Source organism: Cucumis sativus, unplaced genomic scaffold (assembly GCF_000004075.3).
Source record: "Cucumis sativus cultivar 9930 unplaced genomic scaffold, Cucumber_9930_V3 scaffold61, whole genome shotgun sequence".
Lineage (NCBI taxonomy): Eukaryota > Viridiplantae > Streptophyta > Magnoliopsida > Cucurbitales > Cucurbitaceae > Cucumis > Cucumis sativus.
Window position 1 is genome coordinate 4,558 of NW_022279556.1, and position 72,089 is coordinate 76,646.

The 72,089-nt window shown below is 35.2% G+C and overlaps 1 protein-coding gene and 3 long non-coding RNA genes across 6 annotated transcripts; 1 reads left to right on the forward strand and 3 right to left on the reverse strand.

Annotated features, from left to right (window-relative positions):
• Positions 1-9,128: 9,128 nt before the first annotated feature.
• LOC116406048 lies at positions 9,129-14,570 on the reverse strand. 2 transcript variants are annotated; one of them, XR_004219112.1, is made up of 4 exons: positions 13,717-14,570; positions 10,542-10,579; positions 10,248-10,435; positions 9,129-9,149 (listed from the first exon to the last, which is right to left on the reverse strand). It is a non-coding gene; the product is annotated as an uncharacterized LOC116406048 (long non-coding RNA). The 2 variants fall into 2 exon arrangements; XR_004219113.1 differs by having other exon boundaries at positions 10,542-10,601.
• A 13,230-nt stretch (positions 14,571-27,800) lies between these two features.
• On the forward strand, positions 27,801-28,978 carry LOC116406052. Its single transcript, XR_004219118.1, has 3 exons — positions 27,801-28,467; positions 28,633-28,714; positions 28,803-28,978. It is a non-coding gene; the product is annotated as an uncharacterized LOC116406052 (long non-coding RNA).
• A 5,179-nt stretch (positions 28,979-34,157) lies between these two features.
• Positions 34,158-36,821, reverse strand: LOC116406051. Of its 2 annotated transcripts, none has more exons than XM_031889773.1 (3): positions 36,553-36,821; positions 34,719-34,760; positions 34,158-34,330 (listed from the first exon to the last, which is right to left on the reverse strand). In XM_031889773.1, the coding sequence occupies exons 1-3, from the start codon at positions 36,816-36,818 to the stop codon at positions 34,261-34,263; spliced, it is 378 nt and encodes a 125-aa protein (XP_031745633.1). In that variant the 5' UTR covers positions 36,819-36,821; the 3' UTR covers positions 34,158-34,260. The 2 variants fall into 2 exon arrangements, 1 of the variants encoding a protein (XP_031745633.1); XR_004219117.1 differs by lacking the exon at positions 36,553-36,821 and adding an exon at positions 36,143-36,286 and having other exon boundaries at positions 34,159-34,330.
• A 14,748-nt stretch (positions 36,822-51,569) lies between these two features.
• Positions 51,570-52,846, reverse strand: LOC116406049. Its single transcript, XR_004219114.1, has 2 exons — positions 52,725-52,846; positions 51,570-51,745 (listed from the first exon to the last, which is right to left on the reverse strand). It is a non-coding gene; the product is annotated as an uncharacterized LOC116406049 (long non-coding RNA).
• Positions 52,847-72,089: the final 19,243 nt, after the last annotated feature.

Consider the following 72,089-nt stretch of genomic DNA (forward strand, 5'->3'; position numbering starts at 1 on the left):
GAGGCACGACACAATACTGGTACACAATAACAAAGCCTTGATAATTAAAAAAAGGATGGTGCCAAGAAAATTTAAATACAAAAAAAATGAAGGTTCTTGCAAGTGTATTGAGTGAATGGGAGAAAGAAAGGATAAAAAAGGTAGAAAGAGAGAAAGAGAAGTCAAGGGTAGAGATACATAGCTTTGTATATAGAAACTTTATGTTTATACTCCATTATACGTTGTGGAGAATATAACATCCTGATATGTTGATTCAATTTGAATGATGCAATTATTTATTTTTCTGCAATAATTCTACTTCTAGAACCTAAATTTTGAAAGCCTACTAATTTTTCAGAATTAATTCGAGACCCCACTTTTGCTCCCTTCCTACCTACGGTTACTTTTTGCTTAAACTTTAAAAGTTGTTTGAAAATTTTTGCTGAAACTTGTAAAATTTGTTTGAAGTTCGTATATCTCTCACATATTGCAAGGTTTCTTAATTATTTTATTGAATTTCCTACATAAATGCATTCAAACATGAGTTGACATTATTGGAAAAGATCCGTCATCCTAAAGTAGTTCAGTTTTTTGGTGTCGTTACTCAGAATTTGCCTATGATGATTGTTTCTGAATACCATCCGAAGGTATGGATACATTTTCTTACCCTTTATTTTATTCTAATGAAAATTATTTCATCATGTTTCATTCCAAGCATTTCATTACATATTTTGTTCATATATGATGAATGGTGATTGGTTTTTGTATCAACTTATTCCCTCTTTCATGTATATTTCATCTTCCAGGGTGATATATATCAATTTATTCCCTCTTCAATTGATTCTTGTTTTTACTCTTGGCTTATAGGTTGCTACATGATCGTATATTAGGAGCAAAATTGTGCAATTAGTTTATAGTTAGGGAGATTTCAATAGTAAAAAGCAAAGAGAGTAAATGGTAACAAAATCATATTGTTCACATGAAATGATAAAATAATCATTACACATTTACAAGAACAGTAAATAAATTATGTGATTTTCGTGAGAAAAATGAAGAAGAAATAGCTTCTAACAAAAGTGAATATAAATTAAAGGAGAATATAAAATTGTTTAAAATATTTATTTTCAATAATTCGGAAGTTCTTTGGCTATATATAATGGAAGAGAGCCTTTCCAAGGTGTGATGTCTGGCGTCAACAACGACGCGCTTAGCACAGATACGGAACCAGACACCATCTTCTTGGTGTTTGTCTATGCAAAAGCCTCGAGTGGCTATGGTCTTCTTCTTCTCTGTGAGGGAAATGGTTGAAGTTGCTAGACTATTTCAATTACTATGTGAGAGGTGGCTGAATTTTATTGGACCTCTCTTCTTGGGCTTACTTTTTACAATTGTTTAACAATCTCTCTCCGAATATACCTTCGTCCCCTTAGCTGCTTCCCACTTTGGTAAAATCGCCAAAGCTTTATGTGTAAATTGCAAGAGACAGAGGAGCAAGGCAAAATAAGGTTATTGGAACAAGGCGAAAGTTATCATTGCTAGCTGCAACTTTCCTCATTCTTCTCACCCTCCTTCAAACCATATTTTCTGCTATGTATGCATTTCCTAGCTAGCCTTCCCCGCATATTCTATTTTAGCTTTTTTCCTCTCCAGTTTCTGTTATGTATTTTTACTGAATATTGATCTCCTTTTTGCTATCAAGATAGTATACCATACATGCATGTGTAGGACTTTTATCCCTTATATTTTATAATTTGTCTTACTACTGTTATTGACTGATATACCAATATACATGTGTAAAGTATTGATCATATAATTAATATTAAATTTATTACATTCACTCATCAATTTAAGTTTTTTAGTCAATGTATGTTCATGATTTAAAACAAATAATTCGAAGCTTTCATCCCACTTGTGAACAACGACCGAAAAAAACCTTACTTCATCCCACATCGTCGCTGTCTTTCTCTCTCGCAAATGCTCTCTGGCGACGTTCCCCCTCTCTAGCAAATACTCTTCATGACTTTTCCTCTCTCTTAAAATTAAGCTCTTCGCCCACCGTTTGAAGGAACTCACCAAATTTGCAAGTAATTGAAGAATTTGTGGTCCATGAGATCGATTAAGTCCATTTATGAGTTAGTTTGATTAGATTATGTCACATATACATGTATTACAATTAAGGGACACTTGCGAAAATGGCAAAATAAGTTATAATAATTAAGTCCATAGAACACATACTTTATTATTTGAGAAAGTGACAAAAACAAAGACCAGCTCACACATCAAGAGGTAAAATGTCACAAATGCCCTCGTTATTGATGTACATTTGATACACCTTATACACGTCTGATACACCTAATACCCCTTGATACACTTGATACTTTTTACTGATACACTTGATACATTTGATAGATACAATTCATGCACTCGGTACTCATTGATACACTCGATACTTTTTGATACACACCTGAAACATCTTCATACACATAATACTTCTCGTTCCACATAATACTTCTCGTTACACTTGATTCTTCTTGATACACTTGATACCCCTGAGGCCTTGATACACTTGATTAGTTTGATACACTTAAAGACTTCACTTATAAGTTTGATACACTTGATACACCACTAATAAACTTGTTATACTTCATTGGTACACTTAACAAATTTGATATGTTTGATGTACATGCACTACAAGAAATTTACCCTTTGTCGATGACAAATATCGTCAGTAAATCTTCAAAAACTAATCGACTTTTCTTTTGCCAACGAAATTAAGCTGTCAACACACACCGTCACATAGGTCTGTCGGAAGATCCTCTATCGATGGCAAAAAATAAACTGTCAGCAAAAATAGGAACTATTGATGAAATTGAACCATCAGTGCGTGTGTGTGTGCGTGTGTGTGCGCTCGCGCGTGTGCGCATGTCCACGTGTGCTTGGGTGTGTGTATGCGCACATACATGTGTACGTGAGTAGGTGTGTGCGTGTTTGCGTGTGCATTTGTGTGCGTGTTGTTTGTGTGTGTGTGCATGTGTGCGTTTGTGTGTGTGTGCGTACGTTCGTGTGTGTGTGCTTGTGTGCACGCGTGTGTGTGTGCGTGTATGGGTGCACGCGTGCAAGTGTATGTATGTGTGTGTGCGTGTGATTGTGTGTGAATAAGTTGATATTTTTTAATGTTGAGTTTCTCCCAATTTTAAAACAATAATTTAATTATCTTGATATTCAAGCCATTAATATTATTGTGAGATAAAGATAGTGAATAAGTTGATATTTTTTAATTTTGAAATTCAATTAAAGTTATTTTGATACAAAATCTATTGCTGAGATTATCAAATTCTGAAAAATAATAATTTTGTTATTTTGAAATTCAATTTGGTTATTTTGAAATTCAAATTCAATTAGGTTATTTTGAAATTAGTAAGATTAAATAAAGTTAAAGTCTTGAATCCATTAGTTGAGTCCCGAGATATTAAGAAAAAAGTACGATATGAGTTTATGTATCTTTTTCAGGTAAAAAATAATTAAAAGCTGATAAATGCATAATATAAATTAATTACAACATAGAAACAAAATAATTTTAGTTGGAGAATGTGGATATTTTGGTATTTTATAAAATATTATGCACGTGCAAAAAATGTTATTTGCTAAAATTAAAAAAAAATAGTTTTGCCATTTTTCAAAATGACCCATAAAAAGGTTGCTATATCTCTTATGACAGAGTGTATATCTACTGGTTCATATTCGACCTGTTTGTTGCTAATAGAATTGGATAAAATCGCATTATATTGAAATAATTACACGAATGACACTTTTAAGCCAATATTGATAGAAATTATAGTTTAATTAATGTTATTAAGTCAAATGAACATAGTTTAAAAGTCCTTCTAAACACAATTAATGTAGTTGTTTTTAAATTTTAACTCATTTATACATCTTTATGCATATGTGCGTGTGTACGTGTGCGCGTGTAGGTAGGTGTGCGTATGTGTATGTGCATGCGTTCGTGCGAGTGTCCGTGTGCATGTGTGTGTGGGTGTGTGCATGTTTGTATGTGTTTGTGCGTGCGTGTGTGTGCGGGCTATTGCGTGTGTGCTTGGGTGTGTGGGTGTGCTCGGCGTGCATGTTTGTGCGTGTGCGTATGTGTTTACGTGTGTGCGTTTGTGCATGTGTGTGTGCTTGTGCGCGTGTGGATAGGTGTGTTTGTGTGCATTTGTGCGCGTTTGTGCGTGTGTGCGTTTGAAATTAGTATGATTGAATAAAGTTATTAATATGTTGAATTAATTAGTTGAGTCTCGAGATATTAAGAAAAATATTATGATATGAGTTGATGTATCTATTTCAAGTAAAAGATAATTAAAAGCTGATAAATGCATAACATAAATTAATTACAATGTAGAAACGAAATAATTACAGTTGAAGAATGTTGATATTTTGGTATTTTATAAAATACCATGCACGTGCAAAAAATGCTAGTTGCTAAAATTCAAAGGAAAAAGTAGTTTTGTCATTTTTCAAAATGACCCCTAAAAACGTTGTTATGTCTCTTATGACAAAGAGTGTAGATCTACTGATCCATATTCGATTTGTTTTTTGTTGGTAAAATTGGATAAGACCGCATTATATTGAAATAATTACACGAATGACACTTTTAAGCCAATATTGATAGAAATTATAATTTAATCAATGTTATTAAGTCAAATGAACATGGTTTAAAACTCTTTCTAAACACAATTATTGTAGTTATTTTTTAATTTTAATTCATTTATACATCTTTGTGCATATGTGCGTGTGTGCGTGCGTGTGTGCGCGAGTGCGTACGTGTGTGCGTATGCGCTGTCCACGTGTGCATGGGTGTGTGTGTCTACGTGTGCGTGGGAGTGAGTGTTCACGTGTGCGCGTTTGTGCGTGTGTGTGTGGGTGTGTGTGCGTATACACGCGTGTGCGTGTGTACCTGAGTGGGCGTGTGCGCTTTTTATGCTTTTCTTCCAATTTTAAAATAATAATTTAATTATCTTGATATTCAAGTCATTAAAATTATTTTGAGAGAAGGTTATTTTGATATAAAATCTATCGTTGAGATTCTCAAATTCTAAAAATAATAATTTTGTAATTTTGAAATTCAATTTGGTTATTTTGAAATTCAAATTCAATTAGGTTATTTTGAAATTAGTAAGATTGAATAATGTTATTAAAATGTTGAATCAATTAGTTGAGTCCCGAGATTTTAAAGAAAAGTTATGATATGAGTTGATGTATCTATTTCAAGTAAAAATTAATTAAAAGTTGATAAATACATAACATAAATTAATTATAACGTAAAAACAAAATAATTATAGTTGGAGAAGGTGAATATTTTGGTATTTTATAAAATACCATGCACGTGAAAAAATGTTGTTTGCTAAAATTGAAAAGAAAAAGTAGTTTTGCCATTTTTCAAATTGACCCCTAAAAACGTTGGATTTTTGTGTATTCCCTTGGGCTTTCTTGTTCAATATTTAGTCAAATTGCAGTATACATAAAATTTATGTTTGTTACGTCACAAGATTTCATTCACTATTTGTGTCTGTATTATTTTATATTTTATACAGGAGACTCCGTTTGAGTGTTGAGCTAGTAATGGGAGGGACTACCGTTGACCCCAAAATTACAAGGTTTCATGTTGCTTACTGGATCATTAATGATTCGTCTCTATCTTTGGCTCAGCGAGTGGTGGAGTTGGAAGCCCCTGAAAGTGTAGATTTAGACTCTCTACCGTTGTCAAGAGCTGTTAAGTATGCAAAAATGGCCTTGAGAAATCCTATAAACTCTCTGAACAAGAGACATTCTAGTGTAAGAAACTCAAGTCCTTGAAGAAATTGAGGACACAACTCCAATTCCTAGCATGCTTTCTCCCTAAGACTATGCTGGTCCTAGTCGGGGAGTGGCATTTACATCCCAGAAAGACACACATGTATCACCTCGTGTTGGCACTTCCATTGCAATGCACAACTCTGACATATATAGTGCCGACATTTCCTTCCTTAAGCTTGAAAAAAGGTGATTTGATGTCCATAAAAAATTAACTGAGCAGTTAGATATTTTCTAATACGTATCTCACGTAATTTGATGCTCATTGATACTGCATTACTGTGTCAGGAACGTGTTGATGTAAAATCTTTCAGTTTTGATGGATCTTATTACAAGTTTTCAACTCTTCTTAGCACGACTTCTGACAGAACAAAGGTTTTATATATCTTTACACGATGCATATCACATATGAACGATCGCATATCCCATCTGAAATATCGATCACCCCTGGTAAAACAACCGTTTAGATATTCTACACGATTGTTTGCTTAAGGATACACGATCATTTTGTAACTATTTTTTTTATTATCCTTTTTTCTTTCTATACTAGAATCAGAATCAATTGTTTGATGATATTACATGTATGATGATCTTCGTGATGATTCTAGTCATCACAATCTGGACAAGAATGATGACCATCAAAATAACAAACATGTGATCATCCATGAGAATTCATCTGTTCAAGAGCCACATCTTCAAGAATCTACTGTAGAAACTCAACTGTTAGTGTTTAATTCATTAGTTACTGCTTTATATTGTTTAAAATTGCTTAGATTATAAATAAACAACAATAATTTTTTTTCTTTTCTGTGTAGGGAACAAAAATGAACAACGCCTCAACATCAAGAGCAGTCAGGCAGTGATATTAGCATATATGGCAGAGATGCACATTTGATATTAGCTATAAGTAATATAGCAGAAAATATGGAAGGTCATACTCAAACAAAAGGGACTGCTAGAAATGATTGAAAATCTTCCGTTGGTAAGCCAACCACTTCCACTTTGTGAGATGCTACCATTAACTACTGTCAAAGGTCTTGCATTAGTTTAATTGGTATGTGTGCCCTAAAGGGATAAAAGCTCTTGGCAGTGAAAGACTTTACAAAACCATTCATCAATTTTAATTTGAAAATTCCAAAATACAAGTACATTGACAATATTTAGAATCAAAGTTCTAAATAAAGAACTAAATATGCTTTTAAATTAAAAGATACATAGAACTTACTCTTGTTGACGTCTCTGAATCTATAATCCACCGAATTGGGGACACCACCCGTTAGAGACCTTCCTATCTTCGAAGATGAGATTGGTTTGTGGAAAACAATTGGAATGAAAAAAAAAATTAGAGAGAAACTATGTAACACCCCCAATATCAAGGTATTTCTCTCAAGCTAAATTTTTTAAATTTTATTAAGATTTTAAGGAATTTGGTTGTGGTGTGGATTTAGCAGGAAGTGAAGGGGCTTTTATGAAAAAATATACTAATACTAAAGGTTAAATAATAAAATATATAATAATAATAGAATTAATGTTATTATTAATTTAAAATATCAATTCTTTATTGATTCACGTGCAACCCCATCTCTTTCTCCTTCACTCTTCCTCTTCCCCGTGCCCACTGCCGCTTGCCTCCCTTAGCCATTTTATATTACTCTTGGACGTCAACCGGCCACGCCGTCACTGATCGCTTCGTCTCCGTTGAAGCTGAAGCACCGCTCGTCGTGAGTTCGAACTCTCGGCATCGCGTCTCACCTATGTTTTCCAGCCAAGCTGTGATTCATTCGCGCGTAGCTCCTTCGACGTTCGCGCCACCACATTCTGCTCCAGTGATGAGTAACGTCACCGATTGACCTATCATCTCACCGGCGTTGTTACTTAGTTGAAGCAGCCGTCGACCAGACCTGAGCCGTCGCGTCTTTGAAGTGCCATCGCGCGCTCTTCACCTTCCAGCCATGGGTTGTAAGCTGAAGTTTGTTTTTCGTTTGTTGATTAGATCTGATCTATTACACGCGTCGATTCTAGTTATTCAAAGTTGTTGCCCCCATTTTACTCTAATTTTTGGGATTTTTGTGGTAAGTTGTATTGGTGAGTGTGGTGGTTTTACATTGTGGTTTTAAATCAACTAGAGAATTAAAGCTCACTCGGACATCTACCAAAATTTCAGCAACTAAGTAATTCTCATAAATATTACATCCATTCCATTGACCTCCATAAAAAACAACAATAGGAAAAGACATTATAATCTGTAAAAAAATAATAATAATAAAATTAAGTATTTAATTGTGATAGAAAGAAATAGATAGACATAGATATACATTTATTACTGAATAAAATAATAAAATGTACAAAATGATAATACTAAACACAATGCAAGAATAAGTAAACGATCGTGCGATGAAATAATATACATTAAACGATCCTATTAACCGTGATAAACGACCATTTAACAACGGTAAAATGATAATATTGATTAAAATAAATTATCGTGTTGACATGGGTACACGATCATATGATATTGGTGATCGTATTGAATAGTGTAAACAATCGTCTTGTTATCGGTACAGATCGTGTTAATATTTGTAAGTGATTCTATTGATAGTGGTAACTGATCGTGTAATTCCATGTAAAATTATCGTCAAAACTTTAATATTTGAAAATATGTTATTTTAGAAAAACTACAAGTGTTTGACAACTCTTTGAAAGCTATTGAAATACTCTCAAATTGTATTTTAAGCAATTTTAATAAAAAGAAAGTCTACATAAAAAAATTACCCTTTTTAAAGGAACATCTTTTCTCTATCACTCAATGGAACTCAAACACGTACTTCAAGTTAATTCTGGTATCCAAGAATCAGTCTCATCTAACATAAACAAGAACATTCAACTTGATAGAACTTCATACCTCATTTTACAATTCCCAAAGTTACTAAATGAAGGACCATTCTAAAAACATACTTACATCCAACTTTCTCCATGAATAAACTTATCGTCTTTTATGTACTGATGAATATAGAGATGGAGAGATCAGAGTTTGTTTATGTACAAATTAGAGTGAGTTGAGAAAGAGTGCATTTACACAGGACGAAATGGCTGGCTGGCTGCTTTTCAAAACTGAAAGTTTGGTGACCTTGTTTCTCATAGGGACTCAGCAAATTGAAGGGCCTCCAATCTACTTCTTGTCTCATTATACATGCCATTAGCCATTCAACGTTGAAAGTCCATATCCCTTTTCTACGGCCACCAAGGCTTCTCCACACGTCTTCCTCACAAGCCACAAAGATCGTCTTTCATACATTGTTTACTTTATCTAGCTCATGAATCACCTAAATTTTCAAGCATAATGAATTTGCCAAATGAGAGAAAAAATTATGTATATACTACAAGGAAATTGCAAGAATTCACCTATAAAAAAATATTAAACAAATTCTTGTTCTAGTCTCCTAAAATTTTCCATCTTTTTTCAACTTTCAAAATGCTTCCTATGGAGATATATTCCAATCACATATAGCAGAAATGACCGATGAGTATTGAATAAATGAATATTAATTGATAAAATATTTTAAAATACTAAAACCGTTAGTTGGCTACGTTTTGGAAGCTCGATGACTAAAATGGATGTTTTGAAAGTTCTACAGGCTAAAATGGAATTTAAATCAACATAATAGTAAGTTCAAGATCAAAGACAAGCTAAACAATAAAATGTTGCGACCAGAAAACAATCTAATCATAATTAGAAACATGGATGTATGTATTTGTACCCAAATCACAAAAAAATAACTCCAATTTCGATCTAGAGACAATTAAAAACTTGAACAAATTTGATAATTAAAAAACACGGAGATGGCCATATGACCCCTTGTGCATAGACTTTTCACATTACATGCTCAATTCCTAGGATCAAAACAAACATAAATATTAAAGACTTAAGAAGCACATACACTCAAGTTTGGCTAGTGTATCAATAAACAATATGTATGGAACACTCGGAGAACACGTGTTGAACACTAGTTAGTACAGTAGATGTGTTAGACAACAAGTATTCCAATGCAATAAAGGTCAAGATTGGTTACACACACATATTAACTCTTGGCTTTGAATAAGTTTTGAGTGAAGGATGAGCTTATTTTTAAGCATATAAATACATAAACTTATTGACTTTGAATTTCTATATAAATATGATACATACTTTTTAAATTATATATATAAAACTGTGTTCTAGCACTATCCTATATTTTTTAGAAAAAAATGACACGTCACCATGTCTATAATTTATTGACCCATGTCTAGAATTCGTATACGTGCTTGTTTGTGAGAACTTCACGTCTTCATTAGATGGAGGATAGCCATATTATAGTGGTTGTATGTGTAATATAGAGAACCAAACCTAGTACTCGAGATTTGTACAATAACAGAGAACTTACATTTCCACCGGTTGACTTGACTATCAGGGATAGAGTTTTAGGTGGTGGTTGAGCGTGAGCTGATATGCAAACATCATACCCTTCAAATAAAGCTCAAAAACATGCTTTTGCCTTGAGAACTGCAGCTTTTAGGCTGGCTCGATACTTCGATATGTAGTCATCATCATTTAGTATGTAAGGCAACTCGTCTGCAGATCAATAAGGAATTAATCAATCACAAAAATTAGTAGGATGAAAAACATAAGTGGAAGAAAATACATTACGCTTTGATACTAGCAAGCCATTCGAACTTACCAACAAATCTGCCTTCCCGGTAGCTTTCCTTTAACCAACTGGAGAGAGACAAGCCAAGCTCTGAGTAATTCGCAATTAACTTGCAATTTTAGTAACAAGATATAGTAAAATTATGAGCAAGAGCACTGACGCTTGAAGCCACATGGTAATGCATATGCTCGATAATCATTGAGACATAACAGGAGAAAATTAAGTTAAGAACAGTAGCTTGAAGAACAAAAAACAATTACAACATAAAATCTTCAAAAACACATTGCTTAAAATCAAGTTTACTAATATAAAAGGTAAGATATTACGTTCCACTCTCCACACTACTGAAGTTCAACATTTCACATGAAAGAAATGAAATACTACTCCAAATATAACTGAAAAAAGCATAATTGGGTAAAGAAAAAGCATAGAGAAATGCAAAAGAATCCTTGGCTTTGATATATTGAAAGGTAAAAAATCAACCATAGATGTCCGGGAGAAGAACTCCTACAAATACACACTTAACGCAGATTATCATTCGCTAACATGAGACCTTCTAGAGGAATTCTGTTAGGATACTTCCTAACAAGAACAAGATCTTAATTTATTATAATGAACTATAAGAAAATACAAGATAAAACCAAGTATAAGGCACTTGGAACCTCCCTCTTGAGTACTCTCACCCAAGCCCTAGATCACTTCCCAGAATTCTCCCCTCACTTACCCTCCCTCCATTTATAATAAGATGTAACCACACTTACATAATAACTACTAGTAACTTTCTAAATATCTAATTACCCTTATACCCCTAACCTTATACTAATCTAGGTATCTAACATTACCCGATGCTTCAAAACACCTTGTCCTCAAGGTGTGCTTGCAAACATGATCAAGGCCCCTTTCTCTTTTTTTCTCTTTTTAATTGCAAACAATCCCCAGCATTCTGCTCTTCAATGTTGAAAAAGAAATCCTCCCCTTCGGCTTTGAAAAACTCTCGATTCCAATAAGGTCCATTGACTTCAGCCCACAAAGCAGCCCAATGTACTTGAATTTTCCTTTTCCAAAACACATTGTCTTAGTTAACCCTTTGCATATCACCAACAAGTGTTTAATTTTCAAACTCTTCATCTCTAGTGGGCTAGGCCATAATCAAAGTGTTGCGTCAAGACCAAAATCATACTGCCGCCGGTTTCATTCCTAGGACCCACCTACATACAAGTTTTTCTTCCCTCCTATTTTTGGAACTCTCCACCCACTTCATCTACAAAATGATGTGCCCCAATGTTTTATTTAGAATAAGTTGAAGCTCATTTAGAGTAAGTTGAAGCCCACTTGAAATAGTAAAACCCAAGATTGTTCCTTTTGTCCTAATCCTCTGTCCTACCAATTTCTACCACGCCATTGGCACCATCATGTGTGCAGCAACTTCTTCCTCGTCACGTGATTCACCCCTATTCCAGACCACCTTCTCGAGCCTCTGTAGACCGATAACTATCGGCTTCTTCTTTCTCCATTGCAACCAGCCATTTTGTGTTTCTTTTAGCAACAAATTTTTCTTCACTCGAGTCTTCATTTCGAGCCTCACAGGTAATCCTCGTCGACCTTCCTCTATAGTTTCTTCTTGGTCACTCTTTGCCATCCTCTTCACCTTCGTTGTATAACCGTTGCAATCACGTTTTCCTCGATTCTTCTATGGATTCAGATCCTTCTTGAAATCCATCAATTTATGGACCTGAAGATTCCAATCCGTTCTAAATAAACACAATCCAGATCAGTGCCACTGAACACAGGCATTTCAACCTTCTTGAATTTGCTATGATCGTTCGAGTTTTCATCCCTTTCAAACTTGTTTGTTTTACCTTCTACCTTGATTTCCTTCAATGTCTTACCTCCACCTTCGATTATACTCTCAATCGTTGGTCCTTTGCTCGACGATCCTTCCATTCTTTCGGAGATCGTCAAATTATCCTTCTGCTATTCCTTCGATGCATTTAGCAACCGTTCTTGTTTTTCCAACTAGATGACCAGTCTTTCGATGCTTTTTGGCAAGCATAACAAGTTTTCTTCAATTGCCAGCAACTTGTGTAACTCCACTTGTATCCCCGAGATTTCCTTATCAGAGGTCTCCAACTTCTCTTTGATCCGTTTTTGTGCTGCTCTATCATTCTCCCAAGTAAAAACGCTCTGATACCAATTTGTTAAGATACTGTAAATATACGGCAAGTGTATCTTACTTTATTGAATTACCTCAATGAATTACAGTATAGAGAATAAAAAATCACTCACATCTACTTCCTAAAGGCACACTCCAGTGAGGATCACAACAAAGAACAAGAAAAACTAAGAACAAACCGCAACCATGAAAATGACCAAAACAAACAATAAAAAGAACTTGACTTGGACCCTCTACTTCTCCCGAGCACGAAAGACAGCCTCTACTTCTTTGGAATATTTTGTCCCCTTTCTCCCTCCTCTTTCCTCCATTTTATTTTGCTTTACTAACAAACTAATGGGAAAGATCTCCTCCGATATTCTCTCCTCCTATAATCTCTCATATATTCTTGTGTGGGTCAATATTACCCTTTTTAATTCTCCTACTGTACTTAAATAATATTGGAGACATATACTTCCTAACAAGAACAAGATCTGAATTTATTATAATGTAACTATAAGAAAATACAAGATAAAACCAAGTATAAAGCACTTGGAACCCTCCCTCTTGAGTACTCTCACCCAAACCTTATATCACTCCCCAGAATTCTCCCCACTTACCCTCCCTCCATTTATAATAACATGTAACCACCCTAGTTACCACACTTACATAATAACTACTAGTAACCACACTTACACAATAACTACTAGTAACTTCCTAAATATCTAATTACCCTTATACCCCAACCCTATACTAATCTAGGTATCTAACAAATTCCATAACATAATGTATTAGGGGAAGAAGGAAATCGAGGATAAAAACACTAGCTAGCCAACAAATATCTTCCATTAGTGAGCTTCAGCCATTTTACACGTAAAATGGGAAAAGTAAGCCTGAAACCCAAATTAGCCTAATGGTTTTCTTAACAACCAATACCCACCATCATGATAGAAACAACTGAAAAGGAAGAGCATGATACAATCCAACTCAAACATAAGAATTGATTTTGATGTTTAACTAAAAGTAAATAGGCAGTAGAATAAGAAACTATACCCTTTTAGATCTAGAATAACGGCAATTTCCAGCCTAAAGCACAACTACAAAGGCCTTGTGGCGGTTGGGTTCGGCGAGTGGCGGCGGTTTTGCTTCGCGAACGGAGATGGAGACGGCAGATCGGCGCGCGGGACGACTGCAACGCAGATCTGGACTGGCAGCGGCGCGGTCTTGCTTCGCGAACGGAGGTGGAGACAGCAGATCGGAATGGAGGTCGCGGCGCTCGGCTTCAGTAGGGGAGACGCGGCGGCGCGACGGCTGCTGCGAACGGAAGAGAAGAAGACGGTGGGGTCGTCGCGGCGCACGGGAGGAAGGAGAAGAGGGGCGGCGGTTGGGCACGAACGGAAGGAGAAGGACGGTTGGGGCGGTTGCTGCGCGAACGGAGAGAAGGGGAAGGAGACGGTAGAAACGGTTGCAGCGGCGGTGAGGCTGTACAGGCGACGCGCAAATCTGGACCGGGCAGCGGCGGAAGGGCAACGGCGCGGTCTTGCGGTGCAGATCTGGACGGCGGCAGATCTGGACGCGTACGGCTGCTTTGCGAACTGAAGAGAAGAGGAGAAGGGTCGCGGCGCTCGGCTTTAGTAGGGGAGACGCGGCGGTTTGCGGCAGGGCTGCGGATGGAAGAAGAAAATGGAAGGGAAGGGAGGCGACGGTTTGCGGCGGGCTGCGAACGGGAAGGAGAAGAGGAATGGAGGTCGGTCGGTGGCGGTTTTGCTTCGCGAACGGAGAGAAGGGGAAGGATGGGGCGGCTGGGCTGCGGCGGAAAGAAAGATGGAAGAGAAGGGCGGAAGGAAAAGAGAAAAGAGAAGGAAAGGAGAAGGGAAACGAGAAGGGAAAAGAGAAGGAAGCGGGGGGGGGGGGGGGTCGCGGCGCGCGAGGGAGAGAGAGAGATTTCTTTTCCTTTTTCTTTTCTTTTTATTTAAATTAAATATAAATAATAAATAAATATATATATATATATATATAATAAAAAAAACAAAAATATATATATATATATATATACCTTTGGGGCATTACAAGCAGAGGTTCTTGATGTTTTAAAAACGTCAAGAATTTTTATAAATTTCTTGACGTTTTAAAAACGTCAAGCAATTTTTACAATAGTCTTGACGTTTTAAAACCGTCAAGAATATTTTATAAAATTTCTTGACGTTTTAAAAACGTCAAGGATTTTTTATAAACTTCTTGACGTTTTTAAAACGTCAAGTAAAATTTTAAATTCTTGACGTTTAAGAAACGTCAAGTAAAATTTTAAATTCTTGACGTTTAAGAAACGTCAAGCATGTCGAATTCATACGCTTCTTAACGTTTTAAGAACGTCAAAAAATAATAGATATTCTTGATGTTTTAAAAACGTCAAGAAAAAATTTATTTTTTCTTGACGTTTAATAAACGTCAAGAATGATGTTTCAGAAAAATTCTTGACGTTTTTTATTAAAAATGAAAGCTTTCTTGACGTTTTTCGAAAAAAACGTCAAGAAAGGAAAACAGCAACCGTCAAGAAAGCCCATTTTTCTAGTAGTGAAAACACAAATATCCTAACCAAATGGCTAAACAGAGGCAGCACTCTGTAATTCTTTTATTTATGTAAAAGCCAAAACACATTCAACAATAGTAGATATGAAAAATAAAGGAAGAACAACATAGAAAACTTACCCAGCTCCTTTATACAGGGTTGGATACCCTCAGGCTACAGCAGCCTTTACTCTCCTTGAAATAACCAAAAAAGACCTAGCCTCCCCTACCCCAACATTACATGTTTATACCTCTCTCTCTCATCCCTCCTAGTGGGCCCCACCTGCACGATCCTCTCCCATTATTCTCTCATCATTGGTTGCTAAGGAATTTCCCTTTCTACCCTTCCTTTTATAGGTATAGATAATAGGAGGTCTTACAAAGTAATACCTGGCCTGGCTTTCTTTAATCTTTCTGCGAGAACCTTTCCAAACAACTTATAAATTAATGTTGAAACAACTTATAAGCCACACTGTAATGACCTTCCTTCTCTTGACCGAACTTCAATAATCGACAACTTATATTTATCCACATAATCAGCAAAACTCTTAATCTGCCACTAGCTTCAAACAAAGACCCAGCCAATTCCTTTTGAACTCCATAGTGCCTTTATAATACAACTGGCAATCTCTTCTCTTTTGGTCCCCGGAATCAATGCTCTATCTGGATTAGCTTTCTTCAAAAGATTTTTAATAGCCAATTGTTTCGAATGGCCCATGAATCCTCTAGTGTTCCATGATATAATCTTCATCTTTGCAACCTCTGCCTTATATCAATTCAATTTCACATGCTGCCAAGAAAGGAACCAACTCTTGAGGGGGAAGGATACTTGCTGACCTGCACAAAATTTCTTTTTATGGGGAGGAAAACAATTTAATAAAATCTGGACCGAGAGAGTCACTGTCCTCTTGTTTCTCTGTCTCTGATTGAATTATTTCTTCCTCAACTGGTTCAAATTCTGCACTACTTACACTGGTGACTGATTAAACTTCCATGAATTCATCTTCTAGGCTCTCAACTTTTTGAGACAAGAAGTATCTTGCACAAAATTAAAGAATGAACCAGAAAGTTTGGAGGAGGATTGAGAAAATTTATTACTTAAGGAGGAAGGCAGTACTGACCTTTTGCCAACTGAATTTGGAATTTGTATCTTCACACAACTTTCCTCTAATAAATCAGAATTAGCCAAGCTCATCCAAATGTTGCGAAAAGAAGTTCTTTTGGTATAGGTCTTGAGGTGCTTAGAAAAATTTCTGGCATGAAATGGAATAGCTTTCATTGCAGATGATATTTTAGTCTTGGGAGAGGCTGGTAATTTTGGTTGAGAGCTGAAAACAGGAGATGGCCCGCAAGTGAAGTTCCTTGATGGAGGAGAGGACTCTGATTCTTCCTCCAATTCGTCAGAATACCAAAAGCCATTGGAATTCTGATTAATAAAATTCTTGGGCCTACATCTCATCTGTGTGTCAGCTTTTAAAATGTCTGCAGATACATTAAGTTTGAAAAAATCTGGTTGGGGAGGGCTAGGTGAGCTGTTTTTTGAGATAATAAAATGTCGGTTGGCTGCCTTTTCTTCTTTTGAGGTCTTCTCTCTTTTCTATTGAAGTCTTTTCCCCTTCTAAGTACGTGGAGATCCCAGCTATACCCAAATTTGAATTTTTCCTTCTGAAAATTATTTTTTTCGGCGAGGATTCAAGGGCTGAAACTCTTTCCGGTCGAACAAGGTTTTCTTCTTCATCACCCAACTTCCTAAGTGCTTCGAAAGGATTTCTTGAGATGGATGGGGCATTCTGTTTGAGAAAATTCAGGTATCTGGGAGACCATCACTTTGGAGCCCTTCATCTAAAATCACTGAATTTATTCTACATAAATCAATAGGATTGGAAAAATCACTTTGAAATAGATCAGATTGGATTATTACAGGAGCTTATAAGGGTTCAAAATCCCCAAAATTAAGGGAAAAATTTCCTCAGTTCTCACTCTTTAATTCTATAGTTGCTGGTAAGAATCCGCAAAGATTTTTCCGAACTTTAATTCTTGCTTCAGAGAACTTGATCAGATTGAGTGTTTCTAAGATTATACTTCTAGTCCACCAAAGTAGCTTAAGCTTAAGGCTATAATTGAATTTTCTTTCAACCACCAGCTTAAACTTTTTGGTGAATCGGTGGTTTAATATTTATATTAATATTTTATAAAAAAATGTACACAGCTAATGCCATATAAAATAAATAAAGAAATACTATAAAATCTACATCCATAAAATATGCATGTGAACACATATCAGAAGATGGATATTTGTAAGTTAGAAAGACCGATAACAAAATGTCATAATTAAACAACACATTAATATTATGGGTAGTTTCAAGCTTCATTTGTCTATTCTAGGTAGGGATATTGAATAACTCTTAAAAATAATATAAAGATTGAATCCCTAAACTTCATGTGCTTGCTAGTATACAACCTAAAAGTTCAACAGTTAAAGAAACTGATTAATCATTTTTGGCAGGATGTCAGATTCGCCTTTCGAAATCCTACATGAGTAGAGCCAGCCAAATAAGCCAAGCAAGATATGCCTCTTAAGGAATATGGAGAAGTTCAATGACTGGGTATGTATATGATAAGCCTTAACCTCAATTTTATTTATCAATAATGGAGGGAAGGAATCAGAAGCTTCTCTAGCTCTCCCAATTATTCTAAGAAACCTGATACAAGCTATGCCAAAACATACCCTCCCCAAACAATCATAATAGCATTTATATGAAAGCATAAAAGACTCATGGCTCCCTTAACTAGCAACATTCAGACCAACAAATACAGCTTCCCATCCTCCTCACCTGAATCCTTTCTTGTGCCTACGGGTGTACACCTTCACTACCATGGGCCTATCAGTATTTAGAGATCGTAGAGGCTGTATGAGCCAAGGAGTTGGAAGAGTAGGATTAGGGAAGTGTGGAGTTTTCCGCTCTTTGTTTGGCCAAAAGTGTTTGTGGACTCCCGACAAGAAAATTTCAATTTTATGCCTTATTGACTTCGTATGTCCTAGGCCCTAAGAGTTCAAAACTTTCTAGATTTCACAACTTCTTGGACCACTCCTTCTGTCAAACACCCCTTTAAAGAATACTAAGCCAAGGATATAAAACTTCAATACCATCAATAGAAAATCTCATAAAAGAAACATGATTGATGAATATTTTAGAAGACTATAAATTGGTACCGTACCTTCATATGAGCTGAGTTTTCTTAGTTTCGTTTGCAATGTTCATCAACATAATTTTAAATGATTTTCCTAATGTGTTCTCTTCAGAATTGAGGTCCTCTGATGCCACATTTACACTTCCAAATTCTTGATAGAAATTTTGTGTACACTGATTGGTTGGATTTTTAGGATAAATACTTGATAAAATCTCATGCTTTGAATTGGCTAAAGAGCATCCTTGAGAGCAGGTATCGTATACATCACTTTTAGCTGTCATACTAGCTGTCATGTTGTTCTCTATTTCTGCAAAAGAAACCGGACCGTTGCTGTCATGCACTGCATCCTGGTTTAAATAAACCGTTCTGAGATAATTAAGCAACATATGGAGAATAATTTAAATTGTACTATCTTGTGGAACAAAACCTGAATTACACATACCCTGAATTTCATTTTCTTCTCCAAGGGGCACTAAAGTTACAAACTCGTCATGTTGAAAATTCAAATTTTGAATGGTATGCTGATCAGTTGCATTTGAAACGTTGCAACCTCGATTGGCAACACTAATTCTTGCAGCATACAGGGCTTCAGGCTTTAGTAGAGAAAGTAACTTTGGAAAGTCAGTCGAACACATTGAAATTCCCTGAATGTGCGAAATCCATGGATTTTATTACACATCCCAAAGGTGAACGACTTTGAGGCATCTTGGTTATAATCAATGTTGGATCGGTATGGCAACCCTAGAGGGGGGTGAATAGGGTTTAAATAAACTTTTTGACAAATAAAAAGTAAAATCAACTAATTAGATATTTTTTAATATTTAAATAAAGAACTTTGTAAACTTTGTTAAATAACAAGATTGATAAAAAGATATGAATGGAAATATGCAATCAAACTCAACCAATAAGAATATGTAACTAAAATTAAATTAAAAAATAATTAGAAAAGAGTTAGAGAAGAAGACACCGTAATTTTATAGTGGTTCGGTTAAACTCAACCTACATCCACTTTCCCAAGCACCTCTTGGGATTTTGATTGAAAATCTTCTTTAGACTCTTTCCACGGATTTGAGCCGAACCGATTCTTGCTCCTTTTTCGGGTTCAAGAGCAAACCCGATCCTTTCCACGGGTTAGGATCCAACCGTTACAATATGTTGAAGTTTTTAAATCACACAAAAGAAAACTCTCTAAAAGAGTGAGTATACAATTTGAAGCTCACAAATTTAATCCTCACAATACAATAAGAAGCTCTCAAGAATAAGATGAAAAGAATAAAAATTGGAAGCTTTAGAGAGAATAACAATGTTGGCTTTTTGCTTGAGGATTGTAAAGATTTTAATGATCTTGTGTAAATGTGAAGTATTTAAAAAGAGAGGAAAGATAAATTCAAAATCATTTGGGTCATTAGATATAAGTAAAAGAAAAATGAATGGTTGAGATTTAAACTTAATTAGCCGTTAGACACAATACAAATAATAATATAATAATATGTCTTTTCAAAATACTTTGTTTAAAAAGAAATCAATAAAGCAACTTCACCCTCTTTTAAAAAAACTAGCCGTTAGACACAAGAAAAAATAATAATATTAAAATCATTTTCCTTTTAAATTCATTTTCTTTATAAAAGCCAATAAAACATAACAAAAAGCCACATTTGTTACTCCTTCATTGCTCCAAGTGGCTTTCTCTAATTGGTTCAAATTGAATGCTTGGTCGCCACGTCACCATCTCGGGTATTTTTTCGTTAAGCTTCTTTTAGCAATATTTTCTTCATTTGAACTTCGATTTGGGTGATTCAAGAGGCGTTAGAATCATTTTTCCAAGCTCTACGATATGGTCTATTCAAATTAATAAAATTGTCAATAAAAAAAATCAGATTTGTTATCATCAAAACATAAATTAATTGAATAATTAAAATAAATTAATTTGATATTAAGGGCCAAAAAGCCAACAATCAATTGGTTCTCGAAGTACGCCACCTTCATCCCCACTACAAAACTATGTTCTGTCGAGCTGATAGCACACTTTTCTTTAAGAACGTCTTGAAGTTATGGGGAGTTCCATCAAGCATTGTGAGTGACAGGGATGGTAGATTCATTGGTACTCTCTGGACCGAACTATTCGCCTTCTTGGGGACACGCCTAAATATATCCTTAAGCTGCCATCCTCAGACGAATGGCCAAACTGAAGGATTCAATTGTATGCTTAAGGAATATCTACGACATTTTGTTGATTCTGGACAAAAGAATTGGGCCTAGTTGATGGATGTGGCTCAATTTTGTTTTAATGCACAAACTAGTCTATCCACAAGAACGAGGCCTTTCGAAATCTTGAGTGGAAGACAACCTATACTGCCTCATATTGTTGATCATCCTTATGCAGGAAAAAATCCTCAAGCTCATAACTTTACGAAAAAGTGGGAGAAGACTACGAACATCGCTCGAGCATACTAAGAGAAAGTCTCGAAGCGTATGATAAGAAGCATCATCCTCTCAAGTTTTGAGCGGAAGACCAACTCTTCATAGAGTTTAAAGCAAAGCAAATTTGATTTAGAGGACATCAACATCAGCATCTCACCAGAAAATACGAAGGGCCTGTTGAAGTTCTGAAGAAAATTGGAAATGCATCCTATAGGGTATCGTTGCCTGCATGGATAAAAAATCATCTAGTAGCTCATGTGAGCAACTTGAAACCTTACCATCAAGATCCAGATGACCAGTAGTGCAACAATGGTGTATGGTCATCTAGTGACCTAAAGCAGAAAGACGATAAAGAAATGGAAGAAATCCTTCCTAAGAGAGTGAGGAAGGGTATACCCATGAAGAGGATACATGAATTCCTACTGAAGTGAAAGAACCTCCATGTGGAAGAAACACGTTAGGAATGTGCTGAAGACCTTGGAGCGTGAAAGAAGAAGATCGAGGAATTCTAGCTTCGCCAGTCGACAGGGATGTCAATTGTTTAAGTGGGGAGAATGTAACAAGCATGCTTGTCCAGGCGCTGTTTGCTTATGGTCGCATGCCCAAACACCCCCAATTTACATTGTTTTTATGTTTTGTATTTAGTTTTACTTTTTGCTTTCCTTTTTATGTCATAAACCTTGGGTGTGACTTGGCTTTTTCTTATGCAAGCCTACCAGAACTAAAAAAGTCTAAAATGTATTATAGATGGGACATAGTAGTTGAATCCCTGTCCAAGCCTTGTTGCACTCTTCGCAATCAAAGTTTTTCTTTGCAATTGACAGTCTTCAATGCTTGCTTTAACGATATTTTCATTGAATTTCTTTCTCCTCACGTTTTATAAAACATTTTCTCAAGAACGTGAAGAGAGGCTACATCGTATCATGTGTTTGTCCGTGGTTTTTGGATTTTGATCAGCTAACTTGTTGTCTACGTAAAACAAGTGCAACATAATCGCTCCTCTCGTGTTTGAAAGCTCGCGATTGTGACACAAGAAATGCACTAGCCAAGAATGCACACGAGGAGGGCTACACGAAATGCCAAGCACGCAACCAAGTGAGGTTCACAATGTGCTTGTGTGTGAGGTTAGCACGCGGGCATGCCCAACGCGCGTGAAAAGCCTCTTGTGAGATTCACACACAGTAGCCAGCGCCCAACCAAGGCCTGCCGCCCACCCATTCGTGCCAGGCAGTGTCATATTGCGTGTTGAGCTATTTTTGGTAATTTTTTAGTTTTTTAAGTATACTTTTGATATTTTCTTGGCAAAAGATAATTAATTGTACTATTTTACCATTATTTCAGGACATGAGAAGATCATACAAATTTATAAACCAAGGATTTGAGCTTGTATCTGTGAGTGGAAAATGTTTTATTTAAAGTGATTTCAAGCATGTTCTTAAGTCATGATTTATGACGGATTTATGATAAAATGTTTAAGTTATGTTATGAACAGTCTTTCAAGCGTGTTATTGTTTAAAGGTATTTATTCAAGCATATTGTTTACTCTTCAAAATGCATAATATTCAAAATGTTTTCCACTTTCTAGGTAGAGATCGTGTCCTCTAAGCCTAACTTGCTGCTACCTGTCTACTGAAGGATTTCATTTTGTTATCGTATGTGTCCTGTTATTTTGTACTAATGATAAATTAGTCTTTTGTGCTATCAGACTTAGGCTTTTGGGAAGGTTTTATAAGGTTTTGTTCTAGATAAATAAGATTACGTTTTGTCTATGTAAAACTTGTCTAAGGTTGTTAAATGAAAAAGGTTTAGCCCAATTGGTTTTAGTAAAATTTATGTGTTATGTTTCGCTGTTGTTTAGAGTTTAAAGGTTCAGGCTAAGGGTCAGATGGTGTCATCCTTGACATGGGTGCTATCGATTGGCTTCACGCCATATCTCGAGCCACGCAAGTAGGTGCTCGTGGTGGGGTGTGATAGCCTAAGTTGGCTTATTAACAATTAAAATGTAAACATGTCCATAACAAAATAGTCGGGCAAGGCCCATGTGGACCGACTGGTAAAGGTTGAAGAGCAAATGCTCTACCTAATGAAAGTTCCTAACTCAATTCGCTTCTTGGAAACCTGCCTTGAAGAAATTAAACCCCAAATTAAATCCACCAGCTCTAATACCATATTAAACCCCAAATTCACCTAAAAGCTTAAGCTAGTGGTTGAAGGTAAATTTAATTATATATTACCAAAGTATAAGGTTTCATCACAATACCAATTGGCAATGAGAGGAGTAGCTCATCTATTTTATAAGGAGTCTAAGTTTCCTTGGTTTTTCAATTGTGGGACTCCACACTCATGCCCCTTCAAGATGGTGCCTCTTTGGTTTCACCTATCTTGAACCAAATATCCGTTTAGGCTTAATGAGCTCTAATACCATATTGAAAGCAATGTATACGAAACCAAAGCTTACGTGAAAACGCAAGAATCAAAAGAAAAGCATTGTGTTTGTAGTTTTATTATTTTTATGATAATTACAGAGGTACAATTGGTGGTTTAATATATATCACTAACACTATTGCTGCAATGATCGATCATCTCGATGGATTACCCATTTAAGAGTTGTTGACAAGAGTTGACACTCTAGAATCAAAAGTTGTAAGAACTAGATGTTGTAATTTATGTCCTAAAACTCGTTGTAATCATAATCTATTCAATAAAGTCGTTATTGATACTATAATCTTAAAGCCAATAAACTAAGGACCCGAGGTTATTATTAAGTAAACTTGAACTTTATGTAGAGACATAAAAGTTGATCAAGTTTAAGTATAGAGCCTAAATAGTATAGATTGTACGAATAAAGTTAGGCACCTTATTCCAGGACACAATGAATGCAGTTTGCTTTGTATTTAGTATAAACGATGTGATCCTAAATCCTAGAGACATGAAAGTGTGGACATCCTATGTAAAGAGTTTACAAAAGACTAGAACCATGAAATAGTCACTTTTAAGTTATAACACCGTTAACTTTGAAAAACTTACTATTTCATTGATAGATATCAAATATAACTTAATCTTAATACTGAGCTAACTATAAGCTTCTGTTCTCACCAGCATGCTTGTTTAAGGCGTTGTTTATCTATGGCCACATGCCCAAATACCCCCAAATCACCTTTTCTTTATGTCTTGTATTTAGTTTAGTCTATTGCTTTCCTTTTTACGTCATAGACCTAGGGTGTGAGGTGTCACACATTTTCATTTGCAAACCTGTCAAAGCTCAAAAAGTCTAAACTGTACTATAGGAGAGACCCAATAGTTGAATCCCCAACCATATCTTATCGTATTCTTTATAATCAAATTTTTATTTGCAATTGAAAGTCTTCAACGCTTTCTTTAATGATGTTTTTAATGATATTCTCTCTCACATGTTTTAAAACAATTTTTTCATGAACGGGAAGGGAGGTTATATCATATCGTGAGTTTGTTCGTGATTTTCGGATTTTACATGACTGACTTATTGACTGAGCAAAACAAGTGTTCTACAATTGTCCGTTCCATGTTTGAAAGATTGCGATTGTGGCACGTAGAGTGTCACAAGTATGCTTGTCCAAGGCATTATTTGCCTATGGCCGCGTGCTCGAATATCCTCAAACCACTTTATCTTTATGCTTTGTACTTAGTTTAGTCAACTGCTTTCCTTTTGTTGTCACCGACCTAAGGTGCGTCGTTTCGCAATTTTCATATGCAAGGTTGTCAATGCTAAAAAAGTTTAAGATGTATTGTAGGGGAGGCATGGTAGTTGAATCCCCAACTAAGCCCTATTGTGATTTTTGCAAATCTAAGCTTTCTTTGCAATTGACAATATTCAATTTTTTCTTCAAGGATGTTATCGATGTTTTTCTTTATCTCTCACGTTTTATAAAACCAATTTCTCTCAAAAGATGAAGCGAGGCTACATCGTACCACGAATTTGTCCGCAACTTTCAAATTTCACAAGGTTGCCTTGTTCATCAATTTAGAACAAGTGTTGCACAACCGCCTGTCCCGTATTTGAAAAGTTGCATTTTGTGACAAGTGGTATTAAAGCTTTGTTATCTCCTTGGCTAAGCGAGATGCAATTATGTCGACAATGAAACAACTATCAAAGTTGCAATCTGAGCGACTGACTGAGATTGAAGAGGAATTCTTGGATATGAAAGAATTGCCAAACGAAGTAAGATTTCTCCAGACCCAACTTGAGATGTTTAAAGAAAAAGTAAGAGAAATAGACGCATTGAATGCCTAAATAGACAAACTACCCATAAATGAATTGGCGCTGAGGGTTGATTCGTTAGAACATAAAACCACCAAAGTAGGTAGTTTTGAACGTGGAAGTAGCTCTTCAAGTTCTATCGCACAAATGGAAGAGCGTGTCGAAGAGTTTGACTTTTGACAAGCTCCAACATAATCAGTTATATTTCAAGAAAGAGAAAAGTGTTTTTGCTAAATAGCGTATCAATTTTCTGGGTCACATCATCGAATGTAGAAAGATTTGAATGGACGAACATAAGTTGTGAGCTTTTAAGGAGTGGAGAGCCCCCACTTCCGTGAAAGAGTTACGTTTCATCCTTCAATATATTCTAAAATAGGGTTCACCTACTATCCTCTAGACTCAGTACCGAGAGAAAGAAATAGATGGAAAAAGAAATGGGCTTGGTAATTTTTTTTCTATGTAAATAAGAAAAAGAAATCCAATTTGGTACAAGAGCCCAAATTCAATAGCCAACCCATCAAATGAGGTCAATGGCCCTATTTATAAGGATTTTCCATGCAAAATTGCATGTCCATGGAATACTAAAGCCCAACAACTCAAAGCTCTATTTCTAATATGAAATTTGATGGCTATAACACATATACTTGTCAGTTTCTCTCTCTTATCCCAATTCGAACAATTCGACTTATTCCATCACACTGTTTTAAGTTTATTCCATATGAGCTAGCAAGGGAACCTAATGGACCTATATATCATGAACTCCAATGATTCAAGATTAATTGACTAAATTCTTATAGACTGAGTTAATCAACATTCGTTAACTAACGGGTCATTCATGTATGTACTGGAACGATTCAGAATCACCTCGTTTGTACTAACTACAAAGCGGGCGGCATCCACAGTTTCTCTGAAAAAATATGGGTTACTACAACGTCACACGATGTACAATTTTCCTGATAAGATGGTACTTACGTTCGATATGTTTTCCCCGTTTACGGCTTTTAGGTTCTCTTGAATTTGCAACTGCACCACTGTTGTGACAGTATAAATTGATTGATAGATGCATATTTGGAACGACTTCCAGATCTGTCAAGAATTTTCTTAGCCATAATGCTTCTGTTGTTGCTTCAAAAGTTGCTACGTATTCTACCTCCATTGTGGAATCAATTATACAAGTTTGTTTTATGCTTCTCCAAACTACTACCCTTCTATTTAGAGTGAATACTAATCCTGATATAGACTTTCTAGCATCTTTATCAGTTTGAAAATCATAATGAGTGTATCCAGTAAGGATTAAATCTTTTGTACCATACACGAGAATGTAGTGTTTTGTTCTTCAAAGATATTTTAGAACATTCTTAACGGTTGTCCAGTGATCACGTCCAAGATTGGACTGATACCTACTGACCATCCCTACTAAGTAGCAAATGTCAGATCTAGTACACAACATTGCATATATCAAACTTCCAACAGCGGAAGCATAGGAAATTTTTCTCATATCCTCAATTCTTGAGGTGTCTTAGGACATTGTTCCTTTGACAAATGAATTCCATAGATGTATAATAGCATACCCTTTTTGGAATTCTACATTTTATATCTAGACAACATTTTGTCTATATAAGATGCTTGAGACATGGCTAGTGTTTTGTTTTTGCAGTTCTGTACAATTTGGATCTTAAGAACGTATTGTGCATTTCCCAGAACTTTCATTTGAAATTGCATAGCTAGCCATTTCTTGATATTAGTATGAAATCCTATGTCCTTTTCCAATAAGTAGAATATCATCTACATACAAGACTAAGAATACTACAATGGAATTGACGACCTTTTTTGTAAACATAAGGTTCGTCAACCTTTTGTATCAAAGCCATAAGATTTGATCATAGTATCAAATCTTATATTCCAGGATCTAGATGTTTGTTTTAATCCATAAATGGATTTTTGAATCTTACAAACCTTTTGTTCTTGATCTTGATCTATAAACCCCTCTAATTGAGTAATATAGATACTCTCTTCAAGATTTTCATTCAAAAAAGTTGTCTTGACATCCATCTGCCAAATTTCATAATCATAAAACATGGCGATGCATAAGACTATTCTAATTGACTTTAGCATGGCAACGATAGAGAAAGTTTCTTCATAGTCTATGTTAGAAAGAGACATGCGCAGTGGAAAAATGGAATACAAAATTACCCTAATTGCACCTATTTAACTTGCAACCCTAAATTAAAAGAATTAGGGTTTAGGAAATATTATACCTTTGTATCTATTCGAATATGAACGTCTATACCTCTCACAAAATTCCAAAAGTTTTTGAAACCAAAATGTAACACCTTAAACTTACACTACTACAAAAACAGGCTTTCTTGACGTTTGTAGTTTTAATTACTTGACGTTTTTTGAAAAAAACGTCAAGAAAGCGGTGATTTCAAAGAAAAAACGTCAAGAATTTCTATGAAAAGGCGGAGATATGCCAATCTTCAACTTTCTTGACGTTTTTTAAACGTCAAGTAATATTTATTTATCCTTGACGTTTTAAAAACGTCAAGTAATATCTATTAAATTCTTGAAGTTTTAAAAACGTCAAGTATTTTTATAAATTCGACATTTTTGACATTTTCTAAACATCAAGAGAGCGGTTGTTCTTGACGTTTTAAAAACGTCAAGTTCGATTAAATAAAAAAAAAAAGGAAACACGCGTTAATAATTAGGTGAGAATTAATCCTTTTGCCCTAGAAATTAAAACGCATCTTCTTCTTCTTCACGCCTAAGCATTTTCGAAATCTCCACCTTCACATTGTCGTCGCGCTTGAGTTTTTGAAATCTCCAACTGAAATCACCGTTCTTGAAGTTGGGGAAGCCCTATCCCACACCCATTCTTGACGTGATTCGAAATTGGTCTTCACACTCGTTCGAAATCACCATTCGAAATCGCCACCGAAGATTAATTCCATCTCTTCACACTCAATCTCCGTCTGCCATCCACCGTGCTTCAAGTCGGGCTCCTTCGAAAATGTCATCCATCGTCGCTTCTCTATACGAAAACTCCATCCTTCTTTATTTAGAGATTAGAAATTAATTCTCATTCACGTATGAAGATATCTTGATTTGTGATTTGAACCTTTTGTATTTGTATAGAAGCGACGTATTGCTCATGGTGCTTTGGGTTTTTTGGGTTAGAAATTTGAACCTCACGCATGAAGAGGTTAGAAATTAATTCCTCTTCCCTCTTCACGTATAAAGTTGGGGAAAGTCCATATATCACATGGTGCTTTGGGTTCTCCTTACAAATCCAATGGAGTTGATGATTGATATGAGATGATACAGATTGATAGAAGGAGATATGGCTTATACGGGACCGTATTTTCCCTACTGTCACACAGTAGGTGAGTAATGTAACTATTTTCCATTAACTTTCTCTACCTTCCTATTTCTCTTGGCTTATACGGTTGTATTATGGTTGAGAAATGGTCGTCCATCTTACTGCTTGATGTTGTTTGAAAACAAAAGACTAACCATTTTAAACCAAAATTTGTCCCGAATATGCACAGATGACCGTGAGGGATACTCTAAACTCTGCACTTGATGAAGAAATGTCTGTTGATAAAAAAAAAAAAAATTATGAGAGAAGAGGTGAGGGAGAATGAACACAAACCCATTTATGTTTGTATATTATATGATTTGTCTACACTTATGATTAATTTCAAACATTTTGATGCAGGTCGGAGAATATCAGGAGACTTATAAGGTTAGGTAGGTGGAAGAGATGATCTCTACTTCACATGATATTTGAATTTCTTATTCATTTAATTGTACATTTTAACAATTTTTGGCTTTTTTATTCCCTTCAATTAGATAACCAAAAGGCTTTTGGAGAAATATGGTTCTGAGAGGGTTCTTGATTACCCTTCAATTAGATTACCCATAAACTGCCTGAAAAGGTGGAGGTAAATCGGGAGGAATTTACCCCAGTTGACAGGGAAAATAGGGGAATGATCTCTATTTGGGACAGAGGGAAAAGGGCGGAAGTGAGTATCACTAACTCCTTTAACAACCTCATGGAGGTGGATAAAGGAGATAAATGGCCTTTATCTATAGTGGATGGCTCCCTTCCTCCCTTACGAGTAGATGACTCTTCTATGGTCGTTTTGAGTACTACAGGTGATGTAATTCCTATGGGAGAGGCGGCTCCCATACGACCTCATGGTTAGTTGGTGTACGTGGAACGTGCGGGGCCTTAATAGCCCTGTAAAGTGTAGAGCGGTGAAGGACTTCTTAGCCGTGTCTACGGTGGGTTTCTATTGCATCCTGGATACTAGAGTTCGAGAGGAGAACTTTGTCTCGATATCTAGAAGATTTAGTGATTCGTAGGGGTTCATTAGTAACTACAGCAATAGTGGAGTAGGTCGGATGTGGATTATGTGGAAACGTAACAGATTCGTGTTCACGACTAACGAGGTTGTCGACCAGTTTATTTCTGGTGTAATAACAGATTTGATCTCTGGGGAGAAGGTAGAGGTTCTGTGTGTGTATGCCTCTAATAGTAATATCGAGAGACGTGTTTTATGGAGGCGAATAACTGAGATCTCTGCTGGTTGGAGAGGACCGGGTATGGTCTTTGGTGATTTTAACACCATCAGACTCCACTCTGAAGCCTTCGGGGGTGCTCCGAACGTGGAGGATATGGAGGAGTTTGACATGGCTATTCGAGAGGCGGACCTTGTTGAACCCGCGGTCCAGGGGAACTGGTTTACTTGGACTAGTAAGATACATGGGTTGGGTTTGATGAGGAGACTTGATCGTATCCTAGTGAATGATGAGGGGCTTAGTACATGGCCTAACATGTGGGTTAACGTCCTCCCGTGGGGTATTTCTGATCATTCTTCCATACTTGTCTATCCAGTAATCAGCGAAGCCAACAAGTGGTCTCTTTTCGTTTCTTTAACCATTGGGTTGAAGAAGCGTCCTTTATGGATGTTGTGTCCTCTGCTTGGACCAAAGATACTAGAGTTTCTCCAATTGTGAATAGTGTAAGGAACTTAAGAAATCTCAAGTCGATTCTTCGCAGACATTTTGGTAGGCATATCCGAACCATCAGTGAGGATGTTCGTCTTGCCAATGATACCATGGACCGAGCTTAAAGAGAGATGGAGACGAACTCTCTGTCGGAGGAGGCGACTAATCACGCGAGCTTAGCCACGATAAACTTTTGGAAAGCGGTTAGAGTGGAGGAAGCCGCTATGCGCCAGAAGTCGCAAATCAGATGGTTGAAGCTAGATGACCAGAATACTGCCTTTTTTCATCGATATGTTCGATCAAGGCAGAGCAGCAATGCTTTGAGATCAGTTATTGACCCAGATGGAAATTGGTTGACTAACCATGATCAGGTGACTCAGGTGGTAGTGAATTATTTCAAAGATAGTCTGGGTTCTCAGAATATTAGCTATAGAGAGCTCTCTACTTGTATTGAGGAGATTGTTCAGTTTAGATGGACTGAGGAGTGTTGCCAGGCCCTCCAGTCGCCTATTGGCAGGAAGGAAGTGAGACGTGTTCTGTTCTCCATGGATGGTGGAAAGGCTCCAGGCCGTGATGGGTATTCAGTTGGCTTCTTCAAAGGAGCTTGGACAGTGGTTGGAGAGGGCTTCTGTGATGTCGTCTTACACTTCTTTGAGACCAATTACTTCCCTCAAGGGGTGAATACGACTGCTATTACACTTATTCCTAAAAGGAATGGTGTTAATCGATTGGAGGATTTCAGCCCTATATCTTGTTGTAGCGTTATTTATAAGTGCATTTCAAGAATATTGGCAGATAGGCTTCGTGTGTGGCTTCCTTCTTTTGTTAGTGGAAATCAGCCAGCTTTCATCCCTGGGAGGAGTATTATTGACAATATTCTTCTTTGTCAGGAGCTTGTAAGGGCATACCATTTGCACAGAGGTAAACCTCGGTCACTATGAAGGTTGACCTCCAAAAAGCTTATGATTCTGTTAATTGGGATTTCCTCTTTGGCCTGCTGATTGCCATAGGTACGCCTTTAAGATTTGTGAGTTGGGTTCGAGCGTGTGTGACCTCTCCGATGTTCTCCATTATGATTAATGGATCGTTGGAAGGTTTTTTCCATGGGAGGAAAGGACTTAGACAAGGTGACCCTTTATCCCCGTTCTTATTTGTGATGGTCATGGAGGTGCTTTCTCGCATGTTGAACAGCCCCTCAGAATTTTCAATTCCACCAGTTTTGTGAGAAGGTCAGATTAACTCATCTTACTTTTATAGATGACTTGATGATCTTTTGTACTGCTGATAATCATTCTATAAGTTTCATAAAAGAGACTATTAAGAGGTTTGGTGAGCTTTCAGGACTGTTTGCTAATCTTGCTAAAAGCTCAATTTTTCTTGTGGGGGTTAATAGTTCGAAAGCTTCTCGGCTTGCTGCTAACATGGGTTTTTCCATTGGTCATCTCCCTGTTAGTTATCTTGGGCTTCCTCTCCTCTCTGGAAGATTGCGGAGCTCTGATTGTGATCCCCTTATTCAGTGTATTACCAGTCGTATTCGGTCTTGGTCTGCTAGAGTGTTATCTTTTGCAGGTAGACTTCAGCTTGTTCGCTCAGTCCTTAGGAGCCTTCAGGTTTATTGGGCTAGTGTGTTCATGCTTCCTATGAAAGTCCACAGAGACGTTGATAAGATCTTGAGGGCTTATTGTGGAGAGGTAAGGAGGAGGGAAGAGGTGGTGCTAAAGTTGCCTGGGATGAGGTTTGTCTTCCTTTTGATGAAGGAGGTCTTGATATTCGTGATGGATCTTCTTGGAATATAGCTAGCACGTTGAAGATATTATGGTTGCTACTTGTTAAATCTGGTAGTTTGTGAGTTGCTTGGGTGGAATCTTATATCCTTAAAGGGAGTCGCTGTGGGAGATCGATGCTGGGGTGGGTCGATCTTGGTGCTTTAGGGAAATCTTGCGTAAGTGGGATATCCTTAAAGCTCATGTTAAGATGGAGGTGGGCAATGGAAGGAAGTGTAGAGTATGGTTGGTTCCATGGATTCAGGGTGGGCCGATTATCCAGCAGTTTGGGAAGAGGGTGATCTATGATGTGGGTAGTCGGTGGGATGCGAGGCTGGTGGATTTCATGGGTCGGGATGGTGATTGGAGATGGCCGCTTGTTTCTTTGGATTTGATGGACATTTGGGATAGGGTTCAGGGAGTGAGGCCGAGTCCGAGTGTTGAGGATAGGTGGGTTGGGTGTCGGGGAGTCATGATAGTTTTTCGATCACTAGTGCGTGGGAGACTATTCGTCCTCATAGTAGTAGGGTTGGTTGGTCGGGTTTACTATGGGGTGGGGGAAATATTCCTAAGCACTCCTTCTGTGCTTGGTTGGCCATCAGGGATAGGTTGGGTACTAGAGATAGGTTAAGTCGGTGGGATAGGTCGATTCCTTTATCGTGTTTGCTTTGTGGAGGGAACTATGAGTCTCGTGATCATTTGTTTTTTTCTTGTCATTTTGGGTGGGAGATTTGGTCGAGGATCCTTTTGCTTATGTCATCTTCTCATAGAATCGGTTATTGGGGGTTGGGTTATCTTGGATTTATAATCAGGGTATTGGGAAGAGTGTGAGGAGAAAACTGTGGCGCCTTCTCTGGTGTGCTACAATTTATTTCATTTGGCAGGAGCGAAATCATCGTCTTCATGGAGGTGCTATTCGGGAGCCTATGGTTGTATTCCAGCTCATTCGGTCGTGTATTAAAGCGCGTGCTGCTTCTTGGTTGGATGGTGTTCATGGTCTTATTTAATGTTCTTTTCGTTTGCTTGTTCCCGGGTTGTGGGGTTTCTCTTCTCTTTATTAACTTTGTTGTCTTTCTCTCTTCTTCTTGTCCTTTTAATGTTTGGAACACAAGTATGTTTCTTTTGGTTTTAGTTCTTGTTCCCGAGATGTGGGGTTGTTTTGGGTACTTATGGGTTATTTTGTCTAACTACTTGTTCTTGTGAGTGTTGTTCGCTCTTTTGTCTTGACCTCAGGCTGTGAGGTCCACCTTGTTGTTGTATAATATTATCATTACCTTTTCAAAAAAAAAAATCAAACTCAATGCTAAGTTTGACTGCTCCCTTCGAAGTGACAACAAGCCTCGTTTTCGCCCTACTGTGGATCGAGGAGGATTCCTCCTCTTTTCAAAGCCCTCAATCAAACTTGACGTTATGTTTAAAACACTAAAAATAGATGGTCTAGTTTTGGTTAGGCCAAAAGCGATGTTTTCCCCCAAAAGCTCTAATAGCTAGGGAACTCAACATGTTCTACTTGACCTAACCGACTTGACTCTATATTTTTTATGAGCTTTTTTTAATGCATATTGCATATGTTTTTTTTATAATTGTTGATTGTCTCACTTTTTTATGGTCTGCATTTACGAGCCTCTTTTCTTTCTTTGTTATGAACTGCGGTAACTAGGCATTGCTAGAACCGATGGGGTAACATTTCTATGGTTCTACACTTAGTTTCTAAGTGTGATTGCTCACCTCTAATTTTCAAAACACTTAATTTCTAAGCACATACAATGTTCACCTAGAAAAAAATGAAAATTGTTGTAGTTAAGATCAAAACTAAATAGTTATGAAATAAGACATAAGAGATTTGATTTTAACAACCTTCCCGTTGTACTTGGGATCCACTCTGGCTTTGTGCTGGAAAATTGGTTTGGAGCTGATCGTAAGCTTTCGGTTGCTCTTCTGTAACCTTTAGATACTCTTCAAAGCTATAAGCTTTGCTTCCTGACGAAGAATCTTCTACTATTACAATACATAAGAAAATTCTATTTCATAAACCCTGTATCATAATTGAGGCTGATAGAATGATTATTCTATAACCCTACCGATAGTTTCATTCTTAACATTCATAGACACGATGCATGGCAGCTATCCAATTCTATTTCATGTTCTCTAGAATGGCTCGGTTTAACAATAATGTTAATTTTTGTTTTCTATTTTAAAATAATAACGCTGCTTACTAATCTTTTTTTTTTCCATTTGGCATTCTACTTTTTCTACTCAGCTTTCTTTTCCTAGTGATAACAAATAATACGGGTGATAAAAAACTTAATCACTCACTTGTTTCAGCCACCGAAAGCCCTTCTGCTTTAGAAATAGAAGATGGGTTTGAGTAGGTAGATTTACTTGCATTGTATGTGCTGTTCATTGAACTCTCAATTTCATCGAGACCAATTTCTCACTCAAACATGGTCTTGCATTCTCTAGAAACGTCCTACAAACAAAAATGAAGAACAAAAAACTACAATAAGGTCTATGAAAAAGTTACAAAGGAAAATCTCAAAAACTGATATGTAAGTCATAACAACCTTAAGTCCTTTTACCGTGGGTTAAAATGCACGTAAGGTTTTTCCAAGAGTCCGAGCAATCAGCATGTAAATAAGTTAAGTCAACTAAATTTGCTATAAATTTACTCGTATTAACATTATCATTGTTATAGACTTGACAACTTCAAATTTATCAATATAAAATATGCTTTAACAAAACGTACCTTGAGGTTCCTCCAACCTTATTAAAAAAGCAAATAATCCAACAATTTAACAAATTTATAGTGCATATTATGTATATCAATTGATCACAACAAAATAAGATCGAACAAATACCCATGAGTAATATTTAGCCACCAAATGAATAATGATGAAAACCTGAAAACAAAACCGAGAAAAAAAAGGAAACAATTCATCAACAAAACAAATTTAGGGGACTAAAAAATTGCTTACCTTATTACACACTTCAAAATATTAAGAAAAGTGGAGGGAAAAAACCAACCAATAATCAACAAATAAACTTCAACACAAATAGCCATAAATTTTCTTCTTTAAAGGTATCACAAATAAGTCCATCAGTAATAACAAAATAAAAAAGGGCAATGTGCAATTGAATTCTGCAGTCGTAAAGCTATGCTAAAGGCAGTATGAAATCAAACTTGAGCACTAACAAGAAAATTTGCAAAACAAAAATTATTAGACATCATTAACTAAAGTACCAGCACAACAATGAATGTGTAACCTCCGCAAGAGCAAACCCGAATGGAGAAGAACATGAAGAAATATATTAGAAGAAACATAAAAGACAAACATGAAACACATGGAAATATACAAAGGGGATAAATAAAAGTACAATTATAAAGTGATGAAGCACAAATATAGGTATCAACAGAACCAGAATACAAGTCTTACCCTATCTCAACTACCGAGGAGTGTTAACCAACCGTCGGAAGGTTGGTTTTATTTTTTAGAAAAAACTAATGTTGTCTGAATTCTTTTCCAAGCCACTAACCAGCCCCTCCTTATCTATGATCGGCGATCAACTCCTCAACCTCTAATTACATTTAAAAGAGTGATGCGAACATTGTGTGAAATCCCAAACCTTTGATGGATCCCACCATCACTCTCTTTCTATCCCATTCAAAACCTCATTATTTTCAAGAGAGGCCTCAAAGCTTCTTCCAATTAACATAAAAGAAGAATGAAAGAGAATGAGAGAAAGGGAAAGTGGTTCAAAAGCTATGGAAAAAAAAGTAAAAGAAAATGGTCTACTCATTGGCACATCTTACACAGATGATAATGTTAGGGCAAGGCAATGAGAGACAGAATGCTTTTGGAGCCTTCTCCTCTACTTTCGAAGATTTTAACAAACTAAAATATGCAAATGTTACAAGAAAGATCTTTGGAGATTTGAAATAATCCAAAATAAAGAAAAAGGAAAACCCCAATATGTACAAATTTCAGAATCTAAAACTTGAAAAGTGATTGAATGATGAGATATGTTTGTACAATCAGTTATAGAGACAGTGAAATATTAAAACAAAAATGAAACGTACCAAGATAAAAAGAATAGCAACTAGTATTATGACCTTTGTATGTCTTCAAAATACAAACATCAAAATGAATCAAGAGATCTACCACACAAATAATGGTATCAACAAATAAAGCAATTGTTTTAGTAACAATATTTGAGTACAATTAAACTAAGCATGCTATTGTCCTTGACAAATTTACATTCTTCTAATCGAACAAAATCTGACCTTTAAATAGTGATAGAAACTGAAGATGAAAGCAAGTTTAGCTACAACTTCAGACCGTGATATATATGACGGAACCTATAAAAAAAAGAAGAGTACCTAACTATATATACACAGAGGAGATCTGATGCTTACTAGCACATCAGAGGCTCAATCATTTATATTTAATTGAAAAACAATCCCTATATTTTAATGCATACACATTGAATAGCCCCTGTTTCAATCCAATTTACAAAACTACCTCCATAAAATTACATAATGGGGGAAGTTCGACCGGATGCACTGTGCTTTACTAGAACCACATGAAATTATTGGAACATAGTTCATTCAATTAACTTTCTATTCAATAATTGAAACAAATGGAAAGAGGACAATTGAATATTAAATAAAGATGGAATTAATTGGGAACTCACGGAGTAATGCGATTTGTTCGGGGGCTCACCACTGGAGTTGGAAGAGACACAAGGATTAGAAAGGAAAGGAAGAGGAGCGTCTGATAATCCAGCGGATTCTTTGATGAGGGGAGTACTAATAGTAGTAGTGGAGGTTCCAAGGACATTGAAGTCAATCCGGTGAGAGTGAGGGAATTTAGAAGGTTGAGGTTGAAGAGAGTAGAAATTGCAACCAAAATCGGTGACGATGGTGGAATCGAAATTGCGAGGGAAGAAGAAAAGAGCATCACAGATCGAAGTAGAGGAGGAATCAACACTGGAGAAAGGAGGAAGATAAGGAGAACCTGCCATTAATGGAAGAGGGAGGAAGTGAGAGAGAAAGGAGAGGGAATTAATTAATTAAAGAGAATTAGGGTTTGAGAAGAGAAAGGGAAAATGGAGTGTACGAACAAAGAAGAAGAAGAAGAAATGGAAAGGACGCGCTAAGAGAAGAAGATGGAGATGGATCGGAAATGGGTATGATAGGGTTTCTTCCTTAAAGAAACGGAAATTGAGAGATAGGCCTTAGGGTTTCGAAAAGAGAAAGGAAAAATGGAGTGTACGAAGAAATGGAAAGGACGCACTAAGAGAAGAAGATGGAGATTGGATCCGCGACTTAGAGAAGAAGATGGAGATGGATCCGCGAAATGGGTATGATAGGGTTTCTTCCTTACAGAAACGGAAATTGAGAGATAGGCCAAAGAAGACAAGAGAGCAAGAGAGAAGGGGGAGAAGAGGGGGAGAGGGAGACTTGGCCGTTAGAGAAGAGGAGAAAGAAATTTTAAATGAGAGAGACTGTACATGTAGGGTTTTTATTAGAATTTTTTTTTTTTTGAAATCTTGCTTAATTGGATTTAGAGAATTTTGTGTATTCGGTTCACTGACTCGTATTAGCTGTCCATTAGTCCATTGTTTTGTCATTTTTTTTTCAACAAACTAAATGTTTTAAGCCATTTACAAATTAGATTTCGATAAATCGATAATCATATTTTTTTACAATATAGGACTAAAAAAGATAACTAATTTATATATATATATATATATATATACAGTATTTAGTTAAATTACAAAAAAAATTCTTTTGAATTTTGTAGTTTGTGTAAAAAAATAACCTTAAACTTTGAAATGTTAAAAAAAATTGTTTTGAACTTTTAAAAATTATTCATAAATACATCTACATACGTAGGATGAAGGTATTGGCATGCTTCTCTAAAAAAACTTTCCAAAAAGATGTTGTGTGACTTTTGAAAAGAAAAATTACAAATGGGGTCGTTTTTAAACAAATTAGATATATCGAGTTATATTTCTTTAATTTTTTTCCTTTTTTCACATATTATCAATCACATCTTACTTTTTTCTTTTTTCTTTGGAACCCTGCAAAAATAACAAAAACATTTATAATCACATGACTCATGTCACTACATTTTCTAAATTTTAAAAGTAGTAAATTTAAAAGTTGATAACCTATGATTATCGTTTGATAGTCATCTAATATCACTAATTTTGTCATATTCGTAATATCCAAATAAGGTTTCTTGGTGAGTCTAGAGTCGAACGTGAGGACTTATACTAAAAATATATTTATATTTTGAAATGATCTTAAGGTGATTAATAACATACGCCTAAGAACCATAGCGGTATCATCCACTTGTAGGGTGGGAGGGAGTCATCCACTATAGATAAGGTCCACTTGTCTTCCTAACTTCATAAGGCTGCCAAAAGAGTTAGGCATAATCACATCCACACATTTACCCTTCTCTCGAACATAAACCAACTCTCTTTTCTTCCTAATAACGAGTAATTGCATCCGATTACCTACCTCCTTTTCCTTAATATGCCTAATGGGGGAGCTATTAGTCTTACTTTCCTCCAACTATTTAAAGTCTAACACCACATCCACAAGACACAATTGTCCATTCCTCCTCTTTGTTTGAAACCACCTTGCTCACATCCTCTCGATGAACTTTGTTTTCCACAATCTTAGGACACTTACCACTAGAATGCCCAAAAGACCGGCATAAATTACACCTTCGAGGCTTCCACTAATAATTCACAGTCATAACGAAATCCTCTCCCTAAGGTGAATTGTAAATTCAGCAAGCATAGGAGAGTCCACATTTGATTCAACACATACTCAAGCATGTGACAACCTTCGTCTTTCCTTAGTAGCTAGATCTAAAGATAGAGGTTTTCCTATAGCACTAGCCACAACAGTCAATCTGACATCTGTCCATAACTCCATTGGAATCCTACCTAGTTTAATCCATATAGGAACATAATAAAAAAACAAAGGATTTAGGGACAATACCTGGAGTCCATTTACGGAGGAGCATACTTTTGCAGCAAGATGTCGCGATCAACGAGATAGGATCCATTCAACAAGTTTTGGGCATCTGAATTGGAAACAGATGAGTCCGTTCTCAAGAATTGTAATCGTTGGCATTTTAATTTTATCAACAATAACAACGAGCTAAACAAAATCCTCTATCCAGAACGCACTAATGAAAACTAAAATGTAAAATAAGTACGAAGTAATTAATTAAAACAGAAGACAAAAGAAACCCAAAGTAAGTTGACAAAATGCCCACAATAAGCTTCAAGAGGAGTGAGAGGGAACACCAAGAGAAACATGAATAGCCTTGCTAACTTTTCACTACTAGCCAACTACATATTTTTTACAATACGTGTTAGGGAAATCTTTCCCTTTGCAAAACATACCAATATATAATCAATCATTGGCTCCTTATGGGAAAATACAGAAGCCCTATACATGTCTGTTTCAAGCCTGTGTTGAACAACTTTTAATTCCCTAAGATAAGGAGATTTATCTGAAGGTTCGAGAATAATGACATGTCCTAAACTAACCCACCATTTCGCAACAGTGAACCAGTTTGATCGTTAGGGGACAACTTTTGATAATAAGCGCACAACCATGCCCAATTCCAATGTTGCCCAAAAGTAAAGGCCTTTCTTCACATGCTCCATAAAAAAAAGTTCGGCTTTCACATAAAGATCTTATTTCTTTTTTATTGCTCCAAGAGATCTAATAGATCTATTTTCACCACACAAATCCCTTTTGTTATCATGGAAAATGTGTTGGTTGTGCTCAAACCAAATCTCTGCTAGCAACACTTTTATCAAATTAACCCATATTTTTTTTAAAAAAAAAAGAGGATATGAGTCTCACTATTATTAATATTGAAAAATGAAGAGACAAAGCTCAATGTAATGAGGATTATACAAAGAGCAATAGGACAGAGGATCAACAGACGCACCTGGACATCTCAATTAGGTTGACACCCCCTTAGCGCCCTCATCACATCCAAAAAGCGACAACACAAGATCAAAACCAAAAGCCACAAATAGAAGGCTTTTTTTGTGTTTGTTTTGCCTTTGGACATTACTCCTTTGTTATGGGTTTTAGCTTGGTTGGATATGATGAGGGTGCTATGGGGGTGTCAACCTAGTTGAGATGCCAAGGTGCACCCCCTGATCCATGGTTACATGTTCATTGTATAACTCTCTTGTACTCTGAGTTTTTGTCTAATTATTATTATTATTTTAATATTAATAAAGAGGTTGTCTCCTTTTCAAAAAAAAAAGAAAAACAAAACAAAACAAAACAAAAGCCACAAATATAAAACCAAACAAAATGATAAAATAATATGTCCAAAACAAAATCATAAATCATAGGTAGCAGGTCGAGAACAAAGAAGAATAAGCCTTGATTGAGCAAAAAATCCCAACAAATATTGAATGTTTGGAGAAGACGGAACCAACATTTCGATACAAAGACATAGTCAATTAAAAGGTGCTAAATATTTTTCATGTTATCAACACAAATGGGGCAGACATGAGGTGAGAGGACATGGGAGAGAAGTTTTCTTTGAAGTACTAAAGCACGTTTAATTTTCCAAACAACGTAATTCATATGGGGAAATTTATCCAAAGAGTGAGCTAAATAGCCCAATGAGTGATTGTTTTATAAAACATCGTTTTGAAATATTAAGTATTTAACAATTAACTCTTAACATAAATGAAATCAAATTCAAACAACTTATCTCAAACTTTCCCTTTCAGTTGCTATACCTAGAATCGTCGAGACGAAAAACAATAAACTAGGCATAGAAGCCCTATCCCGTGATACGATACTTACGAGATGAAACTCTAGGCATCAATTGTGCCCTATCTCGTTATAACTACAATGAGATGGAAAACTAGGCATTCGTACAGGGTCTCGTCCCTTGAGATGGGAAACTAAGCATCTTTAAAAGTCTTCATCTCTTATCTAATACCAATGATGGAAAGCTAGGTATTTACTGAATATCCAAATCAAATGACCTCTATGCACAAGAAAATCTCTCCCGAAGGGTTGCTATATATCTTAGAATATTTTAGGTATAGACTAAAACATGCTAATATTATTTTCAAGCTTAAACATTTTGAAAACTTAGCACAATCATGATTGCTTATAATTTTCATTAGTAAATTCATCAATAAAAACATGTTTACCAAAATGTTTCTAAATGCATGCTTTGGAAATACTTTATAAGTCAGTATCCTCAAATATTCAAACATCAAAGCATGCTTGAAACATTTGATAGTAAATTCATGTTTAGAAATCAACTTTAAACTCATTTTTGTCACTTATAGAGAGTAGCTTGGACCCTTGGCTTATAAACTTGTTCGATCTCCTTCAGATCTAAAATAATGAAAAATAATGGGAAATAATTCCATTTAATTCCCATTGATCATAAAAATATCAAAACTTTGCTTAAAATTTCCAAAACCCACAAAAACAGCCGAAAGACATTAGCTTGCGTACAAAATATTGTGGCAGAAGTTGGCAGGCGCGTAGGGCTTGCCTTGCCATGTCTCGTTCTAACCTCATGTGCAGCGTGTCACAATCACAACTTTTCAAACACGGAACAGACTATTGTGCGGCACTTGTTGTAACTCGATGAACACGTCAGTTGTATGAAATTCGATACGATGTAGCCTCCCTACAAGTTTTAAGAGAAATTGGTTTTATTAAACATGAGAGAGAAAGGAAAGCATTGGAAACATCGTTAAAAAAAACTTTGAAGACTGTCCATTGCAAAGAGAGCTTAAATTGCAAAGAGTACCTCTGTGATGAGATTGGTTTGTGGAACCAATTGGGATGGGAAAAAGTTTAGAGATATTTGAGAGAAACTCTTTTCTTTTTGCAAAGAGCAATAGCGTTAGCCTTATTTTTTCTTTTTTTATTAATTCATTTTTTTAAGAAAATTGTTTTCTTCTAGATATTATAACTCTCTTTCCTTCTAGGAATAGAAAATGAAGTAGAAGAGAACCATGAGATTCTATTAATTTACAAATAATTAAATTAATATATATTTCAAATCTATTGATTAATTAAACATTAATCAATTAGTTAATAATTAATGAAATCGAATTTAATTAAATAATATTAAACTAAACTATTAATTAATTCTCCAATTAACTAATAACACTAAATTATTTATCTTATATTTAACTTAAATTAAATTTGAATCATATTCAAATATAAGTTTCTCTCAATAATTTTAATATGAATCCAATTCACATTAAATTAATATTTGAACTCATTTAAATATTTTATCTCTCATAAATTAATTTTGAATCATCCCCAAAGTTAAATTTATATAGTAAAGTTTGATAAACTTTATATTATAATGTATCACTATACATTATACTAATTCCCAAGTTAAATTTAAACATTTTAAATTACAACCAATACAAATAAATCTCATTACCCTTTACGAGCTAGGAAAAGGACCTAATGGACCTACAGATCAGAAGCTACAACGATCTAAGATTAATTGGCTAAACTCATTAACCACATTAATCAATATTCGTTAGTGTGTGTACACTCCACTAAAGACTCACAACTGAACTCTTCTCACTAAAAATATATTTCTATGTCCACGGATATAGACCAATAATAGTAAGTTAGTCCTTCACGAGTGTTTGTATCACCAGTTGGATCAATTTACCGCTTTACCCCTATGTTACCTCTAATCCTTAAAAACCAGTGCTCCTCTAATGAACAACTTGTTTATGGTCCTACTAATAAACAAAAACCCCTCTCATGTCATCGAGAGGGTACGGGCCCTTTGTTCAAGTTTTGGAGACACCATTTAAGCTAACATTCATCTACTTACCCTAAAGTAGGAAATGAGTGAATTCCATTTTGTGCAATTATAATCCCAACTCCACACTCAGTCTTGTCCCCAAAATCACTACTACAAAAACAGGCTCTCTTGATGGTTGTAGTTTTCCTTTCTTGACGTTTTTAGAAAAAACGTCAAGAAAGATGTGATTTCAAATAAAAAAACGTCAAGAATTTTTATGAAAGGCCAATTTTCAACTTTCTTGACGTTTTTTGTGCAATTAAACATCAAGTAAGATGTATTTTTTCTTGACGTTTTTTAAACGTCAATAATATATAGTTTTCCTCGATGTTTTAAAAACGTCAAGAAATTTATAAAAAATTCTTAACGTTTTTAAAATGTCGAGATAATTCTAAAAAGTTCTTGACATTTTTACAAACATCAAGAAATTTATAAAAAATTCTTGACGTTTTTAAAACGTCAAGATAATTCTAAAAGATCATTGATGTTTTTACAAACTTCAAGAAATTTTAATTTGTTTTTGACGTTTTAAAAACGTCAAGAAATTTCTAAAAAATTATTGTTTTAATATTCTTTTACAAAACACAGCGTTTCAATTAGATCACTTCCCCTTTTCTTAATTAAACCTAATTCGCCGCGACTTTGTCCCTTCTCCACCCGAAATCAAAAGCGTCGTTCACCTAACCTTCCCTTCGCGTTCATCTGTGCATTCATCTGCGTTCATTGCCGAAAAAGACTTCCCTTCGCGTTCATCAGCATTCACCTTCATTCATTTGCGTTCATCGTCCGTCACCGTTCGTCTACTTTGCGTTCCCTTCACCTTCGTTGATTTGCGTCCGTCTGTTCACCGTTCGAAATGCGTAAACACATTCTCTGTTCGAAAACGAGTAAACACGTTCACCGTCCTTCTGTCACATTCCACTTTCGCTAAACCTCTATTCGTTTCCAAATCCTTCATGGTTACTCATTCGTTGTCCCTCAAAATTGTCGTCCTTCTCTACGAAAACGTCGTCCTTCTTTTGAGTCTTCATTCCCCTTTATGTCATCCTTCTGTATTTAGAGGTTATACTTCATTCCCCTAAAACTTCCATTGGTTTCCATATTTCAAGAATTTGAAATTTTTATAGGATATTGCTAGTGGAAATTAAGTCAATTATGTTTGCTCCCAAACTACCTCCTGACTATGCTGTCTGGTTAGGAGAAATAAAGTCTTTGTCATATTTCAAGGTAGTGTATGTTAACCAACACTTAGTGCATTTTTGTGTTTATGAGCTTATTTTAGTTAATATGTTTTTGTAGGAAAAATATGATGTCAATATGGCATATTATACGATGAAATTGTAGTCGTTTAACACAAAATTTTGAGGTTCTTTTTCAACTAATTATGCTTTATCTAATATATTTTTCCAAATCTTAAAGAAGAACTTTTGATTTCATTGGAGTTTATCATTAGAGGCATTACTATATTGGCTGCCTCTCAGTGGGCTATAGGTTTTCCAATGGTCATTTGAGACTGGTTGATAATAGCAAAAGTTAGAGCTTGAGAAGAAGGAGCGAAGAAAGTAGTGAAGACAAAAGAAGAAAGAAAGCTGAGTGAAAAACGAAAATTGACAAGGTAGAGATGTGACAATAACAAACCCTTGATAATTAAAAAAGGATGGTGCCAAGAAAATTTAAATACAAAAAAAATGAAGGTTCTTGCAAGTGTATTGAGTGAATGGGAGAAAGAAAGGATAAAAAAGGTAGAAAGAGAGAAAGAGAAGTCAAGGGTAGAGATACATAGCTTTGTATATAGAAACTTTATGTTTATACTCCATTATACGTTGTGGAGAATATAACATCCTGATATGTTTGATTCAATTTGAATGATGCAATTATTTATTTTTCTGCAATAATTCTACTTCTAGAACCTAAATTTTGAAAGCCTACTAATTTTTCAGAATTAATTCGAGACCCCACTTTTTCTCCCCTTCCTACCTACGGTTACTTTTTGCTTAAACTTTAAAAGTTGTTTGAAAATTTTTGCTGAAACTTGTAAAATTTGTTTGAAGTTCGTATATCTCTCACATATTGCAAGGTTTCTTAATTATTTTATTGAATTTCCTACATAAATGCATCCAAATATGAGTTGACATTATTGGAAAAGATCTGTCATCCTAAAGTAGTTCAGTTTTTTGGTGTCGTTACTCAGAATTTGCCTATGGTGATTGTTTCTGAATACCATCCGAAGGTATGGATACATTTTCTTACCCTTTATTTTATTCTAATGAAAATTATTTCATCATGTTTCATTCCAAGCATTTCATTACATATTTTGTTCATATATGATGAATGGTGATTAGTTTTTGTATCAACTTATTCCCTCTTCCATGTGTATTTCATCTTCCAGGGTGATATATATCAATATATTCCCTCTTCAATTGATTCTTGTTTTTACTCTTGGCTTATAGGTTGCTACATGATCGTATATTAGGAGCAAAATTGTGCAATTAGTTTATAGTTAGGAGATTTCAATAGTAAAAAGCAAAGAGAGTAAATGGTAACAAAATCATATTGTTCACATGAAATGATAAAATAATCATTACACATTTACAAGAACAGTAAATAAATTATGTGATTTTCGTGAGAAAAATGAAGAGAAATAGCTTCTAACAAAAGTGAATATAAATTAAAGAGAATATAAAACTGTTGAAAATATTTATTTTCAATAATTCGGAAGTTCTTTGGCTATATATAATGGAAGAGAGCCTTTCCAAGGTGTGATGCCTGGCGTCAACAACGACGCGCTTAGCACATATACGGAACCGAACACCATCTTCTTGGTGTTTGTCTGTGCAAAAGCCTCGAGTGGCTATGGTCTTCTTCTTCTCTGTGAGGGAAATGGTTAAGTTGCTAGACTATTTCAATTACTATGTGAGAGGTGGCTGAATTTTATTGGACCTCTCTTCTTGGCTTACTTTTTACAATTGTTTAACAATCTCTCTCCGAATATACCTTCGTCCCCTTAGCTGCTTCCCACTTTGGTAAAATTGCCAAAGCTTTATGTGTACATTGCAAGAGATAGAGGAGCAAGGCAAAATAAGGTTATTGGAACAAGGCGAAAGTTATCATTTCGTGACACAAATTGAGTTTTCTTGACAAAATTTTCGCATTGTTAATTAATGACATAAATTATGTGTCATTAAAAATTACCGTAATAAAAAATCAATGTTTTCCTTCAATCATACGCTTTTTGATTTAAAACAAATAATTTGAAGCTTTCATCCCACTTGTGAACAACAACCGAAAAAAACCTTACTTCATCCCACATCGTCGTTGTCTTTAGCTCTCTCGCAAATGCTCTCTGGCGACGTTCCCCCCTCTCTCGCAAATACTCTTCACGACTTTTCCTCTCTCTCAAAATTAAGCTCTCCACCCACCGTTTGAAGGAACTCACCAAATTTGCAAGTAATTGAAGAATTCGTGGTCCATGAGATCGATTAAGTCCATTTATGAGTTAGTTTGATTAGATTATGTCACATATACATGTATTACAATTAAGGGACACTTGCGAAAATGGCAAAATAAGTTATAATAATTAAGTCCATAGAACACATACTTTATTATTTGAGAAAGTGACAAAAACAAAGACCAGCTCACACATCAAGAGGTAAAATGTCACAAATGCCCTCGTTATTATGTACATTTGATACACCTTATACACGTCTGATACACCTAATACCTCTTGATACATTAAGTCCATTTATGAGTTAGTTTGATTAGATTATGTCACATATACATGTATTACAATTAAGGGACACTTGCGAAAATGGCAAAATAAGTTATAATAATTAAGTCCATAGAACACATACTTTATTATTTGAGAAAATGACAAAAACAAAGACCAACTCACACATCAAGAGGTAAAATGTCACAAATGCCCTTGTTATTGATGTACATTTGATACACCTTATACACGTCTGATACACCTAATACCCCTTGATACACTTGATACTTCTTACTGATACACTTGATACATTTGATAGATACAATTCATGCACTCGGTACTCATTGATACACTCGATACTTTTTGATACACACCTGAAACATCTTCATACACATAATATTTCGTTACATAATACTTCTCGTTACACTTGATTCTTCTTGATACACTTGATACCCCTGAGGCCTTGATACACTTGATTAGTTTGATACACTTAAAGACTTCACTTATAAGTTTGATACACTTGATACACCACTAATAAACTTGTTATACTTCATTGGTACACTTAACAAATTTGATATGTTTGATGTACATGCACTACAAGAAATTTACCCTTTGTCGATGACAAATATCGTCAGTAAATCTTCAAAAACTAATCGACTTTTCATTTGCCAACGAAATTAAGCTGTCAACACACACTGTCACGTAGGTCTGTCGGAGATCCTCTATCGATGGCAAAAAATAAACTGTCAGCAAAAATAGGAACTATCGATGAAATTGAACCATCAGTGTGCGTGTGTGTGCGCTCGTGTGTGTGTGTGCGCTCACGTGTGGGCATGTCCACGTGTGCTTGGGTGTGTGTATGTGCACATACATGTGTACGTGAGTAGGTGAGTGCGTGTGCATTTGTGTGCGTGCGGTTTGGTGTGCGTGTGCATGTGTGCGTTTGTGTGTGTGTGCTACGTTCGTGTGTGTGTGCGTGTTGCACGTGTGTGTGTGTGGTGTGTGCAGTGTGCGTGTGATGATAGTGCAGCGCGTGCAAGTGTATGTATGTGTATGCGCGTGTGATTGTGTGTGAATAAGTGATATTTTTTAATGTTGAGTTTCTCCCAATTTTAAACAATAATTTAATTATCTTGATATTCAAGCCATTAATATTATTGTGAGATAAAGATAGTGAATAAGTTGATATTTTTTAATTTTGAAAATTCAATTAAAGTTATTTTGATACAAATCTATTGCTGAGATTATCAAATTCTGAAAATAATAATTTTGCTATTTTGAAATTCAAATTCAATTAGGTTATTTTGAAATTAGTAAGATTAAATAAAGTTAAAGTCTTGAATCATTAGTTGAGTCCCGAGATATTAAGAAAAAAAGTATGATATGAGTTTATGTATCTTTTTCAGGTAAAAAATAATTAAAAGCTGATAAATGCATAATATAAATTAATTACAACATAGAAAAAAAAAATTTTAGTTGGAGACTGTGGATATTTTGGTATTTTATAAAATATTATGCACGTGCGAAAAATGTTATTTGCTAAAATTAAAAAAAAATAGTTTTGTCATTTTTCAAAATGACCCATAAAAATGTTGCCAAATGAACATGGTTTAAAAGTTCTTCTAAACACAATTAATGTAGTTGTTTTTTAATTTTAACTCATTTATACATCTTTATGCATATGTGCGTGTGTACGTGTGCGCGTTTAGGTAGGTTTGCGTGCGTTCGTGCGAGTGTCCGTGTGCATGTGTGTGTGGGTGTGTGCATGTTTGTATGTGTTTGTGCGTGCGTGTGTGTGCGCGCGCTATTGCGTGTGTGCTTGGGTGTGTGGGTGTGCTCGCACGTGCGTGTTTGTGCGCTGTGCGTATATGTTTACGTGTGTGCGTTGTTGTGCGTACGCGCGTGTGTGCGTTTGTGCATGTGTGTGTGCTTGTGCGCGTGTGGATAGGTGTGTGTGTGTGCATACGTGAGCGTGTGCATGTGTGTGTGCGTGCGTTCGTGCGTTTGTGGGTGTCTGTGTGTAGGTGTGCGTGTGTGTGTAAGTGTGCATATGTACGTGTGTGCGCAGTGCTTCTATGCTTGTGTGCAAACAAGTTAATATTTTTTAATGCTGAGTTTCTTCCAATTTTAAAATAATAATTTAATTATCTAGATATTCAAGGCATTAATGTTATTTTGAGATAAAGATAGTGAACATGTTGATATTTTTTAATTTTGAAATTCAATTAAGGTTATTTTAATACAAAATCTATCGTTGAGACTCTCAAATTCCGAAAAATAATAATTTTGTTATTTTGAAATTCAATTTTGTTATTTTGAAATTCAAATTCAATTAGGTTATTTTGAAATTAGTATGATTGAATAAAGTTATTAATATGTGAATTAATTAGTTGAGTCTCGAGATATTAAGAAAAATATTATGATATGAGTTGATGTATCTATTTCAAGTAAAAGATAATTAAAAGCTGATAAATGCATAACATAAATTAATTACAATGTAGAAACGAAATAACTACAGTTGAAGAATGTTGATATTTTGGTATTTTATAAAATACCATGCACGTGCAAAAAATGCTAGTTGCTAAAATTCAAAGGAAAAAGTAGTTTTGTCATTTTTCAAAATGACCCCTAAAAACGTTGTTATGTCTCTTATGACAAAGAGTGTAGATCTACTAATCTATATTCGATTTTGTTTTTTGTTGGTAAAATTGGATAAGACCGCATTATATTGAAATAATTACACGAATGACACTTTTAAGCCAATATTGATAGAAATTATAATTTAATCAATGTTATTAAGTCAAATGAACATGGTTTAAAACTCTTTCTAAACATAATTAATGTATTTGTTTTTTAACTTTAATTAATTTACACATCTTTTGTGCGTGTGTGCATATGTGCGCGTGCGTGTGCGTGTGTGGATGGTGTGGTGTGTGGCGTGCCGTGTGCGTGCGTTGTGCACGTCGTGCGTGCGCGTGTGCGAACAAGTTGATATTTGTTAATGTAAAATTTCTCCCAATTTTAAAATAATAATTCAATTATCTTGATATTCAAGCCATTAATGTTATTTTGACATAAAGATAGTGTACAGTTGATATTTTTTAATTTTCAAATTCAATTAAAGTTATTTTGATACAAAAATCTATCGTTGAGATTCTCAAATTTCGAAAAATAATAATTTTGTTATTTTGAAATTGAAATTTAAGTAGGTTATTTTGAAATTAGTAAGATTGAATAAAATTAAAATCTTGAATCAATTAGTTGAGTCCCGAGATATTAAGAAAAAAAGTTATGATATGGGTTGATGTATCTTTTTCAGGTAAAAAATAATTAAAAGCTAACAAATGCATAACATAAATTAATTACAACGTAGAAACGAAATAATTACTGTTTGAGAAGGTGAATATTTTGGTTTTATAAATATCATGCACACGTGCAAAAAATTCTATTTGCTAAAATTAAAAGAAAAAGTAGTTTTGCCATTTTTCAAAATGACCCATAAACACGTTGCTATATCTCTTATGACAAAGAGTGTGCCTCTACTGGTACATATTCGACTTGTTTTTTGTTCGTAAAATTGGATAAGACTGCATTATATTGAATAATTACACTAACGACACTTTTAAACCAATATTGATAGAAATTATAATTTAATTAACGTTATTAAGTCAAATGAACATGGTTTAAAAGTCTTTCTAAACACAATTATTGTAGTTATTTTTTAATTTTAATTCATTTATACATCTTTGTGCATATGTGCATGTGTGCGTGCGTGTGCGCGAGTGCGTACGTGTGTGCGTATGCACGAGTGCGTACGTGTGTGCGTATGCACGTGTCCACGTGTGCGTGGGTGTGTGTGTCTACGTGTGCGTGGGTGTGAGTGTCCACGTGTGCGCGTTTGTGCGTGTGCGTGTGGGTGTGTGTGCGTATACGCGCGCGTGCGTATACGCGCGCGTGCGTGTGTACGTGAGTGGGCGTGTGCGCTTTTTGTGCTTTTCTTTCATTTAAAATAATAATTTAATTATCTTGATATTCAAGTCATTAAAATTATTTTGAGATAAGGTTATTTTAATATAAAATCTATCGTTGAGATTCTCAAATTCTAAAAAATAATAATTTTGAAATTTTGAAATTCAATTTGGTTATTTTGAAATTCAAATTCAATTAGGTTATTTTGAAATTAGTAAGATTGAATAATGTTATTAAAATGTTGAATCAATTAGTTGAGTCCCGAGATTTTAAGAGAAAAGTTATGATATGAGTTGATGTATCTATTTCAAGTAAAAATTAATTAAAAGTTGATAAATACATAACATAAATTAATTACAATGTAAAAACAAAATAGTTATAGCTGAAGAAGGTGAATATTTTGGTATTTTATAAAATACCATGCACGTGCAAAAAATGTTGTTTGCTAAAATTGAAAAGAAAAAGTAGTTTTGCCATTTTTCAAATTGACCCCTAAAAACGTTGGATTTTTGTGTATTCCCTTGGGCTTTCTTGTTCAATATTTAGTCAAATTGCAGTATACATAAAATTTGTGTTTGTTACGTCACAAGATTTCATTCACTATTTGTGTCTGTATTATTTTATATTTTATAGAGGAGACTCCGTTTAAGTGTTGAGCTAGTAATGGGAGGGACTACCGTTAACCCCAAAATTACAAGGTTTCATGTTGCTTACTGGATCATTAATGATTCTTCTCTATCTTTGGCTCATCAAGTGGTGGAGTTGGAACCCCCTGAAAGTGTAGATTTAGACTCTCTACCGTTGTCAAGAGCTGTTAAGTATGCAAAAATGGCCTTGAGAAATCCTATAAACTCTCTAAACAGGAGACATTCTAGTGTAAGAAGAAATGCTCAAGTCCTTGAAGAAATTGAGGACACCTACTCCAATTCCTAGCATGCTTTCTCTCTAAGACTATGCTGGTCCTAGTCGGGGAGTGGCATTTACATCCCAGAAAGACACACATGTATCACCTCGTGTTGGCACTTCCATTGCAATGCACAACTCAGACATATATTGTAACGACCCAACTTTTCTAAGTAAGTCGAGGTCGTTAATTTTTAACAAATAAAAGACTTTGATTAATATAAAATGAAACGTAAACTAATTTAAAACATCTTTAAGTCAGGCCTGAATTTCAAACATTCAAGAAAACATAAAAACAATACTATTTACAATAAACGTTTGTAAGCAAAATTTCAATTCATCTTAAACCTCACAAGAACCCATAAGCGGAAGCAAACAACATATTTCCTATGGCATCACGCTTCCTTCCTGCCCCTCGCCGGTTTGCCGCCTTTATTACCTTTGCCTAAAAATTAAACATAAGAAGGGTGAGTATTTAAATACTCAGTAAGAGACCCTCTAGTGGTCCCGTCAGGGGAAAATAAATTGTTAACGTTCTATTGGGACACCCTGTACAGTCGCAGTCTTGTGATCATGTAGGATACACATCTCAGTCTAATACCCCGAGGGACGTACATATCAGTCTAGTGTTCTGCAGAAACACATATCAGTCTAATGCTCCCGAAGGTGCACAATAAATTGGTGATCCCGTGGGACACCTACAAGGTACACATCCCAATACAAGCTAACAATTTTCCCCTCATTCCATTCAATCCATCTTTCAGTTACTTCAAAACACAAGGTTCTTTCTCTCAACGTCCTAATAGTCAACTTATTTTACTTTAGTCATATGTCTGTCAATAATATACTAATACGTCAGTCAATCAAACTATACAGTCAACACACCCCTCAGTTCACCAGCACACAGTCATACTTTAGCGTAACGTACACCCAATCTAAACGAAAATCACAAGTTCACATCTGTATCTCATACAAACACAATCTACAATCTTTGTCCTGTTCACATACACACACTTATATATATATTCCATGACCAGTCATACTTTAGCGTAACGTACACCCAATCTAAACGAAAATCACAAGTTCACATCTGTATCTCATACAAACACAATCTACAATCTTCGTCCTGTCCACATACACACACTTATATATATATTCCATGACAATCACGATATACATTCGACGTTAAGTCTACTTCAATTCATATGCATTCATATATATTTTCAGTCAAACCACAGTATACATTCAACACACATACAGTTCACAATCACAATTGAGTCCAGTAGAAAATCCCTTACCTCAAAGTTAGGGAAGCTCCTTAATCACTAAGGTCCTCGAAACAATCCTAAGCATAACAACACAAAATTCAATTACTTTCACGATACATATCCCACTTATTTTCCTCAACGTAAGTTTCAACTCACCGATATAATGGCGAACTGAACCTTCAACAATTCACAATCTGGTTGTGAATGTAAGGGAGCCTAACGTTACTCCCAACACCTCAACGCACGAATGTCGAACTCGCAGCAAAAATCCTAAGTATGGGCGGCTGGGCTTCACGGATGGAAACCATCGCGAACAGACAGCAAATCTGAACGGTTACAGCAACTAGTCGGCCGACGTCGATAGCAGGTGGAGCGGCGATTGTGAGCGGGGAGCGTGGCGGTTACTGGTTCACGCGGCGGCCTTGGCTTCGACGGAGACAGAATCGGCAATGGAGACGGCAGATCGGCGCGCGGGACGACTGCTGCAAGGTTGCTTCGCGAACCGGAGATGGAGACGGTAGATCGGCGCGCGGGCTGCGGCTGGACTGCGGCGGGAAGAAAACGGAAGAGAAAGGATCGGCGGCTGGCTGCGGCTGGGCTGCGGCGGGAAGAAAACAGAAGGGAAAGGATCGGCGGCTGGCTGCGGCGGGAAGAAAACGGAAGGGAAAGGATCGGTGGGAGTCGCGGCGCACGGCGGAAGAAGGAAATAGGGGCGGCGGTTGCTGGGCTGCGACGCAGATCTGGACTGGGCAGCGGTCATGTGGCGGCCGACGGCTGCTGCGAACGGAAGAAGAAGAGGAATGGAGGTCGGCGGTTACTGGGCTGCGGACGGGGAGAAGGGGAAGGGCGCACGGGGAGGAAGGAGAAGAGAGAAAAGAAAAGAAAAAGAAAAGAAAAAGAAAAGAAAAAGAAAAAAAAGAAAAGAAAGAAAAAAATATATAATAAAGAATTTTCTTTTTCTTTTCTTTTTTATTTAAATTAATATTAAAATAAAATTATATAAAGTATATAAAAATTAAAAAAAATGTATATATATATATATTTTTACCTTTGGATCTTTACATATATAGTGCCGACATTTCCTTCCTTAAGCTTGAAAAAAGGTGATTTGATGTCCATAAAAAATTAACTGAGCAGTTAGATATTTTCTAATACGTATCTCACGTAATTTGATGCTCATTGATACTGCATTACTGTGTCAGGAACGTGTTGATGTAAAATCTTTCAGTTTTGATGGATCTTATTACAAGCTTTCAACTCTTCTTAGCACGACTTCTGACAGAACAAAGGTTTGATATATCTTTACACGATCGCATATCACATATGAACGATCGCATATCCAACCTGAAATATCGATCACCCTTGGTAAACAACTGTTTAGATATTCTACACGATTGTTTGCTTAAGGATACACGATCATTTTGTAACTATTTTTTATTATTATCCTTTTTTCTTTTTATACTAGAATCAAAATCAATTGTTTGATGATATTAACAACATGTATGATGATCTTCGTGATGATTCTAGTCATCACAATCTGGACAAGAATGATGACCATTAAAATAACAAACATGTGATCATCCATGAGAATCCATCTGTTCAAGAGTCATATCTTCAAGAATCTACTGTAGAAACTCAACAGTTAGTGTTTAATTCATTAGTTACTGCTTTATATTGTTTAAAATTGCTTAGATTATAAATAATAACAATTTTTTTCTTTTCTGTGTAGGGAACAAAAATGAACAACGCAAATTAACATCAAGAGCAATCAGGCAGTGATATTAGCATAGATGGTAGAGATGCACATTTGATATTAACTATAAGTAATATAGCAGAAAATATGGAAGGTCATACTCAAACAGAAAAGGGACTGCTAGAAATGATTGAAAATCTTCCGTTGGTAAGCCAACCACTTCCACTTTGTGAGATGCTACCATTAACTACTGGAAAAGGTCTTGCATTAGTTTAATTGGTATGTGTGCCCTAAAGGATAAAAGCTCTTGGCAGTGAAAGACTTTACAAAAACCATTCATCAATTTTAATTTGAAAATTCCAAAATACCAGTACATTGACAATATTTAGAATCAAAGTTCTAAATAAAGAACTAAGTATGCTTTTAAATTAAAAGATACATAGAACTTACTCTTGTTGACGTCTCTGAATCTATAATCCACCGAATTGGGGACACCACCCATCGGAGACCTTCCTATCTTCGAAGATGAGATTGGTTTGAAGAAAACAATTGGAATGAAAAAAAAATTTAGAGAGAAACTATGTAACACCCCCAATATCAAGGTATTTCTCTCAAGCTAAATTTTTTAAATTTTAAGGAATTGGTTGTCGTGTGATTTAGCAGGAAGTGAAGGGGGCTTTTATAAAAAAATACTAATACTAAAGGTTAAATAATAATATAGAATTAATGTTATTATTAATTTAAATATCAATTCTTTATTGATTCACGTGCAACCCCATCTCTTTCTCCTTCACTCTTCCTCTTCCCCGTGCCCACCGTCACCTGCCTCCCTTAGCCATTTTATATTACTCTTGGACGTCAGCCAGCCACGTCGTCACCGATCTCTTTGTCTCCGTTGAAGTCGAAGCATCGTTCGTCATGAGTTCGAATTCTCGGCATCGCGTCTCACCTCTGTTTTCCAGCCAAGTTGTGATTCATTCGCGCGTAGCTCCTTTGACGTTCACGCCACCACATTCTGCTCCAGGTGACGAGGAACGTCACGATTGACCTATCATCTCACCGGCGTTGTTACTTAGTTGAAGCAGTCGTCGACCAGACTTGAGCCCGTCGCGTCTGTCGAAGTGCCGTCGCGCGGCTCTTCACCTTCCAGCCATGGGTTGTAAGCTGAAGTTTGTTTTTCGTTTGTTGATTAGATCTGATCTATTACACGCGTCGATTCTAGTTATTTGAAGTTGTTGCCCCCATTTTACTCTAATTTTTGGGATTTTTGTGGTAAGTTGTATTGGTGAGTGTGGTGGTTTTACATTGTAATTATCCTTGGGTTGTAGTTTTGGATAATTAGTTAAATTGTTAATTGATTCTTGAAGGTAGCGTTTGAGTTCTTTGATTCACAACTAAATTGTAGATTTGTTGGAGTTCGATTCGCCAATACTTTGGTAAGCTAGAATTTACGTTGAGGAAATTAAATGAAAGAAAGTATTGTGAAAGTAATTGAGTTCCATATTCTTATTAGGTTTCCTTCGTTCGAGAAATTTGAGTAACATTAAAGTAAGGGGTTTCTATTACTGGACTCTTTGAAAGTTTTGAAATGTGTTGACTGTTTGGATCTCTGGACTTAGTATGGTTTACCAATATATGTAGAAGTAGATATGATGACAAATGTATATTATGCCAGACTGGTATAGAAGTAGATACGATGGATAATGTATTTGTAAACTGAGAAAGGTGTTATGTATATATATATATATCTTGACTGTCTGGTGTGTTGTTATAGTATCAACTGATTTTGTGATAGATTGAATAGATTGAACGTAAGTGTGTTAAGTTGGATTGATGATATGATGGAGTAGTTTGACTATACTAGGAATGGATTGATTAAATGTTTATAACGGACTAAGGGAAAATTGTTAGCTTTGTCGATTGGGTAGTGTGCCTTGCAGGTGTCCTACGGGATCACCACCTGTTGTGCATTCTTCGAGAGCACTAGAATGACATGTGCATTCTTCGAGAGCAATAGACTGACATGTGCATTGTTCGAGAGCACTAGACTGACATGTGCTTTCTGCAGAGCACTAGACTAATATTTGTGTCCTTTAGGGCATTGGACTGATTATGTGTATTCCTACATGATCACAAGACTTTTAAAGTGCAGGGCACCTCTAATAGGAAGTTAACAATTTTATTTTTCTTCTAACAGGATCAGTAGTGGGTCTCTTACTGGGTATGTTTATACTCACTCTTTTATGTTTAATCTTTTTCCGCAAAACTGCCATAAGGAAATGTCCTTCAAATTGCTTCTACTTTATATTTTTTTTGTTTTGGTTTTCTTTAGTAATTTAGATTGTTTTGGGTTTCATGATTGAACGACTTTTATGTTCTTGAACTTTCTTTATTATCGATACTTTTACACTTTCAAAATTTTATTTGAAATAGAGCCCGAATAAAAACTCTTTAATGTTGTTAAAAAATATATTTTTTTAAATTATAAAGTCTTATGGTTAAAGGACGAATATAGTCTTAAAGTAATAACTTCAGCTTAATTCGAAAAATTAGGTCGTTACAATATATTTTGCAGAAAAGAACAATTTTATTTTGGTTTCTCTTTCTTTCATTGAGTAGGAGACGGGGTAGGAGAAAATCATAGGATTCTATTAACTTAAAAAATATTAAATTAATAGAAGTTTCAAATCAACTGACTAATTAACCATTAATCAATTAGTTAATAATTAATTAATCATATTTAATTAATATTTCATTTAAATCTTATTGAATGAATATCTCTCCAATACCTTATAGTTTTATATTAATTTAATTAAATCAAATTTAATTAAATAATATTAAACTAAACTATTAATTTAATAACTAAATTAAATATTTATAAGTTAAATTCAGTTAAATTTGAATCATATTCAAATATAACTTTATCTCATAATTAATAATTTTAATATGAAACAAATCCACATTAAATTAATATTTGAACTCATTCATATTTTATCTCTCATAAATTAATTTTGAACTTTATCTAAAATTAAATTTATATAATAAGTTTCATTAACATATAAACTTTTATTATAATGTATCACTATATATTATACTAATTATACTAATTTCCAAAGTAAATTTGAATATTTCAAATTAGAACCAATATAAATAAATCACATTATCATTTTGTATCATCCATTACTTTGTATTCAGTCATACTAATTGGATCAACCTAATACATAAAACAATATAGAAAATTAAAAAAAAAAAAGCATGCACAAATAGAGACAAATAGACATTGATAGCTATCTATCTCTATCTATCTGAAACAAGCACACATAAATTGTTATATTTCTCTATCGGATGGACAAAAATAGCAGTCTATTTATATCTACCTGAGATACAAACATTAAAAAAAAAAAAACCTTACCAATAAAATTCTTGACTTTTCATGTTATTCTAAATGCAACACGTTCTCAGCCCAAGAAGTCAAACAACTCTTCATTGTAAAAGTAGCTTTACTTCTTTCATCAAACCACTTTTGCAATACATCTCTAATTGAACTAAGCATGGTAGTTACAAGTAGTTCTCTAAGAAGAAGAAGAAGACCTTCTAAAAAAATCAACAGTTACATGAGCAACTAATGGATGTATATTAGTTGCATCTTTAGCAAAAGATAAATACCAAGCCACATCATTGTCTTTCTTTACTGGCACCAGTTGGACCTTGCTTTTACCAAAATCAAGTAAAACAGATAATTCTACTTATCCATCCAATTGAATCTGTTCACATATTAAATCAACTAGAGAATTAAAGCTGACTCGGACATCTACCAAAATTTCAGCAACTAAGTAATTCTCATAAATATTACATCCATTCCATTGACCTCAATAAAAAACAACAATAGGAAAAGACATTATAATCTAAAAAAAAAAATTAAGTATTTAATTGTGATAGAAAGAAATAGATAGACATAGAATACATTTATTACTGAATAAAAGAATAAAATGTACAAAATGATAATAATAAACACAATGCAAGAATAAGTAAACGATCGTGCAATGAAATAATATACATTAAACGATCCTATTAACCGTGATAAACGACCATTTAACAACGGTAAATGATAATATTGATTAAAATAAATTATCGTGTTGACATGGGTACACGATCATATGATATTGGTGATCGTATTGAATAGTGTAAACAATCGTCTTGTTATCGGTACACGATCGTGTTAATATTTGTAAGTGATTCTATTGATAGTGGTAACTGATCGTGTAATTCCATGTAAACTATCGTCAAAAACTTTAAACTATCGATCTTTATAATGAAGTACATAATTCTTACATTAATACTTAAAATTTGTTGTAACGACCAACTTTTCTAACTAAGTTGAAGTCATTAATTTTGACAAAGAGACCTTGATTGACACAAAATATAGTAAAATTCACTTGAAATCATACGATCAAAGAAAACAAACTTAAGTTCGGGTCCTATTTCAAATAACCAAAACTTTAAAAGTACTATTTACAAAACAACAGTTCGTAAACTCAGTTCCATCACAAAATTTTTAAACAACCTCATGTACAAAGGAAAAACAAGAAACATAAAGCGGAAGCATTTGAAGGACATTCCCTTATGGCAATCACGTCTCCTTTTTGTCCCTCGTCGGTCTACCTCCTTTGTTACCTTTGCCTGAAATAGTTAAACATGAAAGGATGGGTATAAACATACCCAATAAGAGACTCGCTATTGTCCCGTTAGGGGAAAAAGTAACTGTTAACTTCTATTGGGTACCTGCACAGTCACAATCTTGTGATCCCGTAGGATACACATAATCAGTCTAACGCCTCAAAGGACGCATAAATCAGTCTAGTGTTCCGCAGAAACACATATCAGTCTAATGCTCCCGAAGGATGCACATATCAGTCTAGTGCTATCGAAGGATGCACATATCAGGTGGTGATCCCGTAGGACACCTGCAAGGTAACTACCCAATAGAAATCTAACAATTTTCCCCTCAATCCATTCTAAACATCTTAACACTCATTCATAGTACAGAGAACTTCAATATAATCATTAACACCCTAATCAACCTATCTCACTTTAGCCCAATGTCCGCCAGTAACATATCAATACATCAGTCAATCAAACTATATAGTCATAACACCCCTCAATTCACCAGTACACAACCATACTTTAGTATAACATACACCCAATCTAAACGACAATCACAAGTTCACATCCATTCCATACAAACACAATCTACAATTGTCGTCCTGTCTACATCCATACATACATATATATATATATATATATATATATATATATATATCCCAGACAATCACAATATGCATTCAACATCAAGTCTACATCAATCCATGTATATATATATTTTTTCAGTCATTCACAGTATACATTCAACACCAAGTCTACATCCATACGTGTATATATCGTTTCGACATCTTTACTCAATCGGAGGTAACTATACAGACAGCACAATTCAAAACTATAGGTGAGTCCAGTAGTAGAGAATCCCTTACCTTATCACCTTACTTAAGCTTCTTTTTCAAACTAAAGTGCAACGAACCGACCTAAACATAATTGAAGAGAAATCAATCACTTCCACAAACAATTTAATCCATTCAATTCACTCTATATGTAAATTCCATAACTTACCCAAATTGTGGAGAATCAAATTCTAACGGAGACGGATCGGTGCAACAAATAACCGAACAATTCAGATCTAAACATACATGGCGTGACAGAACCGGAGTGACTCGGGCTAACGGTGATGCGACGATAGGACAAAATTTGCTTGACGTTCGGTGTAGGTGGAAGACGGTGGTGAAGTTGATTGGAGAAGGAAAAGAGAAGGAAGAAAAGAGATGGTGGTGTGGCCGTAGGTTGAAGAGGATGAGAAAGGAAGAAGATGAATAGGAAAAGAGAAAAATAAGATTAAATATTATAAATATATATATGAAATACAAAAATAAAAGTAGAATAACCATGAAATTTTGAAAAATGAAAATTTGGATAAAGTAAAATTTGAAAATAAAGATTTGATACAAATCCAATATTTGGAGAAAAAAAAAGTGTGTTAAGATAATGTAGGAGAAAATCAATATTTATGCTAAAATTTTGCATATTTCAAAATTAGTTACAGTTTAACTAAAAAGCAGGCGAGGAGATTTTAGGGTTAATGAAAATTCAAAACACGTGAAATGCTCATGTTTGCTATTCTTCTAATAAAATTTTGCTATTTTCTCAAATGAGTGTAATCCAACAAAATGAAGTTGTGTGTGTGAACAAAAATGAGGTAAATAGCTTTGATGATGATGGCAAATGGGTAAAGAAAATCTTATCTTATTCTTCACTTTTCATTTAATTGACAAAAAGTAACCAACCATATGAAGGGAAAAACAAAATGCTCTCTCAGTTACTTTACTCATTTCTTTGTTCTTTGTGTGGGAGATATTTGAAATGGAGATGAAGATCAAAATGAAAGAGAGATTATGCATACACTGTGAGAAGCACACAGAAAAATTGAAAATAAATTGAAAAGAAGAGAGAGATAAGTCTGAGGGAGAAATATTCATTTCCTTTTCAAAGTGAATTGCAAAGAAATTTTCTCAATTTGAAAAGAAAGGAGAAATATACAAAGTCAGCCACCGCTTCTTCTCCCTTCAGTTTGCAGTTTTCGTCTCCCTCTCTTCTATTATTAAAATAAATAAATAAAATATCACAACCCGACTTAACACAAACTATTTACTCCAACTTTTTAAACTACAAATTTAATTTCTCAACTTTTAAACTATTTTAAACTTACAAATCTACTTTATTCATTTCTTCAGATTTATATCTAACAAATAAAAAAAATCAAAACTTATAGACACTTAAAACATAAAATTGAAAGACCTATTAAACAATTGAAAGGTTTAAGGGGTAACTAAACAAACTTTAAAAGTTCTAAGGGAAAGAATCTTTTGTTTAACTATTACAGTAATTAATTTTGAAAATATGTTATTTTAGAAAAACTACAAGTGTTTGACAACTCTTTAAAAGCTATTGAAATACTCTCAAATTGTATTTTAAGCAATTTTAATAAAAAGAAAGTCTACATAAAAAAATTACCCTTTTTAAAGGAACATTTTTCTCTAATCACTCCAATGGAACTCAAACACGTACTTTAAGTTAATTCTGGTATCCAAGAATCAGTCTCATCTAACATAAACAAGAACATTCAACTTGATAAAACTTCATAACCTCATTTTTACAATTCCCAAAGTTACTAAATGAAGGACCATTCCTAAAACATACTTACATCCAACTTTCTCCATGAATAAACTTATCGTCTTTTATGTACTGATGAATATAGAGATGGAGCGATCAGAGTTTGTTTATGTACCAAATTAGAGTGAGTTGAGAAAAGAGTGGATACACAAGGACGAAATGGCTGGCTGTTGCTTGTTCAAAACTGAAAGTTAGGGTGACCTTGTTTCTCATAGGGACTCAGCAAATTGAAGGGCCTCCAAGTCTACTTCTTGTCTCATTATACATGCCATTAGCCATTCAACGTTGAAAGTCCATATCCCTTTTTCTACGGCCACCAAGGCTTCCTCCACGTCTTCCTCACAAGCCACAAAGATCGTCTACCATACGTTGTTTACTTTATCTAGCTCATGAATCACCTAAATTTTCAAGCATAATGAATTTGCCAAATGAGAGAAAAAATTATGTATATACTACAAGGAAATTGCAAGAATTCACCCTATCATAATTAGAAACAATAAAATGTTGCGACCAGAAAACAATCTAATCATAATTAGAAACATGGATGTATGTATTTGTACACCAAATCACAAAAAATAACTCCAGATTTCGATCTAGAGACAATTAAAAACTTGAACAAATTTGATAATTAAAGAAACACGGAGATGGCCATATGACCCCTTGTGCATAGACTTTTTACATTACATGCTCAATTCCTAGGATCAAAACAAACATAAATATTAGAGACTTAAGAAGCACATACACTCAAGTTTGGCTAGTGTATCAATAAACAATATGTATGGAACACTCGGAGAACACGTGTTGAACACTAGTTAGTACAGTAGATGTGTTAGACAACAAGTATTCCAATGCAATAAAGGTCAAGATTGGTCACACACATATTAAACTCTTGGCTTTGAATAAGTTTTGAGTGAAGGACAAGCTTATTTTTAAGCATATAAATACATAAACTTATTGACTTTGAATTTCTATATAAATATGATACATACTTTTTAAATTATATATATTAAAACTGTGTTCTAGCACTATCCTATATTTTTTAGAAAAAAATGACACGTCACCATGTCTATGATTTATTGACCCATGTCTAGAATTCGTATACGTGCTTGTTGTTGGAATTTTTGTCCTAAAACTCGTAGTTTGTAATCATATTCTCTTCAATAAAGTTGTTATTGAGAAATTAAATATTATAATCTTAAATCCAATAAATCAAGTTCCAAGGCTATTTTTGAATAAACTTGAACTTTATGTGTAAACATAAACGTGGATCAAGTTCGAGTATATAGCCTAAATAGTCTATAGTATATGAAATAAAGGTTGGGCGCCTTATTTAGAGAAACTATGGATGCGGCCCACTTTGTAGTACAAACGAGGTGATCCTAATCGTTCATGTAGAGACATGAAAGTGGGGCATCCTATGTAAAGTGTTTACATAAGACTGAACCATGAATTAGTCTTTTTTACGTTATAACACCGTTTACTGTTTAAAACTGACTATCTCAATTATTGATGACCTAGGTAACTTAGCCTTAATCCTGAGTTAACTATGAACTCCTGTTCACACGAGATTATCCTTAGATCTGCATAGGTGAGGGCAGCTCATCAGCGTTGGCCCATAAGCCTCCCATTTCAAGGGTAAGATCGAGTGGATAGCTGGGAACATAGGGTACAAGATGAAATTCACTCCTACCCGCTTTAGGGTTAGTAGATAGATTGTTCTCTTAAGCACTGAATCCAAGTCTTGAACAAGGGGCCCCACCCTCTCATTGGCCCGAGAGGAATTAAGTTTATAGGTTGAACCTTAAACCAATTGTTCAATAGTGGATTAGTGGGACTTAAGGAGCAAGATGTAATCTTGGGGTAAAACGGTATTTTAACCCAGCCAAGGTTACGAGCAACTGTGAAGGATTAACTTACCGATTATGGTTTTATCAAATGGACACAAATATATCTATAGTGAGGGGAGTGCAACTACGGGACTTTAGTGGAATGACCCGTTAGTTAACGAATGTTGATTAACTCTGTCTAAAAGAGTTTAGCTAGTTAATCTTGAATCGTTGGAGCCCATGATCTATAGGTCCATTAGGTTACTCTACTAGCTCATATGGATTAAACTTAGAACTGTGTGATGAAATAAGTCGAATTGTTCGAATTGGGAGAAGAAAGAGAAACCGACAAGTATAGTGATATAGTCGTCGGTCTTCTAATTAGAAAAGGAGCTTCATGTTTTTCATACTATAAGTATGAATGCGGATTCATACTAAGAAGCTCGGAATTGATGGAATTGGTCAAAAATTGTAAAAAGTCAAAATGTTGACTTTTGACTTTGAAAAGTCAAACTTTGACCGACCTTATATTCAAATGTGATTTGAATTTTGGAAAAATGAATGTGGATTCATGCTCGGGAGGTTGGAATTAGTCAAGATGGACAAAATGGTAAAAAGTCAAAATATTGACTTTTGACTTAGAAAAGTCAAAGTTTGACTTTTGACTAGAAATATCTAATGACCATTTTACCCTTGGACTAAGTTAGTGGGAAAATCCAACATTTTGTTGGATAATCCCACTAAATCTTAGTGGGATATGTGGCTATATGAGATATAGACACCTAGCCCACTAAGTTCCACTAATTGTTAGTGGAACATTAGGTGTTGAGATTTGACAAATGAATTACATGCAAAAATGCATGTAATTAGGTTATAAATAGAGGTGTTTTCAAATGTTGAAGGACTTTTGCCTCTTTTATCATTTTCATCATCTCAACCAAAGAAAAAAAAGAAACCTTCTAACCCCTTTTATCTCCATTACTTTCTACACAAAATTGGGTCCCACAACCCGATTCTTTGTTTAGAGGATAGCAGTTGAGTACTAGTGGTGGTCTCGGTTTGAATTGGTAAGAAGATATCAAACTTTTTGAAAGCTTCAAAGGTAATATTTCCTAAAACCCTAATTTGATTAGTTTATGGTTACATGTTAATTGTGGCAATTAGGGTAGAAATTCGATTCTTTTTCCGCTGTGCATGACTTAGTTCTATCATGTGGTATCAGAGCATGCTTCATTTTTACCCAATTGCATGTGGTGGGTTCATATTTATTAGATAAATTTTGGTTTGAACTAAAATGGTATATTATGATTTTGGCTATAGATTAAGTGTTTTTTGTTCTAATTATTGTAATTAGCCTCGTTAATGGCTTATTTTTATTATTGCAAAGTGTTTGTAATTTTTTTTTAAAAAAAGTCATTAGAGTTGAAGTTAGGCTGTAATTGGTTCAACCGGGTGAGAGAATTAAAAAAAAAGGTAAAGAAGGTCACAGACCCAAAACCCGACTTCGACCCGCCAGCAACCGCGCGTTCGTCTGCGCCGCACGGCCTCCTGCGCCGCGCCTGCGCCCGCGCGCCTTCTGCGCCCGCACACCCGCTTGCGTCCATGCGCCCGACCCGTGTGCGCCTGGGCCTGTTTGGTTAATTGGGCCGGTTCAAGCCCAATAAATTTGGTTTTTGGGCCGGTTCAAGCTGTTTTTTTGGTTTTTCAGCCGGTTCGAAGTTTTTGGGAGTAGTTCTATACTACAAAATTAATTATGTAATAATTTAGTACTTAGCTTAATTTAGGAGCCAAAAATCAGTCTATTTTAGGGTGTTTTTTTTTATTAATTTATGCATGTGATGTATGATTTAATTACTTTAAATTTGTATGTGCATTTTGAATGTCATATAGATTTAAAATCCCACCATAGGTTAACATATTCATGCATTAAAAGTATGATATAATGGTTATATTGTATTGTATGCATGTTAATTGATTAATATGGAAATTAATTAATATGATTAATTAATTGTTTAATAATTAAGTTATTCTTGATTAAATATGATTTAATCAAATTAAGTAATTATTGATTAATTTAATTTAATTAAAAGTTAAATAAATTAAAATCCATATTAATTGATTGTTTTTATAAGGTTATATATTATTAAAATAATTGATTATGTCTAAAAGTTTTTTTTATAATTGTTATAAAATAAATTAGACTTTTAAAATCATAACAAAGACAAATGCATGTAATTCATTAGGTTAAACATATCTTCCATTTTTCATAGAAATAGGTCGATATCTTGTAAAACTAGATACAAAGACTCACCTGGTTCGATCTTGTCAACAAGTCAGATAAGATGACTAAGGCTGGAGGTTCTTAAGTTGACGGTTTACGGAACACCTCCTACCTGGAGATCGTAATCAGTTCTTGAGCCTAGTTAACCTAGTTTTATGAGCATTCGTGAGAGGTGTGAGGTAATACAAATGGTTTATCACCTAGACATCATAGGTTAAAATCCTGTATAATGGTTATACTCAGATGTTTTATCTAGACTTAAGATTTGTTTAAGTTAGCCTAAATATAAATCTTGAAGTTTGGATTACCCTATTTTTTCTTTAAAATAGAACACTTCAGCTAGAGAAAAATAATGTATTTTAGCTCTAGTGTCCCTAAGAGTTCACACCGTGAGGTCCATGCAGGGCTTTGTGCCGTGCATAGGAGCGGACTCCCTTCGGAGAGTGTTTGCATGGATCAAAATCAAGGTGAATAGGGGAAGTAGTTCATAGTAAGTGGGTGAGGGATTTGTGGCAGCACATCCCACGGTCTCTTCCATTAGGTCGCACCGTGAGATTTCTATAATATGCCTACTTGTCTGCCTTGGAGCGACGTTCCTTCGGAGGGTTGTATTATAGGATTCGAAACACCGCGAACTCCAAATCTGGATAGGTTTCTTAGATTAGTTTTCATAAATGATTCTAATCTATGAAATCTGAAAATGGTAGGTAACACTTACAAGAATTACTAAGTTGTTAGTATATTCTCGACTAAAGTAGCGATAACTAAGTGCTATAAAGAATAAGAGTTATTCTAGAGATAGCATCTAGTCAAGATTGTCTTGGTTAAAAGGAGGAATAATCAACTACCCTTCGGAGAAGGTTGTTCTAAACCTTTGAAACATTTTTGCAAAATACAAATAATGAAAGGGTACATTATTAGTAAATTGCTAAATTAGATTGGATATTTTTATGATTATAGTTTTTTCCTAAAAAGAATATGTTTGTTTTTCAGCATGAATAGCTCAATAGTTCAACTTTTAGCTTCCGAAAAACTTAATGGCGATAATTATGCGGCTTGGAAATCAAATCTTAACACAATACTAATGTTGACGATTTAAGATTTGTCTTAACTGAGGAATGTCCTCAAAACCCTGCCTCTAATGCTAACCGAACTAGTCGGGATGCATATGATCGATGGATAAAAGCTAATGAAAAAGCATGTGTCTACATTCTTGCCAGCATGTCTGATGTATTGGCAAAGAAACATGAATCCTTAGCCACGACTAAAGAGATTATGGATTCATTAAGGGGATAGTTTGGGCAACCAGAATGGTCCTTAATGATAGAACTAAGTCATGCACAGCGGAAAAAGAATCGAATTTCTACCCTAATTGCCACAATTAACATGTAACCATAAACTAATCAAATTAGGGTTTTAAGAAGTATTACCTTTGAAGCTTTCAAAAGGTTTGATGTCTTCTTACCAATTCTACCCGAGACCACCACTAGTACTCAACTGCTATTCCTAGACAAAGAACCGGGTTGTGGGACCCAATTTTGGTGTAGAAAGTAGTGGAGATAAAATGAGATTGGAAGCTTTTTTTTTTCTTTTGTTGAGATTATGAAAATGATAAAAGAGGCAAAAGTCCTTCAACATTTGAAAACATCTCTATTTATAGCCTAATTACATGCAAAAATGCATGCAATTCAATTGCCAAATCTCAACACCTAATATTCCACTAACAATTAGTGAACTTAGTGGCTAGTGTCTATAATCTCATTAGCCACATATCCCACTAAGAGTTAGTGGGATTATCCAACAAAATGTTGGATTTCCCACTAACTTAGTCCAAGGGTAAAATGGTCATTAGATTTTTTCTAGTCAAAGTCAAACTTTGACTTTTCTAAGTCAAAAGTCAATATTTTGACTTTTTACCATTTTGTCCGTCTTGACTAATTCCAACCTCCCGAGCATGAATCCGCATTCATTTTTCCAAAATTCAAATCACATTTGAATATAAGGCCGGTCAAAGTTTGACTTTTCAAAGTCAAAAGTCAACATTTTGACTTTTTACTATTTTTGACCAATTCCGAGCTTCTTAGTATGAATCCGCATTCATACTTATAGTATGTAAACATAAAGCTCTATTTCTAATTAGAAGACCGACGATTATATCACTGTATATGTCGGTTTTCCTTTCTTCTCCCTATTCGAACAATTCGACTTATTTCATCACACTGTTCTAAGTTTAATCCATATGAGCTAGCAGAGGAACCTAATGGACCTATAGATCATGGGCGTCCAACGATTCAAGATTAACTAGCTAAACTCTTTTAAACCGAGTTAATCAACATTCGTTAACTAACGGGTCATTCCACTAAAGTCTCGTAGTTGCACTCCCCTCACTATAGATATATTTGTGTCCATTTCATAAAACATAATCAGTAAGTTAATCCTTCACAGGTTGCTCGTAACCTTGGCTGGGTCAAAATACCGTTTTACCCCCAAGATTACATCTTGCTCCTTAAGTCCCATCTAATCCACTATTGAACAATTGGTTTAAGGTTCAACCTATAAACTTAATCCCTCTCGGGCCAATGAGAGGGTGGGGCCCCTTGTTCAAGACTTGGATTCAGTGCTTAAGAGAGCAACCTATCTATAACCCTAAAGCGGGTAGGAGTGAATTCCATCTTGTACCCTATGTTCCCAGCTATCCACCCGATCTTACCCCTGAAATGGGAGGCTTATTGGCCAACGCTGATGAGTTGCCCTCACCTATGCAGATCTAAGGATAATCTCGTATGAACAGGAGTTCATAGTTAACTCAGGATTAAGACTAAGTTACCTAGGTCATCAATAATTGAGATAGTCAGTTTTAAACAGTAAACGGTGTTATAACGTAAAAATGACTAATTCATGGTTCAGTCTTATGTAAACTTTACATAGGATGCCCCACTTTCATGTCTCTACATGAACGATTAGGATCACATCGTTTGTACTACAAAGTGGGCCGCATCCATAGTCTCTCAAAATAAGGCGCCCAACCTTTATTTCATATACTATATGTTGGAATTTTTGTCCTAAAACTCGTAGTTTGTAAATCATATTCTGTTCAATAAGTTGTTATTGAGAAATTAAATATTATAATCTTAAATCCAATAAATCAAGTTCAAGGCTATTTTTTTAATAAACTTGAACTTTATGTGTAAACATAAACGTAGATCAAGTTCGAGTATATAGCCTAAATAGTCTATAGTATATGAAATAAAGGTTGGGCGCCTTATTTAGAGAAACTATGGATGCGGCCCACTTTGTAGTACAAACGAGGTGATCCTAATCGTTCATGTAGAGACATTGAAAGTGGGGCATCCTATGTAAAATGTTTTACAATAAGACTGAACCATGAAATAGTCATTTTTACGTTATAACACGTTTACTGTTTAAAACTGACTATCTCAATTATTGATGACCTAGGTAACTTAGTCTTAATCCTGAGTTAACTATGAACTCCTGTTCATACGAGATTATCCTTTAGATCTGCATAGGTGAGGGCAGCTCATCAGCGTTGGCCCAATAAGCCTCCCATTTCAGGGGTAAGATCGGGTGGATAGCTGGAACATAGGGTACAAGATGGAATTCACTCCTACCCGCTTTAGGGTTAGTAGATAGGTTGCTCTCTTAAGCACTGAATCCAAGTCTTGAACAAGGGGCCCCACCCTCTCATTGGCCCGAGAGGATTAAGTTTATAGGTTGAACCTTAAACAATTGTTCAATAGTGGATTAGTGGGACTTAAGGAGCAAGATGTAATCTTGGGGGTAAAACGGTATTTTGACCCAGCCAAGGTTACGAGCAACCTGTGAAGGATTAACTTACTGATTATGGTTTTATCAAATGGACACAAATATATCTATAGTGAGGGAGTGCAACTACGGGACTTTAGTGGAATGACCCGTTAGTTAACGAATGTTGATTAACTCGGTTTAAAAGAGTTTAGCTAGTTAATCTTGAATCGTTGGAGCCATGATCTATAGGTCCATTAGGTTCCTCTGCTAGCTCATATGGATTAAACTTAGAATAGTGTGATGAAATAAGTCGAATTGTTCGAATAGGGAGAAGAAAGGAAAACCGACATATACAGTGATATAATCGTCGTCTTCTAATTAGAAATAGAGCTTTATGTTTTACATACTATAAGTATGAATGCCGGATTCATTACTAAGAAGCTCAGAATTGGTCAAAAATAGTAAAAAGTCAAAATGTTGACTTTTGACTTTTGAAAGTCAAACTTTGACCGCGCCTTATACTCAAATGTGATTTGAATTTTGGAAAAATGAATGCGGATTCATGCTCGGGAGGTTGGAATTAGTCAAGACGGACAAAATGGTAAAAAGTCAAAATATTGACTTTTGACTTAGAAAAGTCAAAGTTTGACTTTTGACTAGAAAAATCTAATGACCATTTTACCCTTGGACTAAGTTAGTGGAAATCCAACATTTTGTTGGATAAATCCCACTAACTCTTAGTGGATATGTGCTATATGAGATATAGACACCTAGCCCACTAAGTTCCACTAATTGTTAGTGGAATATTAGGTGTTGAGATTTGGCAATTGAATTGCATGCATTTTTGCATGTAATTAGGCTATAAATAGAGATGTTTTCAAATGTTGAAGGACTTTTGCCTCTTTTATCATTTTCATAATCTCAACAAAAGAAAAAAGAAAGCTTCCAATCTCATTTTATCTCCATTACTTTCTACACATAAATTGGGTCCCACAACCCGGTTCTTTGTCTAGAGGATAGCAGTTGAGTACTAGTGGTGGTCTCGGGTAGAATTGGTAAGAAGACATCAAACCTTTTGTAAGCTTCAAAGGTAATACTTCTTAAAACCCTAATTTGATTAGTTTATGGTTAGATGTTAATTGTGGCAATTAGGGTAGAAATTCGATTCTTTTTCCGCTGTGCATGACTTAGTTCTATCACTATAGACTATTTAGGCTATATACTCGAACTTGATCCACGTTTATGTTTACACATAAAGTTCAAGTTTATTCAAAAAATAGCCTTGGAACTTTGATTTATTGGATTTAAGATTATAATATTTAATTTCTCAATAACAACTTTATTGAATAGAATATGATTTACAAACTACGAGTTTTAGGACAAAAAATTCCAACAAACTCCCACTTGGACTAAAATTCCTAGTGGTATGAGAGATGTGGTGTGAGAGAATATATATGAAACTAGGGCACATGGCCAATAAGTCTCCCACTTGTCCTAGTTTACAAACATCGTACACCTAAACTGTGTAGGTGACCCTCAAACACTTTAGCCATGAGGGCTTTTGTAAAATGATGAGCTTCCATTGTGGAATCAGCTATACAAGTTTGCTTTATGCTTCTCCAAACTACTGCTCCTCCATTTAGAGTAAATACTGATCCTGATGTAGACTTTCTAACATCTTTATCAGTTTGGAAATCTGAATCAGTGTATCCAGTAAGGATCAGATCCTTTGTACGATACATGAGCATGTAGAATGTTTTTAACGGCTGTCCAGTGATCACGTCCATGATTGGATTGATACCTACTGACCATCCCTACTGAGTAGCAAATGTCAGGTCTAGTACATAACATTGCATACATTAAACTTCCAACAGCGGAAGCATAGGGAATATTTCTCATATCCTCAACTTCTTGAGGTGTCTTAGGACATTGTTCCTTTGACAAATGAATTCCATATCTGTACGGCAGCAGACCCTTTTTGGAATTCTGCATTTTATATCTAGACAACATTTTGTCTATGTAAGATGCTTGAGACATGGCTAGTGTTTTGTTCTTACGGTTTCGAACAATTTGGATTCCGAGAACGTATTGTGCATCTCCCAGATCTTTCATTTGAAATTGCATAGCTAGCCATTTCTTGATATCAGTAAGATATCCTACGTCATTTCCAATAAGTAGAATATCATCTACATATAAGACTAAAAAATGCTATAATGGAATTGACGACCTTTTGTAAACACAAGGCTCGTCAACATTTTGTTCAAAGCCATAAGATTTTGATCGCAATATCAAATCTTATATTCCAGGATCTAGAAGCTTGTTTTAATCCATAAATGGATTTTTTAAGCTTACAAACCTTTTGTTCTTGATCTTGTTTATAAACCCCTCTGGTTGAGACATATAGATACTCTCTTCAAGATTACCGTTCAAAAAAGCTGTCTTGACATCCATCTGCCAAATTTCATAATCATAAAAAGTGGCGATGGATAAGAGTATTCTAATTGACTTTAACATGGCAACAGGAGAGAAAGTTTCCTCATAGTCTACTCCCTCTCTCTGGTATAACCCTTTGCCACAAGTCGAGCCTTGAAAGTCTGTACTTTACCGGCATGGTCTCGTTTTCTCTTGTAGATCCATTTACAACCAATAGGTTTTACGTCATTTGGTTGATCTACTAG

Coding starts and splice junctions, on each gene's coding strand:
- LOC116406051 (XM_031889773.1), bottom strand. CDS start 36,818: ATGCTCTTTTCTTCTTCCCTCGCAATTTCGATTCCACCATCGTCACCG. Junction 34,761..36,552: donor CGAACAAATCGCATTACTCC/GTGAGTTCCCAA, acceptor TTTTGTTTTCAG/GTTTTCATCATTATTCATTT. Junction 34,331..34,718: donor TGGCTAAATATTACTCATGG/GTATTTGTTCGA, acceptor TTTTGTTTGTAG/GACGTTTCTAGAGAATGCAA.